Below are 69,253 nucleotides of genomic sequence, written 5' to 3'. Positions count from 1 at the left end.
AAAGAACACACATCATTTAATTACAATCAGTGGCATTAGATACATATGCCCATTTGCTGTTAGTCCACATTGTATATAAATACAATATATGAATACCTATTACTATACCTAACTATGACTTAGCATGCACTAGGGCCCATTATAATAGTGTGCACTGGGACCTGTCATAACGATCTGTCATCACTACTTTCAACCTAAGAGATTCAAAGAAATATGCATTCAGTATACATATCTTCCTAGCAGTGTGAGGAAGGCTTTGAAACAGTGTTCAGACCTTCTTATTGAGAAATTACATTTATAGAAAATAGTTATCAAACTCAATAAAGTATTAAAAGAAAAAAGTCTTCGAGACTTACGAGGGGATTAACGAGGGGACCTTGTGTCAGTGGGACTTGGACTTGTGTCTTTAGTATTTCTAACATAATAAAAGGCTAAGGATAATAAACTTAGAATTCACAATATGCATCTTGAAAATGAAAACCTGAAACGTTATACTCCCAGAAAATAATCTAAAAAAAAAGCCCCACAATTTTCAATACATCACACGGAATCATTAAAAAAAACTGAAAATGTGCGCCAAAAATGAAAACACTATCTCATATACTGAGGGAGATAAGAGATATTTGAAGAGGTCTTTGAGGTCAGTAATGAATAGCACAGAAAGGGAAGTCCTTGTTGTAAAATGACAGGGTTATTACTGTGATTTTTCATTTTAGGAAGTGAGTTAACGGCTGATAAACCATCTCCCTGAACAAAGGATCTCACTCTTGTGTATATCTCCAGCCATGGTCATTATCTAACTCTTCCTCTTGGTATCATGTCTTTATAGGTCACAGGTACAGTTTATGACTATGCCTCTGTCTGTGTTACTTGCTGGTAGTGTTGATATTAAAGCTGGGGCTGGTAAGTTATGCTAGCATTTTTATTTTTTCTTCTATAAAACAAGTGCTGCCTAGCTTGACAGTGGTGAGCACTAACAATAGCATTACATTACATTCATCATGATAGCCTTTGGGTTTCCTTTGTGTGACACAAGATAATGCTAGTCGGCTACAGATAATGATGACAACAATGAGCCTGAGCCTGTTGTTCGGCAGCTAGCTAAGCCAGTAGCACAATGCACACAACCCTTGAGCCAAAGAACGGAGATGCTGTAGCAGCAACAGACGTGTTCAACAGCTAACAGTAAGCGGCCAGGTAGTGTCCTAATGCCAAAATACGTTTTTGTGAGGGCTATTTTGCTTTTGTTTATATGATTGTGGCATTTACCCCTGTTTATTAATTTACGTGTGAAACTTAAAAAGGTATGGGATCCTGTTAAATTTACCAAAGGCAAACAAACAGCTCCCAGGTCGGTGAGCTACATGGGTGTTGTGTGCGATCATGTGTTTCAATGGCCCTGGAGGGCAGCCTGAGGGGAGGGGGAGGGATTGCTATTTTCTGCATTTAGATACTTTCAAAACTTAGTTTGCTATTAGTTTCGTATATCATACCAATGTCAGCTTTAAGCAAAAATGTCAAGGAACCAGGCAGTTTAATTCCATTCCCAATGAAATATAGTTTAATTATAGCAATCTTAACATGCATATTACAGTCACTACATCAAGCTGCTACACAGATAATACAGGTGGGACAAACCCTTTGTTGGTTAGGGTTAGGGGTTTGTTTTCATTTGGTTGACAATGAAAGAAATTACTTACATTACATTTTGGAATTCAAGCTACTTTAGCTCTTACATTCTGAGCGAGAGAAAAAAAACACACACACACACACACACACACACGGTTCACAGAGGACATGCAAATGTCAGCCAGTCTCTGATGTGCAGATGTTGTAGGACCATATGCTACAAAGAGAGTCCTGTCAGAGTTGTTTTCTGGAGGAATCCATATTTGATGAGCGCATATGAATGGATAAATTTCCTCAGCTCTTCAGCCTGCCAAAACAACAGTGTTCGGGACCTTTGTTGACGGTAAATTGTTCTACAAAGTTCAGGGAGGAAGTGAGACATCTCATTTCCAGAAAATGACAAATTAGAAATGTTCTACATTCATGCATCCGGCCCTGTATGCAAATGGGACCAATCTGCATTTTACTGTATGCTCCTCAATCAGTACTGTCATCACATAAGGTTATTCCCCATAATTCTTGAGTTTTGATTGAAAAACTGTATACAAAAGTTCCATGATCTTATGTATCTAACACATTTCTGAAGTTGTGCCATTACTCTGAAAGGTCCTTTAAAGGGTACTTAAGATTATATTACAATTTCGTTGGAATGCTGTACTGTGGCAGAGCTGCATTCCTACTTTGATGTGGTGGTGTGCATATGATCCGGTGTTCACGATGACCTTTAGAATGTACCCTTGTTAAACACATTTGCAGTGTTTGCAACAAGTGTTTCAAGAAGTGACTACTGCGACACAAGATGAGTAATAAGCAACTGAATACCAGTTAGCAGTTTGTCTGCTCTAAAGTATGTCTAAAAGTCACCACTTGAGAAACTTCACCTGTCTCCCTGTGACAATCTCTGTGAAATGTCCTTAAGTGCAATACAGGTCACGGCCCACATTACTTTTCAATTGCCCATTCTTGTTAAGTTGGATTTAAAGATGTGACAAGTAAGCCTTTGGCCACTTGTTGAATTCATACTTAAAACAAATGGGGGGCAGCATATCACCAGGGTAACTGCTAACTCCTGCCATCTGTTGCTACCATTAGCTAGTTAGCTCAGTTGTAGTTTGAGGACCGATAAAGTGTCTAGTGGTTCCACTTGAACAGAGTGGAATGTTTAGAAAAAAAATTTTTTCTCTAAACATTTATTTTAATGTTATTTTAAGAATGTACTCAGTAAGAATGTACTCCAGTATCTGATTGTTTCAGTCAGGAGTCAAAGCTTGTGACAGTGAGGAGTTTGAGAAATAAAAATTGAGCATTTAAGTAAAAGATTTGTTTCATACCTCAGTGTTATCATCACAAATATGGCCTGATAAACAGACAGTAATGTACTACAGCTTATTCAACCACCTGGACTGACTACCACGCACAAATGTGGTTCCTGAATTCCCTGTTCAATTCAGACGCTTCACTCGTTACGAGAATTTCACTGTTTTCTAGATGGTTTCAAAGGTTTTATTGTCATTTGCAGTGGTCGATGCGATGAGATGCTTAGTTCACTATATCTCCACTAGACCTAATCCCCTCAGTCAACCTGTTAAAAACATAGTAGAGACAAATAAAATAAAAAATACAAAATGTCCCATTTATATCCACTACCCACCACTTGTACATTCATACATACTGAGGCAGACGATTGCTAAAAACAGTATGAAAGTATGTGCAAAACGAGGTGGTGGGAATATTGTCCAGTTGTATGCATTCTAGAAAAACACCTATCAAGGGTTTAGAAGTCCTTGATCTCATCCCAACCCGATCACAAGCTGTTGAGCTTAGAGTCCGATGAAGCCAGAAGGCCAGCATCATCTGGAAACAATAGCGATGCTGTGCAGCTTTGTAGCAAGTTCCCACTGAAGGAATATTGCCACTCATTATTTCTTTCGTTTATTTAAACACCCAAATAACGCTACTTGATTTTTTTGCAAACATTTGAGCTACCTCTCCTCACAGACAGCCGTCTTAATGTCATGACTGTGATAACTGAGCCTGTGTTGATAAAAACAGAGACCGGGCCTCAGAGCGATTCACTTGTTTTTCTTTGAGTTGCATCATCCTCTTGCCGTTTTATATGAAACCATGCTTGCCTGCTCTAGTCTCAGTCGAGTCGGCCGCCTCTAAAAGCCTCCACACTGCCCTCTGCGCTTCTACTACATGCTGTACGGTAGCAGCGCTTCCTGCCATAGAGCTGGGGCTGACCTCCTAACAAAGAACAGGTTCAATCTGCCTCCCCTCCCCCAACCCGGGAAGCTGATGAGGGTCACATGACCTTTCTAGACAGCACTGAGGAGCAATGGTAATATGTATGGGTGGGGGAAGGGTGCCGCCGAGTCACACGACTCTTGTTGTGTCGTTATTAGACTGGGGAAGCGCGTGGAAAGCTCAGTCTGTAGCAGGGGGAATATCCAGTTGGGTATCTATTCCTCATTGTGCGCCGGTGTCCATTGACATATTGGATTTAGCTCTCTAAGCCCTGCTGCTTTATTTACACTGTAAAGAGAATAGGAGCATGGGAGCTGTCAGAACCAGTCTGGAGGAAAAGGCTTCACTATTTTGTGTGTGTGTGTGTGCACATTAGAGAGAAAAAGGAAGCCTTGTGTACTGTACAACACCTCCCCCACTATCTTCCTCCCCTCCCCCTCTCCAGCCAGCCACACTGGCTAGGGATGCAGAAGTCTTTCTGTGGTACACTGTTATGTCATAGCCTACAGACCTACTTCCCAGTTAGAGCAGACAAGAATCAAAGAGGAGGGGGGGGGACCTGTTTTCGGATGTAAACGCTTTGTTTCCACATCAGCAGAGAAAAGTAGACGATGCACCTGGAGTGGAAAGTGGAGCTCAGATGAACTATACAGTATGTGAGCTGCTACAAACATCCTGTTTGTGTCACACTTGATCAGAGTGTGAGTGCCGGTGCATTTTCTCGAGAGCATCTGAGTGTTTGGATTAAAAAAAACAAAAAAAGTCACACTTCAGGAAGCAACATTCCTCCCCCTGCCACGATCAAATTCCTTTGACAGAACAGGGGGAGGGAGAGAAGGCGGGAAAAGCAGACAGATGTCAGAGATTCAGGGGGGTCGAGGACAGAGGTCAAGGGTTGGTGACCTGGGCATCCAACAGACTCGCCTTCCCTTTCCTCCCCCACCAGCATAATGGCGGTCATTGAGTTTACGATGCTTTTTTCTTACAGTGACATTTAAATCTTTTCGTGGCAGAGCTTTGAAATTCCCCCTCAAGCTGCAGATTGGTCAGTTTAACACTGCTTACTTTCATTTTGAGTTATTAGATGATGTAAATCCAACTGCTTTGAATGAAAAGGCCCATGGACCAACATTTCCTTGGAAGAGTAAAAAAAAATAGTGTCACTGTATGTTTATTTTCAAGCCAATCACCAGAGTAAATGTTGGCAATGTATGTTTCTGCAAACCACAACTATGTTAAAAACGTTTTTGATCGATATGTTGAAATTTTATATTTCTTTGTGTTCAGTTTTATGGTGTGCCAATGCTGTGCTTATGCTTTTGATAGGATTGGGCATAATTCAGTTAAATTTAAGCTACAGATGAAAGACATCACAGCCGATAGATTAAATTACATTCAAAAGAACAATAAAAGATGGGGAAAAATGTTTAGGGTGACCTTTTTCTGTCCCCACAAACATGGCCAGAACATGTCCTGACTTCTTGCGTTATATGTCGTGTGTTGTAGGGATGCTGATGTGACATTTGCAAGTTTAGCATGTCTGTGATTTGAGGAAGTGTAAAAGGGCAATATGTTAGTCTGAAGAATGGGACGTTTATTTTAGGATATTTGCTTCCTTGCAGAGGGTCAGATGAGAAACATTGATACAACTCTCATATTTGCACAGGGTGTGGCTAGCTGGAACCAGTTACCTGTTAGCTTAGCATTAAGAGTGGAAACAAGGGGGAAAAGAATTACCAAAGCAAAGATTTTAAAAACATTTTTTATCACATTTGTTTAATTTGTACAAAACTCTGGTTGCCACCCCCTCCAAGCCAAGAAATATAGGCCTACTAATAGCTAGCTGATACTCATCAATGCAGTTAATACATATAAGTGTCATTTCGATCATTTGGACTAAATTGATAACTTCCTCAGCTGTATATCGTTTGCATCTTTTACATGGGACACATCCACACCGTGTGCTAAAAATGGTTGATGCTGATGTTGAAGCTGTTCACGGCACAAGAATGTTTCTGATGGGTTTCCATGGAGACGATAATACAGGATGTAATTAAGATTGCATTCTAAATTTTCCTGCTCGGTGTCACAATGTATTAATTCAGTAATTTAATTAGATGGCATGATGGTGGAGTTATGCTTCAGATCCCTTGTACACAAATATTTGCATCATCACATCTCCCTGTTTTACTGATAATGAAACCGTTCACTTTTGTCATGCGTCACACCGATGTGTCTTTGTATTCATGGTGAGGCCAAATGGACCATCTAAGCGTCAACACAAAGATGTCCACACCAACAAACCAGTGGACTTATTTCTGATTTGATCACCTAAATTCAAAATAAATCAATGGAAACTGAGCTGGTGAGCTTTGCTGAGAAATATAGGACTTATTTGAGTGTACAACTTTGAAAACAGTCCTACTGTATGGAGCCTCTCGCAGGAGCTGTGATCTCCCAGTGACATTGTATTGTTCGCTCAGAGGCTGGGGGATGGGCATGTCTGCCGTGCAGTGGATCACTGGTTTCAGCCTCCTGCTTTGTCATAGCAACATAATGCTGCGTAATGGGCCTCCGCTCAGCTAGACACCCAATACAACACTGTGGCATGTCACTCTACATAATCACTCTCCTGACCTCTAGGTTCAGGAGATGACATTTGAACAACACTGTCGTGGTTCTCCCTGTTCCCTCTGGAAATAAATGATGATGCCATGAAGCAGCGTGGAGGGATTTACATGTGGCTGAGAATCATGGGGTTGTATAACAGGCAGGAAAGAACAAACTGTGTTATCACACATCCTGATAAAAGTCATTCACATGGAGATGTCAGGCACCTCGTGATCTGATATGTAAAATGATTCAAAGAGCTTTACCACCGGCAAACATTTACCTACCAATTAAGGTTATAAAACATAGATAAATCTGGCCTCGCTCGGTAAGACTTGTGTGTGTGTATCTCTGTGTGTAAAAAAAACCCATCCGAATGTGTCAGTGTGTGTGCGTGCACATGTGCGTGACAGACGCAGAGAAAGAGAGATTACATTGAGTCTCAAAATGTGTTCTATTTTCCATCATATCTGATAATTGTTTGCCTCAGACGAGAGAACAAAATCCTCCCGATAAATTCCCCATTGTTGGGTATTAATGCTGGATCATCTCCTGGAAAATAATGTGAGAAAAAGGAAAGAGGGAGGAAGAGAAGGGGAGAGGTTTCAAAGCGCTTGGGCCTCGGCTGAAAATTTGCCTGTGGACACATTGCCATCTAGTGGTGCGATGTGGTACACGAGCACTGAGATCATCCTCATTTGGATAACATGTTTTTCCTGTCCTCAAAATGTGAAAAGATGCTGTTTCATAACCCCATCCTCCCCATCTCCTCTCAGGTCCATTATATCCAATCTGAAAATAAACACCAGCACGCTCTGTGAAAAGGTGCTGCTGACGACCGCCGAGGGACACTCAGCTGTCAGTCAACCATTACTGTCTAAACTGAAAATGTAACTCTGAGTGGGTGGCATATATATGTGAATAACAGCTTGTACTGGACTATTGCACAACGCCGCATTGTTTTTCGGGATGTGGTGAAAGAAGAGAAATATTTCATGCAGGACATCTATTTAGAAGTCCTCCACGCCGAGTAGGTTTTTTTTTTTCCCAACCCTCATATACAAGACAAATATTTTCAGAGGGAATGTTTTACATGAGGAGTGAATAGACTTTTTAAAATCCTGAATAGACAAAAGAGGGACTGTAGAGCTGAAGGGGTTTTATCAGTGAGACAGAAAAACATTTCCCGCATGCTGTTTTTTTTTTTTTTTTTTTTATTAGTTTGGGGACATAACCATTCACTCATGGGGTCATGTGAAAGGATGGCAGTGTGCAGGCTTCCCGGGGCATGAAGGCAAAGCTCAAAATAAAAGGGCAACATCGATGTGTAGATACTTGGTAGATACTTTAAAACTAACCTATCGGTGGCTCACACATCGACGCTCAGTGTTAAGAAAAAAATTCTAATGGAATGGAAAAATTAAATGGGCACTATGTAGTTTCAGATAAGAATTTTGAAGAAACAATATTAATGATATTTAAGACGAAAATAAGATCCCCAGAAGACTGTTTGAAGGTGGCGGGGTCCGCCACATATAAAGTAAAACAGTATGAAATGTCGTCGTCCTTTAAAATCAGTTTGTTCTTTCAAGTTTATTCAGCCACGAACACGAGGAGAGTTTGTTTATTGAATTTGTTTAAGCGTAAAAACTAACTCAATGAAGATTTTTTTCCTCCCCGAAGCTGCATACTGTGTCTTTCACATGCTTGCAATATAAATCAGCCTGCTCCACTTATCTCGGGTGAAATCGCAGCAATATGACAGAAGGCGGGGTGAACTTTTTTAATCTACTGCCTTCATTTGAAGGCCTGCAAGCAAGGCAGTGTCTTGCCATGACATGTTACTTGACTTGGTAAGAGGAACGAAAGAGGAAGAGGAATAGCGATTTCTCAATTTGGCGGGTGATGAAAGGTGTTCAATCAAACGCGGCCGCCGCAGTGAGGATTGAGGCAAGGCTTCAGTGTTCGCTGCCTCTACCTGGTGGATGACACTGTGGAGGATATCCGCTACAGTGATGTCACTCTTGTAACTTGGTCTCAGAGACAGACCTCGTGTTCTTTATACAGGCTGCCGGTTTGCCTGAAGCCATTTCGTTAGTATCAATCTGGAGAATTAATTCGTATGAGATCACAGCCTGGGCAGATGAAGCGGCGATAACGTCATGACTTTTGGGATAATAGACTCAGAGTTTTGGCTGCAGAACGAATGTGAAATCTTTGAACTCTCTGTCTCGTCTATTGGCAGGCATCAACCTGTTCTGCAGCAGGTGTTGAACCTCTGAAAACAATAAAATCTTACATAATGCAACACTGTTTGAAATATCTCTGTGCCCCCTTTGTTCTGTGAGCCCTTTCTTAACAGGATGTGTGTCCATGATCGCAAAGAAAAGGAGCAAGTTCAATTCAGAACCGATTCTGACGTGCATCTACATGATTATTGCGCCCTCTGTTCATCCTTCAGTGATCCATGCTGGAAAACACCGCCTCGGCCTGAGCTAATCTTCTCTTTTGTTTGCTATTTGTTCGCAACAAAAGCCGCTCTCCTCTGATTCGGGGCTGGGGCTGGGGGGGGGGGGGAGGTGGGGGGGTGGGGGGGCGCCTCGCATCAAAGTTGTGAACTCCGAGTCCACCTGCACCTTTAGAGATCAAAGATACTCAAAGTGTTTGATCGCCACACACCTTCTTTTCTCAGGAGCATGCAGGCTGAAAACCGATACTGGTGTGTATTGTCTTTTGAGATGCCTTTTGTCAGATAATATGAGAGGGACCAAGTTTTTCTCGGGGCTGCAGAGGGCCCCCTGTCACACCGCCGTAGGGCTGAGTGCTGTTGAACAACACTTCCTACACAGAAGTGATGATCAGTTCCTAGTTAGGATTGAATCTGGGGATGTTGGTTGGCTGTTTCGCACTGATGTTTACTAGTGGGTCTCAGGTGGGAACCTCTTAGATGCCCCTTTCATAGGTAAAACATGATAAATTGCATTCTCAGGTGCCCTTCCAGTGGACAAAACATGGTGAAGCACCCTCTCCTCACTATAAATACAACACAACTTTCTGTGCACTAGTGGCCTCCCGTATACATGCGGTGGTCCTCAAACATCCTGAGTCCGCCACCGCCGATGTTACTTTGTGATACGGGGCAAATTAATCTTGAAAACTGGGGTAAATGTGGAGCGATCACGCAGCCATAACGACTGGGTGCACTGATGCAGGAAAAAACAAGAACTGCATGTTTCTGTAGGTACATGTTTTATTGGATCGTGAGCTGGTTTATGCACACATAGGTTTATTTGCATCGGTTGTTAACGATGACTCATTGAAAACAAAGGTGTGAATAAAAGCAGGGACGTGAGCTCGAGATGAAATCCGGTCAGACAAGCACGTATGCCCTGTCTAGATATCTTAATAGCCGGAGTTCACGATTGGCAGAGGCTTTTCCCAGTCAATGAAAGCATGGCGTCGGAGGGATACGTGTCCCACAGGCTGCAGGAGACATCAGGACCGCACACAGACAGTGTGTTTCCTTCACTGCACACCATAAAACCCCCCTCCGCCACACATGGCTGTAATAAGCCAACAAATTAAGCCATTATGCCGTTTTTTTAAGGTACACAGACATCCGCGTTTAAATGTTTTAAGAGTGGCAAGGGATCTCTCACCCCGAGTTACATTGTACGTCTGAGACCACCAGGGAAACGATCGCACATCCATCTTATCATTAGAGAGCTGTGAGATGATTTGTACGATACGCACACTCAAACTGTAGCAGGCCGCTGCTCTCATTACAGCGCTCCGCTCACACTCATCGAACAGGATGCCAGGTATTCATGAATGACATGGGAATTAAAGAGTATGATTTCATGATCCCCGCCGTAAAGAGGCTGTATTTGGTTCCGGATGTGCTAATATGGGCATATTACCATTCCAGCAGAGGGGCATGGGTCGAACTATTTGGCACAATCTATAATTGGCCCCCGGCAAGATGGCGACTCAGGCCAAATCTAATGATGGTGTGTGTGAGTGTGCTTCCACTCCCACTCTGCACACAGTTTAAGAGCAACACCTATAAAAGTTCATTATGCTGCTGCTGTAATGGGGTTCAGGGAAGTACTCCATGAGCTGACAAAAGCACTGAGTGTCTTGTAAACGCCTCGAGGGAACTTTCGAATTAAATACTCACTCTTTAATGCCAATAAATAGCGAGGATTTCAAGCTTTTCCTACATGTCATATTTTCTCCACACCTGAGGCTATGAAATGATGCCAGAAGTTGGGAGTCCATCTTGAGGAATTTAGGCAGGATGGTTTTAATAGTTTTCCAAGTCGAATTGTTTTTCCAAGCTACTGTTAAACTGGGGAGGCGAGAGCTGAAGGCGAAAGGGCTTCCCTGGGATGCTGGCAAGCTTCACCAAGGCCATATGTGTGGGGTTTGATATGGAGGAGATGGCTTCTCCACATTTCTGATGAGTTGTGTCATCAGTAGATGGCAGTAGGTCTAACCCTCCTGCTCATACAGTAGACAGGTGTGTGCTCACTATAGGCCTACCTGATGTTTCGGTGTATTTTTGGAGAAATTAATGTAAGGATGTAAGCAAATGAAATACATGAATAAACCAGAAATGTAGTCAGTAGAGAGGATACATGTTCTATCTAATTAAACTCAGCCTAGTCCAATATGAAACTTGATAGCCCTGTATCACTTTAAACTTCTTCACCATAATCAATGCTTACTAGATCTAGGATCTGCATCAAATTGTACTCAGTCATAGATACCAGCCACTGAAACATGCCAAATTTTTTCATTAAGTTCGGTGCATAATTCCCTGAGCAATGAAACACAAAGATAAAGAAATAAAAGAAAAATTCCTGGATCTGTCCCTTTATCTGGATCTGCACCAAAAGTGAATAGGGTCTATTCTGGATGCAGACCCATCATTCGTCTAACTTTCATGGAAATCTGTTCAGTGGTTTTTATGTAATCCTGCTCACAAACCAACCAACCAACATTAAATAAGCACAAAAGTGCCATTTCCCATATTATAACAATAATGAAAAAAAAAGTATTGTATGTCTGTTATTTACAGTAAACTTAAACCTGTGAACATGTCATACATATTAAATTGGCACTTCGCCAATGTCACACATCAACTCACCCTGTGAAAACGCATGAGTTTTCCGTAGCTCTGGAAGGAGCTTTCTAAAATTTGAAAAAATAACCCAATTATGTCACCTGGGTTATCTCAGACCAGACTATAGACTCTAATTCATATCAGAATGCCTGCAACAGTTATGGAGTGGGCGCTTGTGGGTGATGGTTTGCTATGCATTATGGGGAATGCAGCTAGCACCACAGACTGGGAGCTTAGATCACCAGGGAAAGGGTTGGCACTTACACCGCTAGCACCGCAGCTGTGGACCAGGACAATACTAGTTAGGATGCCAATGATGACATTCTGTTGATGATTTTAGTGGTGTTTTAAATGTATTCAACCTAAACCTAAAACCTTACATGGTGCACCTTTAATGAGTTTGTTGTGAGTCCACCCAACTTTTGGTTATGTGTTTAGGTGACAGATAAATGGTCATTACCACAAAACAGCGCGCTCATTAATAAAACATTAATCTAACAGGGCAACTTGTGCACTCCATAGCCAGGTTCTGGATTTATCTGCTGTAGATTAATATGTAATTCAAACATAAGCGCTTATCTTATCCGTTTCTATTCATTCCTCAGCTCGTTCTGTTATAATTTACGATTATAGGACATGATTTGCATCATCACACCCACCCACATTTTCCTCCCTCCTGCTTTGTGGACAACCTGCCCCTTGCTGTCTGCGCGGTGTGCTCGGTGGGACTCTGCAGCAGCAGCAGCAGCAGCAGCAGCAGCAGCAGCAGCAGCGGTGTACCTGCTTTAACGCTCCTCGTGCGCGTCAGTCACCGCCGGCTCGACCAATGGCGGCGCCCGTGAGCCCGTGACTCCTCCCCAGTGTATAATTGAAGTTTCTTTAGTTTCTCCGGCGGAGCCCGCACGCAGTATTGTCCGATCCGTGGAGGGATTAAATACACATCGGCGGGGAGCATGTTTTCCAGGAGCCTGAGCGCGTCCGTGACCCTGTGCTTGTGGATTACGGCGTTAACGAGCCCGGGAAGTGTGTGCGCGAGGAAGCAGGACGACTCTTTCTTCACTGCCAGCATTTACCGAGCGAGATGCGCCTCGAGATGCCTCAGCCTGCACATCACCCGCATCTCCGCTTTCTTCAAGCACTCGCAGGTACGAGCATGCGGCCGCAGGACTCCCCAACTTCTGCCAAGGCGTTAAAAAAAAAACAAAAAAGAAAACAAAAACACAACAGAGGGGGTGAAAAAAAGGCGCTGTTGTGTGGGTTTTATTGATGAATGAGGCGCGTGTGAGCAGCCGAGCCAACCCCTCATGAGTCTAACCTGTTTCTCCTGGGCTCGTTGTGAGGAGACAGTATGGTGCTGAAATACTTTCTCAGCGTGTCTTCTGTCAGGAACGAGTGAGAATCTTTTCTCGTCTGAGTGTCACCAGAATTTTTTTTTTTTTTTTAAAAAGGCACCAGTTGCAAATATGAGCATTTATAATGAAGGGTTGAGTCCACTGCAAAGTTACCACATGCATTGCCTACATATCACAAGTGTGTAGAGTTGGTTAAAAAAAGATCTAATTCACACAGATCAGATTCAAATTAAAAGGTGCATTTCGGTGGTGCCAGTGTCCATTCGTTTTGCTTTTAAAAATGAGATTTCTGACACTGTGAATGTGATGGACTTAACCCTGGTGTTGTTTTTCCTGCTGCCCACTTACTTCCAAGCCATCTGTCTCTCGACTGCCTTACATATTCACAGGGAGAATTTTTTTTTTTCTACCAGGGTCCCCGCAGAGCCCGCTGCTGTGATGCAGACCCTGTTTTATAAATTAGCTGTATTCCTTTGCCTGATTTGGTGTGTGTGTGTGCTATCAGAAGTTGTTTTTCACCCTCCACCGGACACACTGTTCTCTCCCAGGACTCCAGAGAAAAGGACCCCCAGTCACTGATCCTTCTCCCCTCTGCTCCCCTTTTCACCAGCTATCTATCAGGTGCTGGCCTGCCTTTCATACCGGGGCTTCATTTGCATTTGCAAGCCTTGTCCTTTTTTCTCAAGGTGCATTAATGAATCCCTAATTGTCAGGAAACACTGCGACGCAAGGTAAATTTGTAATTGGCTGAGAGTTCAGTCTCTTATTTCTTTGTCACCAATTCAGTTGACTTTGAAAGCGCTTATTGATCCTGTATGGCGGGTCGTGATGCATGTGGACAGTGAGACTTTGCGGTTTTATTAACGGACATTATACACCTGGGGTGAGGGATGAATGTGCTTAGCTGGAATTAAAAAGGCAGCGCTGCGCTTCCAAAGAACACAGATTGAAAACAGTGTTCCTTAATTCACAACTTGGCAAAGTGCAGTTGGGGGATTTGCTTTGAGAAGACTCCAAGGGTATGCTGCTGCAGAGTTTGGGAATCGAATTAGTCACCAGCTGACCGAGAAGTCAAATAAGTGATGGAAGTCCCACCTCTAATGAGCGGCTAATAGTCTACATAATTGACTGCAGAGCCTCGGAGTCTGAGGGGAAAATGAGAGGGAGGTGTTTTGTGGAGCGTTTTTCCTGGTGAGTGATAAGCAAAGGTTGCCCGAGCAAGCCTGTGGGGTCTAAGAATAGAAAGGCAATTGTTGATAATCTGCAAGGACTGTCTTATGCACAGGCCTTTCATGTGAAAATGGGGGGTCTGGTCAGCTGCAAAAACATATGGACCCAACCTCCACCCCTCCTCCCCCCCTTCCACCCTGCCCTCTACCCCCTGGCCCCGCCAATAAACGCCAGCGTCACACCTCATAGGCATGCAGAGGATGCACGCCGGGCTGCCGACGCTGCTCCGTCGAGGTCACCTTCCTGCTAAACGCCGGCGCCCAATTTGCGCTAAATGTGATAAGCTCTCGTGTGCTGTTGCCACAACACTGGAGCATGCTCAGTCAGCACAACCTACAGGTGGATCTGCTTCCTCTGGGAGATCTTGTTACAGGCGGACAGGCAGCTCGGAGCTCCACTCCTATGATTGAGACGACAGACCTCCTAATTCAACTCGGACATCCTTCAGGGGTCATTCAATACTCGATAGGGAAACCAAGACATACAACACTTTCCATTTTCATGGAAATGAAATGTCTGGGCTGCGTGTCAAAGCGGTGACTTTCGCCTACTGTTTCTCAATATTTTACAGTGTCTACTCAATATCTAGTAATCTATACGGACTACTTATTTTGGTTACGGTACAAGAGACAATTTGTCCTCTTAACACGTTCTGCAGCTGGAATTTAAAACCTCTGGTTTTCATATCAGCTTTTTTTTTTTTTAATACGATCACTCTGTGAACACTGGAAAGATACTTGGAGAATTTAGCGCTTGCAGATGTTATGAACACCCACGCGGCTTTCCCTTTTCATGTGGCTGAATCCGAGGACAAATCAGAGGCTTTGTTTTAATTGTTGCAACTATGAATTAGTGGGAAATGGAAACAAGGGCAGAGCTGCAGGGCTGGGAAGCCCACGGGTCGTCCATAGGTTGTCAGATTTATTGCAACATTGGATTTATTGATGTAATAGTATTTCCAAATACAGATTTATTGACATTTTACTCCACTTTTGGGGAGCTTGTCACCCCGGCACAATAGACAGAGGGGAACACCCAACCATAAATATTAGCCTCGGACACTTTAAAATATTAAGAGCGAGCTGGGAGCCCTGTGCAATAATGTATTCTGAAAGCATCAGCCTTGTAGTGGATTATTTATGTGGGGACCCGTGAAGCCAAAAACAAGGTGTGTCCATGAGGTCTTGTTATTACATTCAAAGCAATAAAACGCCGACATTTTAAATTCAGTCATTCATTTCTAATGTGCCGCAGAGTAAAGTCTAAGCATCTAACTTGAGAGATTTGTGTTTCAAGCGAGGGGAAGGAAAACATTGGAAAGTAGTTTTTCCGTGTCCCCCTTGTTTTCGCCCTTTGATATTAAATAACGTGCGGTGGAATCAAGCCCCGGCCAGTGATCGTCTCATGTGTGGGGTTTTTCATTAGCGAAGACAGCGGATGAATAGGGGTCTATGTAGCTTGGCCTCACCTCTCAGTAAATGCTTTTAAACCATGACACTCCTGTCGGTAAATCTCTGCTACACCCCGAGCTACCTCACTTGACAAATAGGCTCCGTCCCTAAAGTGGAGACAACTTTACACCAGTGTTGTTTGAGATCCCTGAAACACCCTTCTATGTTAACATTGGATGTGCGCTAAGCAGCGCATTAGCTCACTTTCAGAGCGCCTGTCAAATAATTCATATAAAGTGAATAATTGATGAGCAGAATGACCACAGCCCTCACACCCACTCAAGCCCGAGCCTAAATCTTGAGGCTTCTTTATTTTAGTGCTGCATGTGTGCCCTGAAGGATCAGTTATTTTGGTGTAGCCTGAGGACCCCTAGGCTGACACAGAGACACCAGTCTGTCCTTTGAAGTCCTACGTCCTGTTAACCAGAAATGTAGCTACGGTATCTTTCAGTACTTTAAGGGTGCACTGTGTTGTTTTTGACTATTTACAATATTGATAATGTAATAACACAAACTCAGAAAAAATGTATGTATTCCATAACTGGATAAACAAGCTTTGCCCAGAAAGAAATAAGGTCACCAGAACACTGTTTGAAGCTAGAAAGGTTGCAGGGTCCGCCAAATATAAACAAAGTAACACAGTATGAAGCTGTGTTGTCCTTAAAATGAAGACACTTTGATATTCAAGATTAAACTCAATAAACGATCAATGGAGGTTTTTCATTTTCTTTCACATTTAAATTTCTTCCCAAAAACTACATAGTGCACCTTTTAATGATTTAATGCAACTGCTCCTTTGAAGGGGTGCTAACTGGTTTTGCAGAAGAAATTCAGACTCTGAAATTTTGAAATTTACAGCATTAATGAGGTAATAATACAAACTCAGAAAAATTAATTATATCCATAACTGAACAAACAAGCTGTTCTGAGAGAAATAAGGTCCCCAGAACGGTGTTTGATACTAGAAGTGTGGCAGGGTCCGCCAAATATAAATAAGGTAAAACTGTATGATATTGCAATGTCCTTTCAAGGTAAGTTTGTTTATTTAGTTTGTTTAGGCATAAAAAAGGAAGATCTTCCTCTTTTGATTACATTTTCTTCCCCCAATCCCACATAGTGCACCTTTTTGATGTTACAAAACATATAGGCGAGATCAGACACAATACAAAAGCAATTCTGCGGTGTAACCTGAGATCCGTTTAACCCAAATCAGAGCCTCGTAGGAAACAAAGGATTCCCATTTTCAAAAGGTGGAATGCTGTCCTTGGAGATAAAAGGGGTTTTGTCCATGTTTCCCTCAGTTGTCTAGACAATACAACACGCCCCTGGCCACCTGCTCCAACTTCTCAGCTGACAACCGCCATAATGCATCTCCGTGATAAATTCCCTGTTTACACGACTCCACCACAAAGCAGCGAGTTCAGGTTAGCGTCACATTCGTAGACCACCGTCTGCTCTGCTCTCCTTGACCCACCAGTAACTCAGGAAGATATCTTGAAAGCATTCATTTACTGGAGTCCTTGACTGTCCTCAGCACTGCATAATGTTCAGACTGCAGAGGAATGTCATGGTGAGTCAAAGGGATGAAGTCCTGACCTATAATTATTCCCCCGTTGGTCCCTGACATGGTGGGGTCAGGCCTGGACAGCTGGGGCAACATCCTGCTGAGCTTCTCTGCTACGGTGATGCTGTCACACAGCAAAATTAGCTCCTATGTGGATCTGGACCTGTCGCCATTGATGGATGGGCGAAGAAAGGTGTCAAAAACAGGATTGATGATTTAGGACATGGTCTAGAGTTGTGACAATCTGTATAAATTACCCCGGAGGCATTGGCTACCAGCGAAAATGTCAAGGTTTTTATTTACAGCGTGTTACCAACAGGGGGTTTGGCTTGGTCGCAGCAATCCCTTTTTTTTTTTTTGGTAAGTTAGCGATCTCCACAAGGATTTGAATCATTTGATAATTCACATTTTAATCAACTTTCAGCCAAGAAGAGTGAAGGTTCTCTATTGCACAGAAAACTTGCTGATGCACGCTGAACTCATCAGCCAAGCTCGCACTCATTTCCACCAACAAAATCAAACTATTCCAATTCTCCTTGGTGCTGCGGCTCATACATTTTTCTTCCTTATCTGTAGTTTTTTTTTTTGCGTGTTGAAGTTATTCTCCTAAGACACAACCATACAATCGTGGATTCCTTTGAAGCCATTTGACCATTATCCTTGACACTAAAAGCACAGCACTTACTGGTACTGGATGTCAAATTAAAACCCTTTAATGATAAGTTCTCTCCTAAGGTCTCATGGGAAATTTCTTCTGGATTACATTGTGGGAAAAGGCTTTGAACTTGACATTGAACTTAAGCAGACTTTTTTTGCCTTCAGAGCCTTAAAGTTTGGCTGGATCCTACTGCTTCATTGCTTTCATTAAGAAGTGCTGGGAAGTTCCAGTAGTGAAGCTCAGATCCAGGTCATCGACGGACGGAATCCATTAATGAAGCTCAAAGGCTCCGTTGAGAATATTTGCATTAGATTTGCTTTATAACGCATCCAGAATTAAAGCAGGAAAGTAAAGTGGCTAGAATCAATATTCTTATGATTAAAATGGACCATATGTCCGTTGTGGTGGTGAACCCTCAGCCCTGTGCAGCTTTTTGGAGTCATTTAGCTTATTGTTTTGTTTTTTACGGCCTGCATATAAACTGTTGTGGTTCACTCTCGCGGCTCTCAAAGTGTTGTTTTAGCCACAGCAACGGAACTGCAACTAACTTAGTTGAGTTTTTCTGCAATGTATTAATTATGCAATTAATATGATGCAAATAAACGTTGAAAAATGGTCTTCACTGTGCCCAAACTATTGCTGGGTTTGGTTAAAGGGATCTAAATACCAATGCTAATATGGATACTTTGACTTTGATAACTGCTTCTTAACACCAATTTTGTCCTAAATGAAAAAAAGAAAAGCATCATATTCTTGACATCATTGCTTGAAAAAGAACGTTTGTTCGATAACCAAAATATTTGGCCACACATTTTCTTTTGATCAGCTAATGAATTGTTGTAAGATAATCTGCCTTACAATCATGAAGTGGACAGACACTGAACTCTAAATTTGTTTTAATGTTTCCCCATGTCTACTAAATGTGTTCATAACCCCAATAGCACATATACATCTCCACGACGTCAGCGTGAGATGCGTTGGAAAGGCAAAGTCGTAGACGGAGCGCATGTGCGCCATATGGGAAGAAACTGTTTGACAGATTAACCTAAGCGTCCCTTTTTCTGTCGCTCATCACATTGAATCATTTCGCCTCTTTCATGTTGATCCCGTCGGTCATTTATTCTGAAGCACCAGCCTTGCACTTGCGCCATCCAAGCACAATTATGTTTGCAGAGGCTGACAGCGTAATTCTCCGTCCTAATGGAATTCAGGAAATGACCAGTTGCACGAGCCATTTACCCCCACCGGCCCTCCGCTCGACAACTCTCATATTTACACGTAGAGGGGTTTATAAATACGCAGCGCTATTAGGGCCAAATGTTTGCCTCGTCTGAGCGCAGAAGGTGGCACTTCCACAGCAATTAGAGGAAATTGGCAGTATCTGCAGTCTAGGCAGGAGTGCTGACATCAGTTCCCACCTCGGCGGCCTTGGGGACGTCTGTTGAGAGATCAAACAGGCCTGGAGGTCGCTGTGCTCTGCTGAAACTGACCAGAGGTCTGCCCTCGCTCTGGTGCCGTTGACCCCTCTTTCCTGCTTAGGTTACAGGCACTCAGGAAGCAAAAGCTGACTCTGGAGTCTGTTTTTGAGATTTGTCTGCCATTAGCACTATTGTAACTCAAAATAGGATGGGATGGGAGAGGAATCAAAACTGCGTGTTCATTCATTTGATGAATTGATTATTTTCAATGTCTCTGTTGATGTTTTTTTTTTCCTTCTCTTTCACAGAATAATGGATCCTTGGTGTGGTGCCAGAATCACAAGCAGTGCTCCAAGGTAATGCGGTTTCCCGTCTTTCATGAATGAGACGCATGCCACATACATGCCTCATTATCAGAGGATAATACAGCATAAAGTGCGCAAGTCACGACAGGACTAGTTTTGTCATGCCTGCAGGAAGAGAACCTTCGAGAGCTGTTGACATAGACTATCATGAAAGAAACTCTTTTCTCTTCAGTGATTCTTTTACTAGATGGCTTCTGCTTTCATAGATACCCATTTGCTCCTGTAAATGGGTTGCGATTTAAATAAGTTTTCGAAGAGGCTTATGAAAGCAAAGCGCAATTGTTTTTCCCCCCCCTTGCCATTTGGAATTTCGGTCCCGACGCGCTACGCTGCGCCTCCCGCAGGGCTTGTTTGTGTTTCGTGCCCTGTCCCAAAGAGGGTTGATACAAAGCTGGCGTTGACAGGCTCCTCTGAAAAAGACGGCGCTGACACACTCTATCAGACTCTCCCGGAGCTGTTGACAAGGCCCGCGTAGATGTGCTGTATAGACTGTAGACGGGGAACACTATGGAGCTGAAATAAGAAGGATGATACGCTAGCAGAGGTCCAAGCAGAAATCTAAACAATGCTCTCTGTGGCTGTCCAAGGCTCTCATCTCCTCACACACAGACCGTGAAAGCAGGATTTAATGCTGTTAGCCCATGAGGACTCAAAATAGGATAGAGACGGTGTGTGTTGTCTAAATAAAAGACAGAAGTATGTAGGAAGTATGTTATTGCCCAGGTGATGACACATTACATGTAGTCCTGTAGTCTGTATTTATTGTTTTTTCCACAGACCTCAGACTTTGTTGTGCCTATGGAGGAATGCATGCCGAGTATCTGGGCCAATCACAGCACTGCAGTGATGGTGATTAATAGGAAAATGCATTTTTTTTTTCTTCTCATGCTTACTTAACGCGGCCTTACATTCGCTGTACATATTAATCACAATCAGTGTCGAGTATCGGCGTCCTCACAGAATGACCCCTTGTGCCTGATTTCTGAATTCCCCTTTTTTGAATTTCAAATTGTTTCCTTGACGATTTGCATTCGCCTGGACCACAGCTGAGCTATTGTGCTTTGTGCTTTCTGCTACATCTGCAAATGTATAGGTGCCCCCCTCTCCCCTCGCCAAATAAGCAAATGTTAACAACATGTTGTTCTGTCACACCACTAAATGTTTCCTCAACTGTACGCAAATCGTGAGCTCTTGTTATGTTGTGTTACTTCTAATTGTAAAGCTCTATTGTTGAACTCCAGGTGGTGACTGAAGCTGCTCAAAGCAAAGCACAATCAGCTTAAGCTTGTCTTTTACATCATTTTAAACCGTCTGTGGTGTGTTTAGAGGTAAACGGCATATCTTTCCTCTTGCCTGTAGTGCCATTTATCCATCTAGATTGTTTTGGTGTGAGGCAGCGCAGGCAGTAGGGACGTCCTGAATTGTTTTGTCTTGTCTCGAAGGTAATGGAACTAGATGGAACTCGACTTATGGGACTCAAAGCGCCAAAAAAAGTGTCATTGGGAAAAACTCAACTGCAGTGTCTCTTTTACATAAAATCATGGTCCAGTTTTCGAGATTATCTTCTGACGTTGTTCTGGTGGGTGTCATGTAGGAACTATGTTCTTTCTAGTGCGTCACTACACAGAAGGAAGTGTGACCACAACAAGGTCTTTAGATCATCTTATGTTACCTGGTTACTATTTGTGGAAAGAGACATTGTTGGTGAGTTTCTTTTGATGTGTGTGTTTTGGCGTTTTGAGCACCACAAGCCGAGTGCCATCTAGTTCCATTATATTGTAGAAGGCAGATATGTGCAGCTGATAGAGACGGTTATTCAACTGCAGTTCTTTCATGGCACTGACCGAACGGATCCGATACTATGGAGTTTGGAAAAATGTCTTCTCATTCGATTCCAAATTTCAGTACCTTAAGGAGTTCATCCCAGCCAGTCAGCATGTGGCATGCTTGTTGTGGCAGATGATAAGCACTACAGGTAAGAGTAGAAATTGGGATTTTTATTTTTTTCATTTTTGTGCGAATTATCCCTTTAAAGCCCATGTTTTATTCACTTAAGAAGGCAGGTCTCCGTTGTTTTCACCATAATGCTGTGAAACTTGTTTCTCTCCTTTCCACTGTGATGGCCAACATCGGCTCTTGGCACCGGTCGCTCCCCAGTCACTCGGCAGAGTTTCACGTTTGAAAAAAAAAAAAAAGGCTTCTGCTGGCTGTGAGTCCCGGCACAGCAGACTGTTTTCATAATCAACCAGCTAACATTGCTGAAAGTCTGAAAATGCCCCAAAAACTTTTTAATGGACTTCTTGTTCTCCGTGCTGTAACAAGCGTGTCAGTTAGCACTTCTTGATCCTACTTGTAGGCTGTAAATAAATGAGGCTGGATTTGATGTAAGCCCTCTAAAAATAATGATGTGCTTGTGTTACTGCTGTGTTACCGGGTTTGCTCTGCCACTCTGCTGCTCCGAGTAGTTTCAAGGGGCTCCCTGAATTTAATTAATTTAATTGTAACCTCGTTTTTTTTGTTCAGCCATTCAGGACGGCGGCCAGGGCACGGCGCTGAGGTTTAATTTGCGGCCAGAAGTCAATATTTTGGTAGCAAACATTACCACACTTCACAGCCACGTCAATGACTCGAGTGCACACTCAGGGCCTGTGTGCAGCCTGTCAAAACATGGAGCTATTGTGGCCGCTCTAACAATCGTACCAAATGGGCCCATGCTGTACAGTGGTTCCCTGTGAATAGCTCTACAGCCGCTGATTAGCCTCTCCACTTCATGAACAGCACACACTCAAACAGAGAGACAAAGGCAGTGGCTCCCGGGGAGTGCGTTAGGGCAGAAGGCTTGTCCACCCAGAGCTCTGTTAAAGAGCAACAGAGGGCTCCCCGCCTGTGAAGAAAATGCGAGGAAGGGCCGCCTAATAATCAGACAAAGATGCGCTGACCCCGTCCATCTGTCCGCGTTTTAGGAAATCAAAGCCTCCCGTTTGATGAGAAAGTCATCCCGGTCATCTCGTATGCGGTGTCCGGAGTTAGCCCCCCCCCTCCCGCTCCCAGCGTCCCCATTGTCATGGTAATTAACCTGCTTGCCCCCTCTCTTCAGTGCACAGCGAGGTGGCATTTGGAGAGCCGGGGAGTCATTATCATGCCATAACGCTGGACCAGCAGACAAACTCCATTCAGCATGGGGGAGACGCCAGGAGAACAGACACAGGCAGCAGCAGCGGCGGCATTTTCTATGAGGCCATTGTCATTTTGTCTCCCTACTGTTCGAGCTCCCCTGACTTGAGAAGTTTGGACGTGTTCCCTGAAAGTTGGAAAAAACTCCAGGGTGTTTCTTTTTTTTTTCTCTCTCTCTCTCTCTGCCGGTGCAAAGAAAATAGATTTTGTGCGTGCGCTGAGGCGGCCAAGAAGCTTTTCCTCATTCAGAGCACGGCTGATATTAGCAAGGATTGCTTTCCCCCATGGGTGTGATCCAGGCTCCAAAATCAAATGCTAGGATTGACTTAAGGCGGCTAAATGCCGCTGTGCAACAAAGCAGTGCGCTTCATTAATCAAACTCCTCTCAGGGAAGGGAAGAGAGGAAAGGACATGTGCATTATGCCTGGATAAGTTTGCCCTGTGGTGAGTCATTGGAACGTGTCCATCACTTACAGCTCCTGAGGAAGAAAGTGTAACATTTGTCTTGTAAACACGCTGAACATCCTGAACTTCCATTGGAACTCTCAGCGAGTTGGACTGGTGGTTGGTGAGAGCAGTCTTTAAACTAGTTTTGAAGAAGAAATTTAAACTTTAAACTGAATTTGAATATTTACAATATGAATGAGGTGATGATACAAACTCAGAAATATTAATTTGATTAATTCCATAACTGAACAGACTGTTCTTAGAGAAAGAATAAGGTCCCCAGAACACTGTTTGAAGCTAGAACGGTGACAGGGTCCGCCACATATGAATTAAAGTAAAACAGAATGTAACTTTGTTGTCCTTTTGAGGTCAGTTTGTTTATGAAGCTCTTTCACTCCTGATCAAAAATTCCTCCCCCAAAACTACACACTGCACTTTTTAATCTAACATCCTTCAGTAGGGCTGTCTCTGCCTTTCATTTCTCTACACCAGCCGCATCCCTGCCCTTTATTTATTTCCACAGGGAACGCCTTTAGAAAGCAACCTTGTCTGGTCACCATTTGACGGCAGTGAGTCGTGCACGTCTTCTTTCACGGACGTCTCGCGCGTCCCTGATGGCTCTTTCGGAGCGCTCTCTCTCCTCTCCAATCACACCCCGAGCCGCACATACCAGCGCAAGAATAAGAAGTGTTTGCTCTTTAGGATTACATGCGCCCTCGTCTTCACATGTTTAAAGCTTTGGAGCCGTTTGCCTGAATAACAATCACAGGAATGCTACTATGTGTCATTCAAAAGCCCCACTGTCAACCCCCCCCTTCGCTCTCCTACCAACCCCCACGTTTTCTCACGGCGAAATAAAAACGGTCGAACTTCCCATTAGTTGATTTTTAAGGGTCAGCTGAAGCTGTAAAGTAGAATCAGAAGCGCGGCGGGCAAATCTCACTTTAGCTTGAAGCTTCGAGGCGGGTGTGTCATTGCAGTTTACAAGTCTTTTTGTGTGGCCGTCTCTTCTTTGGCGGGAGGTAGTATATTCCGAGGCGCTCTGAAAAGATGTGATGGAGTGGGTGCTGCTTGCGGAGGGTTTACGGCCGGGCATGGCCGGGATTGTTAGGCGCTTAGACAGACATCAAAGCACCTTTTGGTCATGTTGAGGCCAGACGCTGCTCTCACCTCCTTGTGTTGGACACATTACCAGCCCCAACACCTTCAAAGCGAGCTAGAAATCAATCTGTCAAGCAGGGCAAGCTCCTCTGGATTGCCTGCCAGTGTGGCTGCTAAACAGGGTGTAAAATTTGAAAAAAACAAGAAAAAAACCCAAAAACTAAAAACGGTCCTTGCTGGTTTAAGTGATTCTCTAATTTCACATATACGCGTAAGACTTATGAGATCATCTGTGCGCTTTCTATGAAGCCTTTTCCTCTTGTGCTCTTCTATCTAGTTGGAGGCAGCGTGAGTGTTAGCGTGTGGGTGGCGGAGGAGTGTGAAGTGGGGCTGGTCAGTCCCAGCAGGAAGGACCTGATCTGGACATGGTTGTTAAGTTTCATTGGCTAAAGGGGGGGTCGCTTCATTGGCTGCTATCTGTGGAGCTCATTATTCACATGGTGGGTGGCAGAGAATGAAAAGCCCCCACAGCAAAGAAAGAAAAAAAAAAAAAAGAAAAAGAAAACCCAAAGACATGGCCACAGGAGACGAGGCCGTGGAACTGCAGCTCAGACTTCTTCAGCAGTCTGAAGCTGCTGTCTGTTCAATATGCGAGTGATGAACACTCCAGGAAACCCTCCAGGAAGAGGTACACTCACCCTCTCATACCAACCTGTGTTTTTATTGATCCCGCAGAGCACGGCGGCCCTTTAAAGGGGAGCCATTTATATTTCTGGGATAATCAAGTGTTCACAGATTTCACATGTTCTCCCCGTCAGAAGGGATTTGATTCTCATGAAGGATTAATGTAATCAAAGCTGCTGTGAAATCCTCTTTTAGCAATAATGACCAGTCACACTGAGACAATCTGCTGTCGTCCAAGTGTTTGTGCTCCTTCTGAGGACGGACTGGCTGAATATCATCGATGGGAGCGCACCTTTTCACGTCGACTGAGCTGTCCGTTTCCCCCCTCCCGAGCTCACATGTTGAGAGGTGCCGAGGCAAGAAAAGATTCCGTGGCTTTGTCCGTGGCCTGCGTTCATGTGGCATCGCCAGAGTAATCGTGCAGACAGTCACATAGACGAAAGGGAAGATTAGAATGTAAGAATCTTAAAGCTGATGTACTTAGCAGATGTGGGCTTATCAATTTATCCTCAAAGCCACTGCATCCTGCCGATAAATCCCGAAGATTGTGTGTGACAGTTTCAGGACGGCGGAGATTCAAGAATGTGTGTCAAAGACTCGGTGATCGACAGCTCTCTTCACCTTTTGACTTGAAGATGACAACTCCAGTGGAGCAATTTATACTTGAGATTTCAGGAGCAGGTATCATGAGATGAAGAAAAAAACGCCTCCTTTGGACGTTTTGTTTGTCTCCTACATCGACAGAAATCCAAAATTCCCTCCTTGGCTCGCCAAGATCTGCCTGCTTTTTGTAAAGCCCTTATTCTCAGCCTCAGAAAAACATGAAAGAGAATTCAATCATCACTTCAAGCAATTAGAATGTGTAATGCCACTTTTATTGGGCTGCTTGTCTCAGTTAGGGCTGCAAGTAGGGATGCGAATGTTAAGGAATTTCTTTAATAGGTAGTCGGCTGCCTTAACAATCAATGATCAGTAGGTTAGTGGCGAGGGAGTTACAGTATCTACTGGCGTGATCTATGTCTTATGCAAAATCTGAGTCGGCTACATTTGGAGTTAAAAGAACAGATAAAGTAAGCATCAAGTTATTTTAACAGTAAGCTCACAAAATAACAGCTTAGCTACAGCAGCATAGCTCCAGTCGGTCGCTGTTCAGCATCTGGTCCAACCAAATCCATCCCATATTGATATTAGTACTAAATTAATTGCCAAATCAGTTTGGATAGAATGTATTTTTTGTATTTTTTAAAGTACATATGACTTCTAATGCCAGTATTCTTTTTCTTTTCACATGTTAAACTGGTGAACATTTGTAATTTGTAAGAAGTAGTTTTTTGACATCTGTTTATTGGTATTTCAGCCTTCAAATAGGACAGGCTAAGTGTAAATGATGTGAAATATCACAAAAGTTGTGTGGAGATTACAACACAATGCAAACAACACAGGAACAGGAACAATATAAAGTTTAATTGTACAAGGTACCGGGCTGCTTTGCCTGGTAATTACTGACATCTCATTTGACGTAGTTGAATGAACAGTAGAGTAGTCGAGTAGAGTTGGCAGGATGTTTACTGCTGAGCCTCTATATAACATTGTTTATCAATAAAGTGTAGGCTGGAGCTTGTGCCTGTTTCCAATTCAGAATATTAATCTATTTGACAGAGGGTTGTGAACCTAGCCACAGTTGTAAGGAGTTCTTTAAGGCGACTGTCATTACAAGATACTGGCTGGCTGTCAGTTAATAGGTTTTTAACTGGTTAAACTCTTAGTAGCAATTATTCAATGAATGATTAATCGTTCTACTTCGTAGCTGCAATTGATGATTATTTTCATTGTCGATAAAATATCCTATGCAGAACCAGCTACTGCAACATGTTTTGAAAAGGGCATTCTCTTTGAAAAGTACACATGGCAGGTGATTGGACAAACCATCTGTCTATTATGATCTACAGGCTAATTTGAGCCAGTAAGATCCACTGTAGGAGAGTGAAACCACCAGCGGAGCCAGATGGTTTTACCAAAGCCAGCCGGGAGAAGATCAAAACATGTTTTTTTAGCATTGATGCTTAACCTCTTGAAGAACAGCCATTGTTGTTTTCAGATGACCAGTCGCTTCTTTCGCTGATGGTCACATCCAAACCACGTCTGTAGCTGCCTGTAGTTCCTCAGAGGGTGCTGATTGACACATAGCTTGAAACCTGGCAGGGTGGGTTTGGAAGATCACCCAATTGAGCAAATTCAGCGGCTGCACAAGGTATGTTATTGTTATTCTCTTAGAGGAGTAAAGAAACCAGGAAACACTCACTTTTTAAAAGCTGGAATCAGAGACTTTTTTTCTTAGAAGATTACTCAAACCAGACCAGATACAGCGACAAATCAAAACAGTTGTCTCTTTTAGTAGTCGACAGTAAACTGAATGATCAGTTTTTGCAGCTCCAGTCTCGATGTGTATGTGCTACAATTCAGAGATACTGGAAAGAACAACTGGTGTTAGGAAACGTTGGTGCAGGCTGGAGAGGGCAAGTAGGATTAGTGAATTTCAAGTGTTTCTGAGGCTCAAATAAACAAGTGAAGATAGTGCTGGAATGTGACTGCAGCATGGGATTAGGACGGCTTTACTCCCCTCAACGGCGTGGCGTGTTTTACATGTTGTTGGCCTACATTGACACAGAATCTCCAGGTCTCGTTTCATTCGGCCCGAGGAGGGATTGAGACGGCTTGAGTGGTCGCCGCCGGGACGTCCTTATATCTCGTTTACCATCTCCTCAATCTGCGGTGACCGACGTCGCCGTGACAGAAATGCACTTTTTCATCTCCTGCGAGCGGATAGCGCGAGTTCATTACCGCCGCTGTAAATCAACCTAACAGACGGGTCGAATGAGTGGAAGTGCTTTATCAGGCGATCACGCTTTCAACCCCGCTCCGCCGTCACATTATTCAGCGCGATGGTGTGGGAGTAAATACAGTAAATCATGTGCGGGGGCATTCGTTTTCCGAGAGGGGTTTTGGCTTTCCCATGCCACGTCACAGCCGGCCTCCTTATCACCAATCTGACCCCACATGATGGATACATCCTGTTGAGTCTAATTGTCATGAAATGTAAACCGAGCCCAGAGGTAGGTGATAACTGAGGCTCTGGTTACAGCCACTGTATTTCCTGACTCCTGCAGAACATAACAACGTGAGATGGCAGAGGACCTGTAAGAGAAGGAGGCCTCGCTCTGTGTGTGTGTGTGTGTATGTGTGTGTGTGTGGAGTCTGGGTGAAACTTCAGAGTCATTAAGTATTAAGTGCACTGCTATTGCATTCCACAGCAGACAAAGCACAAATTCTGGCTTAAGCTGTGCGGGCTTTATGCTCATAAATAAGGCAGGCACCTCTGATTGGGGGCTAAATGTATAATTCATGCACTGCCCCTCCTGCTCCTCCTCTTTTTTTCTTCTCACTTTCTGCCAAGCTATTCCTTTTCAGCTCTTTGTTGTCTGGGCCCTCAACTGCATTTTAATCAATAATTAAACTGATGCTCAAAGAATGTCTGTGTGACACCACCTGCTAGGTTACTCACCGTCTCCAAGAAACAAGACAGAAAGTCTCGAACCGTATACATTTCAGTTCACCCCACCGGAGCTGGAATAGTACAGTGTTTTAGTTGGTTGTAAATGTGAAGGAGTTATGAGACTGGCAACAGCCGCGGCATACGTCTTTCTCGGGGCCGTAAAACACTTGGAGATTTTGGAAAATGTGTCGTTAGTCGTGTAGGAGTAATTTGAAGAAGACTGTGTGTCGGTCTGAATTCATTAGCCTAGTTATCACAACAAGGCTCCAGACTGTGACCATTTAGTGGCGTTTTGGAACCATTTTTTGGAGAAAGTGCAACAAAATGTTATAATTAGGAGCAATGGTGCAACTTGTCCCTCATCATTTTTTTTTTTCCATCTCATCATCATCCTCCATTGGTAACGTCTGCCTTGGCTGCCACAGCAGTAAAAAAAAAAAAAGAAGTATCAAAGCAGAAGCATTTCTCGATCAGTCATCTGATGCACAATACCGTGAGAGCCGAGGACAATGATTTTGAATCATGCCGCAAGCCTCCACTTGAGCACCGCCCTTGAATGTGTTGTGCTGCATCAGTGTTACATATAGTACCCAAAAGTTAGAATTGAATAAAAGTAAAGACATCTTGTTAAGATTTTCCTTTGGTAATAATGAAAGTCACCCATATGAATAGTACTTTAGTAAAAGTCTATGATATGATATGTCCTAAAGTATTAAATACATGTATTCAATACATATTGAATACATTTATTCAAGTATCAAAGGTACGAGCCAATTAAATATATGTTACATGTATGTACAAACTGTATACCTGTGGGCATTGTGGGCAGTGGTATTAGCATTGGTGTTATGGGCACTGGCCTGTCAGCAGAGTAACTAGTAACTAAAGTTATCGAAGTAGTAGTGGAGTGGAAGTATAAAGTAGCAGAAAATTGAAATGCTCAAGAAAGTAAAACTACCTCTGAGTTGTACTGAAGTACAGTGTTTAGGTAAATGTACGTAGGAAACACCAGTGCTACCAGTGGAAAGTGTTGTACTGAAGCCCTGCATAGTTGTATGAGATGATGATGATGATGAGTTGTCTTGATATTACCAGTAGTACAAGCCTGTGGCAGCTCTGTATGTCATTCCATTTTTAGACGATAATTTCTAAAAAATCCACGTTGGCACTTCTTAGTATTTCTCGGGTGCTGCAGGGCATCGCCACAGACAGCTTGTCCTTCCGCAGAGCGGCTGTGACAGAAGTGATAAACAGATGCAGGGACGATAGGCCTGACTGCACCTAATTTTCATAAAGTTTGGGGAGACAAGAGGAGAGCAGACAGTCACCAATTTGCTCCGCAGACACACCATACATTGTACCTGATTCGTGTACACCTAAGCACATGGGCGCCTTCGAGCTGTAATTGTTGTCTTTCCTTGCTCTGAATCCTCATCTGACACTGCGAGCCGTGCATGTTTCCTGTTAGTTTGCAGAGGCTTACGTAACTGCAGAACAGAAAACCCCACAGCAATCACTGCGGTATAATTTTATCTGTGCATCCCCCTGAAATATGTAAATATAAAACCCAAACTTTGTATGAATATTTAACACGCACTTCCATTGACTCACGCAGTCTCAGTACTGTAAGTTCAAGTTGCAAATATATCGTCGACGCGACTGGGGACAATTCCAACAGCTCTAATACAATTCCTTAATAAAAATTTCAGCTGGTTTTCCCTTCCAGATAAGTGTTGCTGGAACGCCTCATCTCATATTTATGAGCGCCCATGTGAGCTCGCTGCGTATAGAGTTGCAGACTCGCATCTCAAGCCGGCACGCCGTTAATCTTTTTTCATCTACCTGATCCACGCCACTGTCTGCTCAACACACACCTGTGCTGATTTACTGCAGCACAGAAATTAAATACACAGTATCTCATGGACCTTAATGCTCTATAAGGTCACATAAGGTTGAGGAAATGGTGTGTCTAGACTATATAGCAGCTCAGGACGAGGATATCTTCTTCCTGATTTATTTGCTGGATTTTTTACAGACCTTTGAAACTTAATGGCACGTCAGAGACGTACTGGAAAGCCTTGCTAGCATATGATTTTACACTCATTGAGATCACGGCTCATGCACTTGATGAAATATGTTTCAGCCTGGCTAATCTGTAATCATAGCCTCTGTGGGCATCATCTGGAAGGAAAGGACAAGGATTTTAAGGCACTGCTACTCAATTATTGTGTCCAAAAATAGACTTTGAATATAAATAAAGCCGAGTTTGAGTGAGAATGGGGGAGAGAAAAGAGAAATCATCAACAGTAATTGTCCTCACTGTGGTATTCCACTGTGTCCCTGGTAAATCTGAGAGTGTTGTCTGCATGTCTCAAGTTTTTCATCCATCTGTGGATTTTCTAAATCCATTCACGCTGAAATGCCAAAAATAATTGGAAAAACAGGAAAAACTCCTATTTTTCCTCCTCCATTTTTTCCTCCTCTTTTATGTTTGTGGTTTTGGTGCAGCATTTCATTGTTTGAAAACCGCCATTAATTCGGAAAAGAAGCGGGATCAAATCTAAGCTGTTGTGACACACACGGCCGACATCTGTAAGAAAAGAGAGGCGAGGTCCTGTCCCCTCTGCTGTGACCCACGGGACCGGAGTCCTGAAAATAATTGTACGTTACTCAATGCAAGAGACAAATAGAATCTTGATCCCGTTTGAATTGTGCCATTAAACATATGCTATTTGTCGGTTCAAAAGATATGCGTCCCAAGAGTTTTGCAGCTTGTTGTAAAGATAGTAAATACCATCTAGTTTTGTGTGAAACCACTCAGTGAACCACACCGTCTCGCTCACCATACATCAGCAGCACCAACATGGCTGTCATCTCGGTATTGAAGACGGTGACAATCACCATAAATCTAGCCATATTAACAACTTGTGTTGTGAAAGGAGAGTTTATCACTTCTGTGAGCTGCTAATGTGCAGGACCAGCTCTAAAAGGTTTTGGTTATGGCTTTTGGTGAACACTAAACAGGGTCCCATGGTGGTCCACCAGATGGGGTGTGACTAATAGTTGAGACAGTTGAGATTTAAGACAGTGTCAATTGATTTGCTGTGGCTAAAAACAGACTTCTAATAAGCCTGGAAGAGGAGGATACCATGTTAAGGCACGGGATTACCAAGACGTGAAGTTATTCAAATATCGGATATTTAAGTTGGTGCCCTGAAACCCTGACAAATAAGTGTTTTAAATCTTATTTTGGGGCAAAGTCATTAAACTTCACAAGTTATTTGTATCAGACTTGACTGGTGATACTGTACATACAGTTTTTTTTTATGTCCTGGTTACCATCAAAAATTAAGTTATGGCTGTCTCCCCATTCATTAAGATAGGGGCCTTACATTGTTTGCCAGAAATAACTGCCCAGTGTTGGGTTACGGTTTGGTGATGGTTTCCTTGGGCTGATTAATGATTAATGAATGATGATACCAAGAGTTGTTTAGTCTCTCAGAGTGGCCACTGACATATTTTTGTGATGTGTTTGCATAAATTAATGCGTAAGTGCAATATTGGTCTTATATCCTTAAAAAGCTGTGCTCGTTTTGGGCAATGTGGTGTTTTCTGCACAGACAGTGTTGGAAAGCTGGCTTGTTCAAGTGCTTCAAAAGGGTATGAAGCTCCCCCGGCCGTCGTTGGCACAAAAGATTATCGCCTGCATCAAAAAGAAGTCGAAAAAGTTCTTTGATGAAATGTCAAAGGTATGTGTGGGGTGTGACCGCCTGCTCGCAGTCAGCCGTGGTTGTGCTGTGGCTTCCATGTCCCAGCACCTCAGCTCAACCCATCCTCCACTTCAACCAGTGTGAATCTCTGGATCCTTCAGCTGCCAAGATTGCAACAGTAAACTCCAGACTGCGAAATGTCTCTCACATCTTACGTGTCCCCCGAGAACCTGTTCGACAGTCTGTGATTGGCGTATTTCATTAAACGACTTCTCTTCTTGTGCAATTGTCTCACAGCAGACACAAAACATGTGTTGGTGACATCACCTGTACTGTGTGGTTATGAGCTGGGAAAACGCACACAAAAAGATCACAAAGAGAAGTTGGAGGCTACAGAAACACGGCCTTGTATCGTTGCTGGCAAGTGAAAGTGCATTGGCCGTGTTTGGGAAAGATATATCACATGATAAAAAGCTCGTTCTTGAGCCTGGTGCTCTCAGATCTATCCGACTTTTGGAAAACATCCATTTTCAGTATGAACGCGCTGGCTTAGGGCAGATGGAAGGCCGAAACAGAGAGAGGAGATGAGTTTCAAAATTTATCTGGATTAGAGCGGGCATGGTTTGAGAGTGGAGGAGAACGAAAGGCAGATAAGAGCTGAGGCGAAACTGGGCAAGCCGAGCGGAGGCGACAGCCAAATAAAAGTGAAATAGAGTGAGAAGTGAGTGAGTACGTGGAGTAAGTGCCTGTTTCAATAGAGGAGGGAGCAGAGGCCCCGCCGATCTGCTCCTGGATGGGTCGATAGATATGAGCGGGGGGCTGAGAGCTGCTGGAATAATTGAGTCTGGTCATGGGGAGTGTGAAAAGCGCGAGGGCAGCAGAAAATGGCCATAACTCAATGAGATTGGGGGCTGAGATTTACGACGTGTATGATCAACAACAGAGATTCCTCCATATCGGAGTCTCCCAGGAAGGCGGAGAGCTGCTGCTCCGTCCCGAGGGACGGCAAAGGCACCTTGTAAATATCTGTTGGCACCACTCAGGCTTTCCACTGACCGCTGGGATCGATGCTCCCCGACAGCATGCCAGAGCTTTCGAGTGACAACACACAGGAGTGGGAGCTGTGTAGGTGTGTGTCTGCTGAATGTAATTGACAAAATATCGAGATCAGTCAGAGCTGTCTCGCTCATCACCCCCGCGCCCGCACAAATATGCTGTGGCAAAATGTCAGCTGCGTGATTATGAATTATAGCCCGTCTTTTATTTTGTATGTTATGTATACAGCGTGTATTGTTAAGCCCCGGGCGGTCTCGACTGGTAGCAGCTCATGCTTCATTAACTAAAACAAAACCCTTCTGTGACATTTTATGCACGCACTCTTTTGCTTATGTTATTTCAGCCGTTCACTCGCTTAGGCCATTTTTTTAATGATGTGTGGAGATGCTCCCATGATGGAGAAAGGCCGTTCAGTGCACGGCAACCACAACCCCCCCATTGCTCCCCCCACCCCCCGTCTTCCCCCCTCCCCGTCGTCCCCCCCGCCTCGTCCCAGCCATGACAAAGTGAAGATGGGCTGTGGCGTTGGCTGCCATTCAGCCTGACTCTCTCATCGGCCCCACAGAATGCCTTTCAGGGTCCCCCAGAGTAACAACCGCTGCGTTTTATTACAGCGTGAAATTGGGAGTGAAAGAGCGCCATGGATGTTCCTACTTAGCCATGCAGAATGTGTCACTGTTGGGTACGTAGATAAGAGGACAAAGGGGAAATCAGCCGCTCAAACGCTTTTGTTGGGACTAACAGCTCAAGTCCATAGAAACAACCCAGCGCTCTTGTTTACCTCTCAGAGTAAAACCATTGGTGTCTTTCTAGGTGAAATTTGTCCAGGAATATGTTAACATCTCATAGGATAATGACATGCGTCCCCATTCAAACAGATGGTGGCTGCGTTGCCAGCTGGAGAGATTTGCTCGAGGGAGACCCAGACGTTGGCACCCAAACTCGGCAGATACACTTTGTCCAGCTCAATTATGTTCTCCACTCCAGCGCCATGGTTTGTTTTCCCAGATTAGATCTTGGAAAAGTCAAACACTAGCATTGCTATTGATGGTGCAAATGTTTGAGGGCTTTCAAGCCTCGAAGGGACCCGGAAACACTAACTGTGAGACCGTGGATATCTCCTGATGCGATCGCAGGAATCAGTTAGGGCATTAGTTAGAGCTGCAGCAGTTAACAGTTATTTTCATGATCGATTAATCCGTTGATTATACTAGTTGATTAATCACATTCTCCCAGAGCCAAAAGTGACATCTTCATATTCCTTCTTTATGACAACCAACACATAATGACAGAAAAATTACACGATCTGATTAAGTCAATATTAAGCGGCTTGGAGGACAAAACAAAACAGCATCACACGCGGCAGGTACAAGACATGTGTCCAGTGGAAACTAACGGTCACCATTGCAGGTTATGAGCCGCTCATAGATTCTTGGTTTGTTGTAATCATCAAATCAGTGGTAAAGCGCTTACTTTCAGAATTGATCTGCAGTGATTGGTCAATTAATCATTAAGTTGGTTGAAAGAAATTCAGTGTGTATGATAAGCAATCATTTCAGTCACTTTTCAAGCAAAAATATCAAACATTTGCTGGTTCCAGCTTCTTCAATAACATTATGCTCCTTTTCTTTGTCATTTCTGATATTAAATCAAAAGCTGAGATTCAGACTGTTGGTTGGACCCAAGAAGCGATTTGAAGACATCACTTTGTGCTCATTTTGATGAGCATTTTTCACATTTTTTCATTTCTTTTTTACGGACTAAATGGTTAATGACAATAATCAAATGCAGCCCTACTTGTAACAACCAATGCAATATATCTTTTTCGATTTCGAAAGCACATGTTTCAGGAGGAGGAGGGTGTGTATCTGTGTGTATCCCCCCCCAACAACAACAAAAGTTGCACAACAGCTTACAGAAGATATGTGATTCTCCCAAGCATGCTTTTGGCGGCGTTGGTGCCATGGTTTAGATTGAGCACCAAACTGTGTAAATAAGAATCAGGCACTTGATTGATGAGAGCACCTTTTGTAATTATACACAGCCATCCTATTTGCTTTGGCAAGACATCTGTCGCCGGTCCTCCTCTTCCCTGCTTAAATGTCAGGTTGTGGGTGTGGCCGCCGAGAGTCGCTGACAGATTGTCAGTTTTCAGCACACCTGCAGAGAGCTCTCGCTGCCTCCACACAAATGCTTATCTTTGTGAAGAGTTTACAAGATACCCGCTTATTCAGCAGAAATCAAAGAATTATTTAAAAAAAAACAAAAAACAACTTCCTTTGAAGAATTCAGCAGTTTTTTTCTTAGTTGGGAACTTTTGCCCTGAGGAGGGAAAAAAACAGAAAAACTGGGACTGGTGGAGGGTGAGACAACACGAAACACACAGCCAAGCATTCTGATGTGTGTTGCAATATCCTCGGTACGCAGTGTGCTGTGTTAATTCATGCTGCTTGGCACACAAGCCCGAGCATCTTGAGGTAACGACGATTCTATTTTCACTCGCATAGTTGTGATCGCGTCGAACCAGACGGGGATTCGTCCTCAAGAAAGGCCCGTGGAATGCATTCATCTGGTGCACACAAGATCTTTTCAATGAGTAAAATGAGCTTGATCCCCCCGGCTTATGTGTGTATGTTCAGTGATTTGTAGAAGGGATTTGGGGGGCTTTAACATGTGCGTCTACTGGCTGCGTGTCCTTTAGACACTGGTGTAGGCGCACTCAGCCATCGCCTCAACACCTCATTGTTCCAGCGCCTGGCTTGTGCGAGGATGCTGAGGTTGCTCGCTACTGCCCGTCTCCGCCGCGGGGCTGCGCTCTCAGAGGACACTATCAAGAACAGCATAGATGACTTAAGGTCAGCGTATTATTAATAGCAGATGATGATAAAACTGCACAGACTGTCTGGACGATGCAATTGAGCTCGTATGTCATCTTAAGTCTCTGAGGTGTTGCGGCGGTTTCACCTGATCGGCCGTGTAGAAACCACATTACTTTCTTTTTGCAGCTCTCAGCTGTCATAACTGCACGCTCTCCTTCCGAAGTCTCCGATTTCCCCCTTTGGCGCGTTATGTTTCATTTCATCACCGCAGAGACATCCATATTGCTATGAAGTAATTAAGAAAATACCCTCGCTCTTCCCGCCCTCCGGAGCCAGCTATTCAACACTCGACACGCCGTCCACACGGGGCTTCTCGGTTTGCCCGAGATGAGGCTGGGCACAGCAGCGAGCCGGGGCCCAGTTGTAATCGAGCGCTGGCAGGCGTGTGCACGGCCCTGATTGCGGCGCGTTCCTCCAGAAGCAAGGTTTATGTTTCATCATGCGCCCGTCCACCGCACTCCATAAAAAGCAAATAAACTTTTCACTGGCTATGGCATAATAATGACAGAGCCGGCTAATGAGTGAATTAAAGTCGTAAATACAACCCCGGCCCCCTGACTCAGATGTGAAATTTCTTACATCAACTTCGTGTTGAACACACTCTCTACTGTAGGCGCCCTCATTTAACCACTCCACCTTACGTAACACTGCACATTGCGCTGATGATCTTTTTTTTTTTTTCAGGAGCCTCTTATCTGGGCTAAAAGTGGACCTTCGCTGTTGGCAGATCTCCATATCTGTTCCATCATATCTCCCTCTCCCACTCACTGAACATATTGGACTGTCCCAGTTGAAGAATGTGTTGAAAATGTGCCGCTGTGCCTCATCCCAGACAGAGCTGTAGCCGGTGCAGGAGTCTAAATTAAATGGAGTTGAATGAGTGACTTTGGCAGGTCTCTGGTTGGTGTGGTTTGGGCTGCTCCCCAGTGCAGCACAGAAGCAGCCTGGCAGCCGTTCGACTGTTTGACTGAGCTTACTCTTTCTCTTTCACACCAGTGCTCGGCGGCCAGCACTGGGAGCATATAAGACCTGAGCTTCTCTCGGCCCCCCATCTGAGCGCCTTTCCCGCGGCAGCATCTGCTCTGATTCCGTTGGACACGCATGAGCCTTTCGTGTTACATTCCGTTTGCTTACATTCAATTAGATTCACTCGGGGTATAGCGTTTTTAAAAAGCAGGAGGAGTGGTAAGCTCTCATTTAAAAAATTTTGATCGTCCCGTTATGTTTGGCAAAACGACTTGCCGATGCCCATGCCAAGCATTCACTAAATTCGTTCCACGTGTATTTTTTTATTTTTTTTTTTTAAATAGGGAATCCCAAGAACATTAAATCAAGTGTATCATTTATTAAGTGCTCTCTGTTCAGACGATGGGGAAGTTTGGTGCCAGAATCCCATCAGGCCCAGACACGACCTGGAGAAGCGACAGTATAAGAATGAGGCGTAGACAACATGGTGTTCAGGCATGATGAAGGAATCCGCCAGGTCGCTTCCAAGCATTGGTAGATTTCTAGACACAGCACACAGGGTGTGTCGGTCTGCTCATTACGGACAACCCCTCTGCCCCGTGTTTGCTTTTGTAGTAGACTGTTTATATTCTTTGAAGGTATGCCGGGCTTCTGTCACAAAAAGGGGTGTGACGGGGTGCCGTGAACGGGCGCGGGGATGTGGCTGAGTGAGGTGCCTGTCAGGCAGCCAGCACCATCTCCACAGCGGTGGCTCTTTGATGTGGCTTGCTCTTTGAAGAACTGACACCCTTCTCCTTTTCACAGTGCCTGGAGCCCTGCAAGGAATCCTGGGACCTGAAGGAAAACCAGTGCCAGGATTTATGCGAGGTATGTCACCGCCGCAAATACCGTGGTCGCCTCAGACATGAGTGCTTGAGCTTTTAAATAAAAAAAAAAAAAATTCTTCATGCTTAGTGGGAAAATTCAGTAAGAGGAAAGTCTGAGAGGAGTGTGAAGTAACTCTTTCTGCTCTCTCTGTGCGGCTGAATCAAAAGCTGTTTAATGTAGTCGGTTGAGTCATAGGCAGAAATGTAAACAGGACAATCCCTGTTAGCTCACAGAGCTGCCAGTTCGCAGCCCAGGCAGGTTAGTCTTAAAAAGTGATCGGACATATATTTTTCCCTTTCCTCCCCCTCCTCCTCCTCCTCCTCCTCCTCCTCCTACCCCTCAGCCCCTCTTTCCCAAGAAGCATTATGAGTGTCTGACGAGCTGCGAGTTCCTGAAGTCGGTAGAGGGAGTGAAGCAAGGCGACTGTCCTGCTCCGGAGAAGGCCAGTGGCTTTGCAGCGGCCTGTGTGGAGAGCTGTGAGGAGGATGGAGAGTGTTCATCCGTGAAGAAGTGCTGCTCCAACGGCTGTGGCCACACCTGTCAGCTGCCCAAGAACCTCTACAAAGGTAACGCTGAAGGACTAACTCGCAACATTTTTGCGTTAGTATGGATTATACTGGAGTACAAATGGCTTTTTGAGTTAAGATTTCATCATTGTAGTTCCCCATAGAGCTGCGGGGCATTGCAGAAGGAGTTGGTTACCTCACTGAGTTTGAGGTTTGCAGCCCATCGCCTGCAGCTTCTTCATCCAAGAGCTCAGTTTGGCAGCTCCTCTGTGTATCATTACTCCCTGCAACAGTTGAAATTGATCTGCCATCAACAGAAGCAAAACAAAATGTCCATCACTGTCCGTTTCCTGGGACTGCCTCACAATAGAGGCCTCCCCTGTTTTGCCAGTAGAATGCTTTTAATGTGAAGGTGCACCAGTAGGAGAGGAAACGGTAAATAGAGAGGTGGTTATCAGTGATGGATTTCATAGATGCATCGTTTTAATGTGAATCCTACGAGAAGGCAGTTTGAGTCGAATGTGGGAATGAGGCAGTGAATACTACTAACTACTATATAGAGAGGTCATTTCAGAATATAAACTCATTGGCTGCCTTTTCCTTTAAAAGATGCTCACCATAAATAGTATCAAAAACAGGGTATGGTTGCTTGTAAATCTTGAGGGTTACAACTTCCAGTGTGGAAACGCAGACTCCGCCACAAACAATGAGAACTGCCACATGGAGAAGTAATTTCAGAGTGTAAACCCACTGATGCTTGTTACTGTATTGCAAGTAAAAAGTCTAAATATATATGCAGTATTGTTCATCTCATAAACTTAATGGTTGCATTGTCTTTATACATCTTCATCAGTGTATGACTTTAGGGAAATCCTTCTTATGGGAAAATCCGAATTAAGAGAGACATAAAGCTGCAGAGTCAGTAACCCCTTAATGATTGTGTGTAATGTAGGCGGCAGGTTTTGAAAAGTAAGGAAGAACACATGTAATAAGAAAAGTGATCTGATCGGGCTTGTTGTTGCTGTTCCTCACACATTATAATTAGTGTGACACCAGGAGCACCATCTCACTGTACAAGAAAGAGACTAACTCTTTGAATAGGCCGAGTACATGACTCTCAACCCAAGAGACCCGGGTTTATATTCTGATTGGAGTGTATTATCAAATAGTGCAGGAAGCTCACTTATTATTGTCCGTTTCCTTTTTGTTTTTCTGTCAGTTTTAGTTTTCTGCCAGCTTTTACATACCACTATGTCACGATATGGCAAAGATGCTATTTTTTCTTTGTTATAAAGGCTGCACGACAGTAAAGTGATGTGATATTCAGACTTGCCTTTACCCACTCAGTCATTATATCCATATTACTGATGATACAGAGCAAAAAATCTCTTTGTGTTGATATTTTGTACCAGTAGCCATCCTTGCAATATTTTCACAATATTAATATAAAAGTTTTTCTTTATCAAAATGTTGTGATTTGACATTTAATCCTAGCATTTCTGAAGTGCCTTTGAGGACAATCGTGACATGTATTGTTTATCCGGATACTGCCTAAAAACACCTTGGTATTATTTAAAGGCCATACCGCCCAGCCCTAGTTACAAAGGGTAACTTCATCCACTGAACTGCTTTCAAAACTTGGAGCCCACATTACCCACAATCCAATTTATCAGATGCAGCTTCCTCTGCAGCCACAAGAGGCTTTATACTCCTTCCCGCCCCCCACACACATATGAAGTTGTCACTCCGCAACACCTGTAAACACACGTCAATGTGTAAAATTAGTGAAGTTACCCTTTACAAGATGATATGTTAATGCTGTGCCCTCAACTTGTCCGCTGCCCCCAAGTGGGAACACAAAAACAAACAGTCTCTGCAGGTTTGAATTAAAACGTGTTGACAGATTGTGATGCGAAGCCGCAACTTCTTAATTGAAGGGAGAAGGGATGCACTTAGCATCTAAACGCTGGACTGTGTGCTCTGATAAAGATGTTTAATTGTGCGTTTGCTCACCGTCTCATCTCGTTATTTAATTATTGCTCCGAGATTGACCAAATTAGCACGGTTCGTCGCTCCCTCCCTCCCTGTTTATCCTATTCACTGAATGGCGTTTCATCAGGCTGGTAATGCTCCAGTGCAAACATCTTGTCCTTAATGTGATTAAACTGTCACAGTTTTGCATAATTTTCACAAATAGTGTCGAACCAATTAATCCCTCTCTGTCAAACACCAATTGTAAATTGCAATGACGCAAATTGCAGATTATCTCGGGCCACTTTTTAAACTCGCTTAAGAACCGTGAATCCTCATTCTCGTCTCCGCGTATTGTACCGCGCCCCCACACATCCCTGACGCCGTCTCTTTTGCAGATTGGAACAAATCTTTGGTCTCGAATTTGCTGGATAAGCTTGAGGGTTTTGCAGACACAGATGTACCCAAGAATCTTTGCTCCAGTAAAATGGTTTAATAGCGCTGCCCGAGGCGGCCTTGGTGCTGAGTCGTTTTGTGAGACAACCAAGAGCCTCTGAACTCGGGAGATGGGAGCTGGAACTACATTATATACACTATCAGCACACAATTGCCGGCAGCCAGAGGCCATAACATTGGGGAGATGCTGAAGTGAGACCGGCGGCGGATGAGTCTAAATCGAGCTTTGAACTGCGGCAGTGATGGGCTGTAGCTGCTTTGAATCACGCCGCAGCGAGTGTGTTTTATTGTGTTGAGCTGAAAGAAGCAGCAGCGTGTGATTCAGAGTTAGAGCTCCCGCGCACACAAGACCTCGCTAGTATTTACGTATGATTTGGGAGAAAATCCCCCGGGACTTCATGGTGGATGTCAGTCTTGAAAGGTGAACGGCACGTTAATCGGAGGAGAGATGAAAGCAGGCGTAACCTTGAATATTTCAGCGCAGCCGTCCTGTCAGTGAAAGGCGTTCAGCGCGCTGCGAGACCTTCAATTCAAGCAGCCCCGCCCGCTGATTCCGTCAGAACACCGTCTGCGCTGTGTTTACTCTGAATCACACCGAGCGGGTTGGTAAAAAAAAAAAAGTCGGGATGGAATTTCTCGTCCTGGTCCTCCTCTGTGTTAAAGGTCTAATGAGGCGCTCATGGGTTGAAGAGCGTAATTGTTTCTATGTGTGCACGAGTGTGTGTGTGTGTGTGTGTGTGTGTGTGTGTGTGTGTGTGTGTGTAGTCTTTGCCGTGATGAGCTATGATGCTGGAAGCCATTAGCAAACACAAGCGGGGAGAAATGGAGCGTTTCCCCTCAGTGAGATCATTCTCAGATGTGTGTGTTCAGGTTAGGGTCCCCAGTCCATGTGTTTGTCCCTGAGTGGGAAGAACTGAGGAGACACTAGACCCCCACCGGGCTTTTGACCTGGAACAAGACTTCTTCTTCTTATTCTTTTATTCTTCTTATTCTTATTCTTCATCCACTGTGTTTTGGTGGGGGTGTGCATCAGATAAAAATGCTTAATTTGTTCCAGAATTGAATAAACAAGCTGTTCTCACAGGATAATAAGGTCCTCAGAACACTGTTTGAAGCTGAAAAGGTGGCAGGGTCCGCCACATATAAACAAAGCAAAACGCAAAGCAAAGTATGAAACTGTGTTGTCCTTTCAGTTCAGTTCGTTTATTTGGTTTGTTAGGCATACAAACAAACAGTCAATGAACATCTTTTTCTTCTGATAATAATGTCTACTCCAAAACTGCAATTTTCACTTTTATGTCTTTTTTTCTATTCACTATTCACAAGAAATGGAACAAATCCGACGTGTTATGTGTTTTTTTTCTGATCGAATGCAGCACACAGTTCAACACCCTGCTGTGAGAGCGCCAGGAAAATGAGTTGTTGGGTGGTTAAATCAAACAACATGTGAAAAATGTAGATGTCAGATTGACAGTGAATTAAATGAGAGCCATCCTCCGATTTTTTGGTAAGCCCTTGTGCTACAGGCAGCATTGGCAATGTTTTCCTCCCCCCAAGCCCCCTCATAATTACAGCATCCATTATGACAGTGTGCGTGCGTATTGACAATTATATTCCTGCGAGTGTAATCGTTGGCGTGATCAACACATGAATGGACGCCGTGCTCTTGGTCGTGCCTCCGCTGCAGCAGTTACGTCATGCTTTTGGAGTAAGCGTGCGGCCATTGAAAAATGAAACGCCGTATGATTCTTGGACCGAGCCTGACCCCGAAAGTTATCTTTGGAACGAGCCGAGCCGAGGGAAAGTGCATTCGCCGCCCTCCTACATATTGCGGAAGAGAGGGGTTGTGTGCATGTGTGTGGTTTGCTTGTGCTCTGCAGGAGTGCCTCGTGCGACTTTGTGGGAAGATGAGCTAAGACGGAGAGGAGCGGAGGAATGCTGCGGTTACCTTGGTGTTTGTTATTGCGCAGGAAATGTGACGCGCCCGCGCACACAGGCGCGCACGAGCCTCGACTGTGGAGCTGTGAAACCGCAGCACAATGACCCCCAGCTGTTAGTGTGCAGAGAGCTGTTATCAGCGGCACCAAACAAAGTACCAGCCCCGTATGCATGGGACTCGAGGACCCTCCTCCATCTTCCGGGGTTTTTTTATATGCATCAATCAATCACTTTTACATACCCTGGATGAGGACTGAATGGAGATATAAGTAGATCAGGCGCTCTGCATGCAAAACACCATCTTGATTATGTTGTTTACCGACACGCAGCGCTGTAGCCTTGAGCGTGCGTTGATGCTGTTGATAAATGCGGCGCAGCGTCGGGGCCGCACCCCAGCGGCAGAGGTCCGAAATGATGGTCTGGAGTGCTGTGTGATTTATTGAGAACTGCGGGATGTATTCAGCCTTCTCCTGTACTTCCAAACTTGCTTTTCCAATCTCCATCTCATTATCACTATGCCCGACGCTCAATCAACAACTCACTACGTCTCCACTGCAATAAATCCACTTGAGAGAGTCTGCCTGACTTGGCTGAGCGTTTGGCCCGGTCCTGCACTTAATAAATCTCTAATTTATTGCACATGGCCGCGTCGACTTTGTCTGAAAGGGCTGAATGTGAAGCGCATCGATGCGGATGAGATTTAAATGTATGTGTGTATGTTTGCACTGAGGGAGTGAGGGATGTTCCGCGCGCCACCTCGCATACCTCGATGTAAACGGCGCGTATCATCGCTAAGAAGCGCAGCAACTCAAACACAACACCCCGGCCAGGAAATATCACAATCTGTCACAGGAGAAAGATGATGCTGTTGACCCGCAGCATGTATTAAATCTATTGCAGTGAGGTCATGTCTCGCTTTTAAATCTGTATCTGTCCAACTCTGATGGTGTCATTTCACTTTCCACCCCAGAAATCTAAAAAAAAAACAAAAAAAACCCCAACACATTTCGTGTTGGAAGTTCACCTACAGTGATGATATTAACTCCTGTCACGCTATCCTCTTGTAGGAGTCCCACTGAAGCCGAGGAAAGAGCTGGTGTTTTTGGAGCAGCCGTCGGGTCAGCTGGAGATCCGCTGGTCGTCCAAGTTCAACATTTCCGTGGAGCCCGTCCTCTATGTGGTGCAGCGCCGCTGGAATTATGGCATCCACCCCAGCGAGGATGATGCCACGGAGTGGCAGACTGTGGCACAGGTAGGAATCCTGTAAAAACACACTCAATGAAAGTTCTGTCTTTAGATCTCATCAAATGTTGGTATTCTTTTGATCAGACGTGTGGGATTTGTGTCACAGCTCCACATGTCCCAGCGTGCCACATGCTGCAGCTGTGAAAGTGCTGCACCGCGCTGACAGACTGTTGCACGCGGTTGCACATTCCTCACAGTCGCAGTGTCTTTGAAAGTTTGGCAAAGAGAAACACACAGATGACTGATGTGGCAGCAAACTCACACGGGGCTCTGACCCCGCTCGAACTCTGACCCCTGCGGTGTGCCCCCCCCCCATCTGTCCCTCAGACTGCAGAGGAGCGCGTCCAACTGGCCGACATCAGAGCCAGCAGATGGTACCAGTTCAGAGTGGCTGCAGTCAACGTGCACGGGACCCGAGGCTTCACCGCGCCCAGCAAACACTTCCGCTCCTCCAGAGGTCAGTGTGTGTGTGTGTGTGTGTGTGTGTCTGCGTGTATGCACTTATGCACGTGTGTGTGGCCTTGCTTTGTGACTGAGTTCCTGTTTGACACCCACTGCCCTCCATTTGTTACGGTTAAGACCTTGGAACAGGTGGACTTTTCAAACCTGATTAGACTTGTTATCTGTTATTTGGAATCCAAGGGCATGTGGTGCCAAGCCTTTTTTTTATCACTGAGTCAAAGAACATGTGTATTTTATTTAAAAAAAAAAAAAAAAGTAAAAAGAGTTTTAATTACCTGCCTTTTGCAGCATTCATCTCTTTAGAGGATTATTCACAGATGCTGAACTCCAAGGCTCCATACAGCAGCAGCAAACGGATTATGACTGAAAGATGATTCCACCTTTTTGATGTGTTTATTAAAAAAAAGGGTTATTTTCAGGTATGAAAGGAGTATTATGTAATTTTGGGGTAGAGACTTTGATCAGAATATAAAGATCACGATAGACTGTCTTAGTTCTGATGGCTGAATAAACCAAATAAACAAACTGACCTTAAAGAACAACACGCTTCACTTTGTTTATACGTGGCGGACCCTGCCACCTTTCAAACAGTGCTCTGGGGACCTTATTTTCCTCTCAGAACAGTGTGTTTATTCAGTTATGGAAAACATAAACTTTTCTGAGTTTTTATTATTACCTCATTAATATTGTAAATATTAATATTCAGAGTTTGAATTTCTTGTCCAAAACCACACAGTGCCCCTTTACAACCTTTGACATGTTTATTTAATCAGTTATTAGACCTTTGAATTTTTCTGTTCACCTGAATTGTCAGTTTTTCCCACACATTTACCCAGTACCCAGTGAGCTAAGTGGAAAGAGTAATTCACGCCGGTGCCAAGCAAAATACGAGTAATGAGGAGCGACTGGGTGTGCAGAACATTTGCAACCAGATCTTCATTTATGCCTTCAAAGCAGGGGTTTCCCCCTCTTTACAGTCATATAAAATGTAATATGTCTGAATTAGTCAGGATATTGCAGGTTTCAAATGAATGCAAGTGTTGTCTTGCTTCCCGAGGGAGGCTGACGTAACCGAGGAGTGCTTCAGATCTTTGCCACAGATTAGCGAACGAGCTCTGATGGCATCCCGCGCTGCTCTCTCTCCACGTTCAATGTTGAATGACACACAATTGCAGCGTTGTGCTGCAGATGGCATTTGTTAAAGCGACGGCCAATTGTTGGGCGGCTCCCAGGGATTACAGGTTTGTAAATATAATGTTGTGTCTGGATTGGATCTGATGTGGATTCAGATTCAATCTAGACAGTGTGTTTGTTTGACGTGTAGAGGCAGAGCCATGTGGCCACATTCTGTCGGCCTTATGCCGCCCCAGGATATTGTCAGGAGAGTAACGGGACTCATGGAAGGGGATTACAAACGAGGATACAAAAAGAGGATACTTTATTCCAGTGAAGTTACATTAAAAAAAAGTTAATTAATTAATTAGATTTCAGGTATAAAAGTCTGTAAGCATGCACATGCACATTCTTACAGAATACATACCATTCTTCATCAAGATTAAATAATCAATCATTTTAATAATGTTTCTCTTCCCTAGTCTTTATTCCATATGTTTGCTATTTTGGGAATCAAGTGACATAATTTTAAAGGTGCATTATGTATTTTTTTCTTTATTGATTACATTTCTTTTTATGTCTAAACAAACGTAATCAAACTTTGTTTTCATGACTGAATAAACTGAATAAACAAACTGACCTTAAAGGAAAATGCAGTTTCTTACTGTTTACTTTGTTTATATGTGGCGGACCCTGCCACCTTTCTAGCTTCAAACACTGTTCTGGGGACCTTATTTTCCTCTGAGAACAGCTTGTTTATTCAGTAAAAATAAATAATCCTGAGTTTGTATTATTACCTCATTATTATTGTAAATAAATAAATTGTGAGTTTGAATTTCTTCTATAAAACTAGATAGTGCCCCTTTAATATTGTACTAATATAATTCTTGGATTACGTTACTGATTCAATTTTTAATACAATTTTGAAGTGAACCTGTGTAGGCCCGAGTTCAGGGTCATATGATAACATGCAGATTAGTGTCCGTATTGTGTGGACCACTTTCCAACTTTTTATCTGTCATCGATCATCTTCTGATGCACAAGCCTCAGAAAAACTTATTATTTATTCATTAATAAGACGCTGTTTAGTAGTGGAACTCTGGCAGATGTTGCAAACGGATTACATGTTCTGCCAAACACTAAAAACCGGTGCCAAATCCAAAAAGTATCAGCGTAAGTGTGCATGTGTGTGTGTGCGTGGTTTTGTGTGTGTGTGTGTGTGTGTGTGTGTGTGTGTGTTGACCCGTCCTGTCAGGCCTCCGTCATACATCCACTCCCCTGAGCGTTCTGGACGGCTGTCAGGCAGCGCCAGACACCAGGTGGGAAAAAGTATTCTGCTTTGGGGATGGAAACAGATCTCCAATCAGGCCAATCAGTGCCAGAACGTTGATAGATTGATGGGAGCTGTCACGGATTTGATGAGCTCCTGGCCGCTCTGTCATGCCATTGTTATTTACATAGCGCGGCCGTATCATCTGATTGCAATTTCGCACTACTACTACTTTGTTGGGGCAATTTGTAAGGACTGACTGCTTATTTATGTTGAGCAGCCAACATCAGCTGGTATTGAGAGCCGATGGAGTCAGCTTGTATTTTCGGGCCGGATTAAATGTGTTTCAGGTGGAGACGAGGCTGAGGCGTGAATCATTTTCTCATTAAAGGGCTATTCCCTCTGGTGTGGTGTCTGGCGTGTGGCCCTGCTTCTTCTCCTGACATCAGCAGGGCCGGGTCACAGCACATACGGTTACTTTCAGAACCAGCTTCTTACACTGGACACACACACACACACACACACACACACACACACACACACACACACACACACACAATACAGGAATGTTGAGTGTGGAGCCAAAGTGAGCAGCATGTGTTTGTTAACCTCTGACCTGTGCTCTAGGACTCGTCATGGACGTGACATGACATCTGTCATAACATCTCATGCCAGATTGTCAGTGCAGGACTAATTACTTTACACAGTGTCACACTGGCCCCCCTCGTCAACTGCCATGCTTACCCTCAAGTGGTGAAAGGTGCCTCGGCCTGTAAAACATTCAGCCTGAAATTATACTGCCTTGGTTCAAGATTTGTCACATACATGAACCAGAGGCCCTCTTTGTCTTCCTCTAAATGTCTGCAGATGTACTGAGTGTTGTTTCATGTTGCTGCTGTGTTTTCAGATCCTTCCGCCCCTCCCAGCCCGACAAGCCTGCGCGTCGCCAACGTGACCGTGGGCGAGGAAGGCCTCGTGACGGCCCGTCTCAACTGGACCCTGCCAGAGGAGCCCGACATCCCCATACATCACTACAAAGTGTTCTGGAGCTGGACCGTGCCCACCAAGTCCATGGTGCCATCCAAGAAGAAAAGGAGAAAGACCACCAACGGGGTAATCTTCTCCTCGGCCTGTCTCAGTGACGACTTCTTTCTCCTTCTCCTCTTTTTCCCCTCTCTAAGTCCTGTCCAGGATTATCTCAGCATCTCCCCCTGTGGCTTCGACACGTCACTGTAAATATCCATGTGGTGGAAAAAAAGGATAAACATGGAATAGAAGTTGCATTTATTTATATACACTTGCAAGGCTATCAATCACACACAGATTGGTACAATGTGTTCTTCACTGTTATAATTCCTGATACTGATGAAAGAACCCTTAAACGCACCGTTAACCTTTGAAAGAAAACACATTAAGCGTGATAAATAGCCCGTCTTGTTTCTTAAATATCTCAATTTGTATTGCTCACATTTTTCTGGGTATTTTGGAGGTTTCCTTTTTTCTCTCCTGCTCAGCTTTTGATTGTCTGCTTCAGACACGTCTGAAGTGGTACATTTATTTGTCTTATTTTTAACATAGATCACGGTCGCCTCAAAGTCGAGTGGTTATATAACGACACTCACACAGTTCCTTTCTGCAGAACAGGGCAAGAGTTTGAATTTCATTCTCCAACACTACGTAGTGCAGTTTGTTGTATGAATGTGTGCTATATGTATGAATTTGCCACCTGTTGAATTCATACTCCAAAGATAACTGCTAACTGCTGCTGACTGTTGCTGCCGTTAGCTAGTAAGCTCAGTTAACTGTGCAGCCAGCAGTCGTATTAGCTGACTCAGCAGGGTCTGGGATGGGACATGTGATGGTACGTGTCTCGGCCAACATTGTGCATCGATGTCCTTGACAAAACTTCAACACTGTCCTTTCTTCATTATTCTGTCGATGAATTGGGTTTTTGAACATTTTAAACAAAAATTCTTACGACGTCCAAGAAACGCTCTCCAGTAACGACACAAATATCATGTTTAAAGAAAAATACGAGTGATTCCGACTGTTAATTCCTTGGAAGAGTTTACTCTGCATGCTGGAATTATCTCAACTATGTGGCCCAACCAGACCGAGAAGTTTTTATGGCCTTTTGTCTGGGATGTCACACAGACAAAGAACCCACTCGCGATCACAAAGAAAGATAAATATAATTTGGTTATGAAAGCTTAAAAAAACAGGCAAGCTGCGAGCTAACAAAGTTAGACTTCTTGGCTTGGGCAGCTCAGAAAGCCACAGACTAATATTTTGACTGTATTACAAATATGTTTTCACTTAGAAAATTACACAATTATGCATGCAAGCATTGACTGGTCTGTCACAGAGTGAAGCGATGAGGCCATAGGCACATTGAAATTGAACTGACCTTAGAGCAGGATCATTGACTGTCCTGAAATCACATACTCCTGACATGAATAACTGAATACATTTTGCATTGAACAGTTTCGTGAGCTATTTTCAAAATATCTCCATGTGACCGGACATAGCTGTGGTTCAGTCAGCGAAGAGCTTTTTAATTAGAGACCCCAGCACAAAGACAGATAGTCTAGACGGTCCACACACACCTCTATAGAGTCTTCTCCTGAATTAGTTGATGAAATGAATAGCAGATGTAGCACACAGGAGATAGAGGTGGGAGACACCAGACACCTATTGACACATGTACTACTGGTTTCCACTTTGGCACCTCGGGGCTTTGAAAGCAGCCTGCTGGTAGAGGAATGTCAAAACACGCACAGTCAATAACAAGAACTCATCAAGCTCACGCTGCTGGTGGAATGTTGCAAGTCAAACACAGCGAGGAAGCCCTGGGAGGCTCTGATAACACGGCTCCCTCACGAGGCCCTGAAGGCTATCTCCTCGCCACGATACCTTCCTCAGCTCCACATGTGTTCTCAATAAGCAGGGCTTTCCCACAGGCCCCTGTTGGCCCGGACCGAGCCGAGCTGGAGCTACGGCTGGGACAATGACGGGGCTTTGAAAGGGGGCCTCCAGTGACTGTGTGGTAACATAGAAATGCCAACAAGTGTTTCTTGTCGTCGCAGGCGCAGAGCTGGGTGGATCTGGAGGGGCTTCAGCAGAACAGCAGCTACACTGTGGAGCTGCAGGCTGTCACGTACTGGGGACAGGTGCGACTGAAGAGCGCCAAGGCCTCCCTCCACTTCAGCACCAGCCGGCATAACGAGTCAGGTAAAAACCGGCGCCGATTTTCTGTTGGTCGTTCAGCTGTCGTCCCGTTGTGTTTTGTAGCCACCAGGCAACAGTCGGTCAGTCCAGTATTTGGTCCTAGACAGAAAACCTTTGTGGGTGATTGTCATGGTTGGCATTTCATTGAGCACCACCAACATCAAGTGAAATATCTCAACATTTATCTGACGCATTGGCACGAAATTTGACACAGGCATTCGTTGTTCCCAGACAACGCATCCATCCGACTTTGGTGATCCTTTGACTTTTCTTCTAGCGCCACTGTGAGGTTGACACACACGGCTTTTGAGGGAAGTGCCTCGACTGCAATTTTGATGAAACATAAACGTGTGTTTGTAATTGTTACCATGATGACGCAAGTCACCTGACTACGACAACAAAGGTAACCTGACTACCTTTCCTGCATGGCCCAAAGTACAGATATTAAGGGCACAAAACTCCAAGGGAGAATGTGTATTTTCGGATCGCAGGGCCTTTAAAGCACTGGGCATTTGCTTTCGGAATAATGGGCTGTCGGACAAATGGCTTTAGGTCCAGTGACACACTTTCCGAGCTGCCATTGAGGCAACTGGCAGTCTTTTTTTTCAGACTCCAAGTCTGTGAGAAAAGAAAAGGCCTCACAGAGCTGCTGGCATGGCCGCAGACTCTTATTCGACTATATAAATGCCATTTGCTGAATAATTGTCACTTAAGTATCTTGGCATTGGTCAAGTGCCTACTCAGAAACTGATGCAGCATGTGTGGCATCTAAATAGGCATGGTTAAGGCAATAAAGAGGCACTTTAATTGCAGTGTCATGCAGTACCTGAAATCAAACACAAACCTGGATGCATCTTCAGCTTTGTGATTGCAGAACCATGTGGGATTGGCTGCACTAGCCTCGCAGAATCCAATGTTCCCTTTGTTTGTTTGTATTCCTTGATAGTTAAATTTTCCTAAATTACTGAGAGTCCTCGGGCAAACAATCACCATGAGAACTGCAAAAGAGCAGAAATGGCCAAGGTATGCTGACAGCACATCTGCATTCATTTGGAGCTCCTGTGTGTTCAGGAAACACAGACAGAGGCCTCAGTGCTGCAGAGTGTGTACATTCTAAGCATGTGTGGCCCTACAGGGAACTGAACCTCTAACCTTGGCAGCGATGGTGCCGTGTGTGTGTGTGTTTGTGTGTGTGTAGCCATCAGGTTATGCATAAAGAACATGTTGTAGCGGCTGTGATCTTACAAAGACATAATTGTGTGTTTCTGTTACCAAGCCGGAGCGTTTGCCACAAAACAGTCAGTGTCGTGTCTTAGCTACAGCGGCAAATATTTCTCCTTTCTCTTCCCAGTGAAATCAGCGCTCAAGCCGAAGAAGGAGGAGATATCCCCTGTCGGTTCGACCATGGCCAAACGCCCGTCTGGCCCTCTCGAGGTGGGGACGCCCTTCTACCAGGATGGCCAGCTGCAGGTCCGCATCTACTGGAAGAACCGGGGAGGTGCGCTCTCTACTGTTTTGATTTATAGCTTTGTTAGAATCCAATTAGCACCTCGTTAGGCCTATCAATCACCATGACTCATGTGCACCACAATAAAGTGATTCTGAGTCACTCAAACAATGGAAGATTCCCTTTTGTAAACGCAGCATCGGACGGCATAAACGAAATGAATAAAACAGCGTGCGTTTGCGCTCGCCAAATTGGTGTAAACCTGCGCACACGGGCCGGTAGAGCGGAGCCACTGTTGAGCAAAAGACAATAAACACAGAGCTTAGCCGTGCGATGGGATTTATTGACAGCTGTATTTAATAGATCCTCGCCCGCGCATTAAGAGTCGAAGCGGCCCATTTTGTTTTACAAGACCTGATGTCATAGGTAACAGGAGCGGTCACGGGTTGAAGCACCGCAAGGGGTTAAAGCCTATAGGAATGCCTCTCCCAGCGGCGTCCATTCCCCCAACCCTTCTGTTAATACCAGAGTGGAAATATGGAAACCTTGAAAGCCGTGCTCTCAGGGTAACCTGTCAAGTCCCATTCACTGGTCTATGTTATGTTACTAATATATGTCATCGCCTCAGCCAAACTCCACATCTTAGAGTCAAGAATGCAAACCCTGGCTGAAGGAGAGGCCTGGTGAGACACCAACTGCTGAATCAGAGTGAGAGAGATGGGGGAAGATGGAGTTGGCCCAGAGCTGTTAGCGAGGTTGGCCTGGACTCCGAGAGCTGAGTGATGCTGACGGGGATCAAGCACGGCTGGGGAATCGCAGAGTTAATCCTGGTCCAGCTTGTTTTTTTGTTTTTTTTCTTCTCCTCTTTCTCTTGTTTGCAGCATGTATGTGTGTATGTGTGTGTGTGCGTGCGTGCGTGCGTGTGTGTCACTGCCACTCATTAGTCTGAGCCGTGACCCCCGGCTTTGACTCCCCACAACCTGCGTTCCACTACTGTAAACATACAGACGTGCAGATGTCCCGGAGAGTTGAGAGTCTCTGGACATCTGGTTTGTGTGACGGACGAAAGGGACAGGTTAACTGAACCGTGATTAAACTCTCACTCATTGTCTCTGTGATCCAGAGCAGCCCGGACCTCTGGGTTGTCTCCAGAGAGCCTCACTGTACTGCCAGCTCAGATAATATATCGTTGTCTGCCCAGCGTCCAGACAATAGCCAGCGGTCCGGACGGCGGTGGCTGCACTTCTGAGGCTCGCTCCCAGCCATGATTTATAGAACACCGCCGAGGTTGTGTTCTCTACCTGATTTCCATGTCCCATTTCTTGTTTTACATACCACTTCCCCTCTCCGTCAGACCCCGCTCAGCATATCTTGTTTATTTTTTCCCGATTTCCCGCTTCCCTGTAATTCCTCTCTTCTGCTTCCAAGGACCTAAGGGGGCTCCTAGTGCCAGATCTGTGTCTAAGCCTTCAAAGGACCCCTTTTATCTCCCCCACTACAACCCAGGCCCGCGCCGAGGGGCGAACATAGCATAACTCAATTATTAATCGGAGAAGTATCTCACATATGCAAGCAACACAGTTGAATGAATAATAAATCTAGTAACATAACACGAGGTTGATGAGCGGATAAACACAGCTGATGAGCTCAGGAGTCGCTACTGTACCGTAATGAAGCGATCGGCGCCGCGGCGGAGAGAGCCGGTACGTCCCAGCATGACCAGCACTGCCAAACAAAGAATGAGAATTCAAAATCTTTGGGGAATTTAGCCTTCAGCAAACAAAAAAACTAAGGCAACAAAGAAGGAAGTGGTTTCAAGTTCCTCTTTATTGAGAGTTATCGTGATCATCGGCAGTGGAAGTGTTGATATCAGGGCTCAGATAGGGAGTGTTGCAAATGTCGTGAGATAGACATCAGATGATCATTTCAGTCTGTCAGATTGTCTTTCACATCTGATCATTGTTCCGCGTAACGTAACATTTACTCAAGCACCGTCCGAAGGTACAACAATGATTTCAGTGATCAGAAACACGCTCGATATCAGATCTAATAATCTGTCAACCCCTGCTATGTAGTATATGCAAAGTGCCTGCATGTTAACGTACATGCAACTTACTCAGTGTTAATTGTACTTTTGATTCTTTGATATATTTATTGCCAGAATGACTGAAGGACAGTTGATATCAGACACCTTTACTTCAGGTACCATGCATAAGAGTGATTCACTTTTACCAAAGTAACATTTTAGCACTCAAGTATGACTTTTAGCCTCTTTTTACCACACCGTTGTTTAATCTGTAAAAAGTAAGAAAATGCTGAAGCCAGAATTGCCTTGTTTTGTCAGTGAACAGTCCAAAGCATGATTTTTTGCCAACATCAAGAGAAAAGCAGCAAATCATCGAATCTGACAACCTGGAACTTTTTAAAGAATGAATCAGATATAAAAGTTGTTGTCACAAGTCGCATAATGTAACACTGACAGGAGATAGTCTGGTGCTTAATAGTATAATATGCAACATGTTTTTTGTTAAATTATCTGAAAACAACTGGACCTTTTTTAGGTATTTTGTTGAGTTGTGTACTGACATTCTCTCAAAAAGTTTCCAACAATGTTCAAACCCCAGAGAAATCCATGATTGTGTTCTAGGTAATGTTTTTTTTTTGTTTTGTTTGTTGTTTTTTGGCTGCCTATCAATGCTGTCACATCCACTTTATCCACTCTAGTTTAAACACCAGATGCAAGTTCATACAGTGAGGAAGGAAGTCGACAAACTAGCTTGCACTGTATAATTTGATATAGTTTCTGTCGCGCAGTCGCGATGTTGCATTTATTGTCATTGGCAATGTTGTTTGACGATGAAAACAACAACTCCCATGAGCCCATAATGCTACTTTGCATTAATAATAAAACTCTTTATTGTGTTATTGTTTTGATTGAAAGATCCCTGGTGTCAGAAATGACTTGCTTTGCAACACTTAAGAACATTTTGCCCTTAATACTACCAGATTTTGATTTAAGCAAAAATTTTGATTGCAGGACTTAAAAATGTAGAATCGTTTGCTGATCTGAATGCTGAGTCGGGTCTTTGTTGTCTCACATCCTCTCCCCTCATCCTCTTTGTGTCAGACCCCACTGTGAGTCGCTACCATGTCCAGTGGATGCCGGAGTACTGCAGCCACAACGAGACCCGAGGCCCAGAGAAATCCGTCACCCAGGTTAGTCTCCAGCCACCGTTTCACACGACACCTAATCAGTGCAGTGCAGTGAGTGCAGTGCCCAGGGCGTGCGAGGCCTGTTCAGCAGCTCCGTGCCGTAGGCAAAGCACGTGCCTAACCTTTTGTCTGACGTTCAGAAAAAAAGACAGCTCCGCTAAAGAAAACAACTCCAGCGACTGAGCCGGAGCCCCGTTGCGTTGGATTTGCACCGGGCAAATTACTGGCTGTTGTTTTGAATATTATGAGTCAGTCGTGTGGTCAGGCATGCGGTGTGTTGGCCAATAAAATGCATTTGCTTAAACAACGTTTCCCGGAATGGAGGGATCACTCACCTCCAACAGCCCCCGGATATGCTCCTGCTCGGGGCTTTCTTTTAGGGTGCAGAGGGGTCTGTGCAAGCGTTGGAGGAGTCTTGGGGTGGGGGGGGTTAACTGTTGGGGCTCACGCTGATACAAGATGGCAGAGGCCTGGCAGACAACACATTCTTCAGGGGCTGGCGTGCTGGTTGCTAGGAAATATACATCCACGTTTTCTATAGATCACTGGGAAGGCTTCCAGGATCGTGCTTTCATGTGAGCAGAGCGCCTCATTCACTTTTAATCAAAGCTGTTCCATATCACAGAGAATATACACACACACATTTCTCAAGGGACTGCCTATTAATGTAGAACCTCCTTATTACAAAAGCAAGATCTAAATCCTCTAGTCAGCACAATTTTTTTTTTGTTTTTCTCGATAATGGATGAAGAAGGCATTTTTTTGTTTTTTTTTTAGTTGAGATCAATCAAAGATTAAAGTTTGAAATGAGTGTAAAGTCGAAGACTGATGCACGGAATTCATTAACATGGATTTACAGGCCATTCTCCTTTCAGATTACACATGAATTCACTTTGCTCGCTGCTTCTTAATTAAGTTCTTCTCATGTTTTACCACATGTGGAAGCGATAAAAAAACCATTCTTATTGTAAGCCGAATAGAAAGAATAGTGGTCTAACCCCGACCATGTGACTGTTCAAAGTGGTCCTGTAATGTGGGGCATGTTCCTGCAGCCTTAGTGGGAATGCGATCTGCCCTGGCGCTGTGTATTTAATTATCTCTGAAGCTCCATGGGACCTGACCTGGGTGACATGTCAAAGTCATCATGGCTGAATAATGTGTTTCTTGGCTCAGGAGAACTACATCAACCTCCCGGGCCTGCTGTTCTCCTGCAAGTACAAAGTCACCGTTCACATGCTGAAGTCCAAGAGACGCTCCAAGGACGAGAGCACCACCTTCCTCACCCCATCCTGCGCCACCATCCGGAGCAAGACTCACAAACATATCCCCTGCCCGGGGGAAGGAGGTGAGTCTTCAGCTGATTGATGCATGAAGGGCGTTTTTTTTTTTTTAAGATCGATCCTTGCTCGTGTAGACACTGTAGCTCATTATAATCATGATGACCAGGATGAGTTTGATGTTTCAGTAAATACATTTATTCACTTTCTTGTCAAGGCTCAAATTACAAAATAGACACCTCTCTCAAGTCTTTTATGAAGTTTTCAGCCAGTAGCCGGTTAGCTTAGCTTAGCACAAAGACTGAAAACAGGTGGAAACAGATAGCCTGGCTTTGTCCGGAGGTAACAATTCACAAACTATAAAGCTCAACCATGTGACATGTTACTCCTCTTTTATAATCTTGTCGTCACTGTGGGGTTTTCTGGCAACTATGGGCAGTTTACCGTTTTCGAAGTATACCTTGATGTGAAAATAGATGGTTATCATACCTTTTAAATTTGTTGGGCTATTCTGGGGTGAGATCCATCCTTCGTCCAAGTTTTGTTGAAACCCGTTCTTTCATTTTTTTTGTTATCCAACTGACAAACCAGCCAACCAATTTATGCTATGCTAACTAGCTAGTAGCTACATAATAAGCAGACATACATGAGAGAGGTATCAAGCTTCACGTCGAACTCTCAGCAATAAATAAATGTGCCTATTTCCCAAAATGTTGAACCACTCCTTTAATATCAACACCCTAACTGAGATCACCGTTCTCCCAACAGCTCCAGGACTTCCAAAGGTTTTGGCCAAGCCAGAGAACCTGACGGCCTCTTTCTCCATCAATGAGGGAAACATCACCGGCAACTTCCTGTGGCGTGTGTCCAGGATGGCTCCCAATCAGCGTATCACAGGCTTCCAGGTCACCTGGGCTGAGATCACTACAGAAAGTCGGCAAAACAGCCTGCCCAACAGCATCATCTCCCAGTCGCAGATTCTGCCTCCAGTTAGTATATTTTCTTTAAAACTGGATTGATGTTTTTTCTGTTATCGTCATACAGTAAGGGCTTTTTTTCAAATCCTGCGGATTGAATATGATTTCATGTAACACTGGGAGCCTGCTCTGTCATATATAGTCAGTAGGAAAGTATGTTCTATCTCCAGCGCTTCATATCTTTACATCTGTCAGAGGTGAGGGTGATATAAGGATAACACTGTTGTGGCCTCTTTGCATTAATCTGGCGATAAGCGGCGTTGTGTAGACAGACAGAGGGGTAGATCTGAGGAAGCGTTGTGTCCGGCTGGAAGTTTTCCTCCTCTACCTTTTCATCTGCCTTTGCGTCTTCTACTTCTTTCATCCTCTGTTGTGAGTTCAGAAAAAGCCGCTCTTTGACATAATCTGCTCCATCAACAACACGTTCCGCCTATCTGCACCTCCCAGCCTCTGGAGCTCGTCTATAAATAAAACCACCCACCGCACACTTTATCAAGCTGGCGGCAAAAAAGAGAGACAGCAGGCCTTATGAAAACAAAGTCTTTGTTTTCGTCTGTGTCTTGTGCAAAGACAGCTCCGTGGCTGATAGTCCCAGGTCCTGTCAAATTTAGAGGCACGTTCTGTTGTATTTCAACTGATTGCATGTCTTCTGCTGCTCCCGCCCGCCCCCGCCCTTCACTTGGCAGGATCATAACTTGCTTGTCGTGTCCAACCTGCGGCCGTCCACCTACTACAGGCTGGAGGTGCAGGTCATAACGACTGGAGGAGAAGGTCCTGCCACTGTCAAGACCTTCCAGACCCCCAACATATTACCAGTTATTCAACACCGTAAGTACCAAGTCTCTGTCAGCTGTTGCAAAGTCAAATAACTCAAGGAATCTGCCTTAATTAGCTCAGGATTTTATAAAAATCTTGGTAGCTGTGGTGCTTCGCTTCTCTTTTGTTGCGTTCTGATGTCACGTTCAGGGCAGGAAGCTCAAGTGTTGTTATCAAAGGTTCCAAGTCATATGTAGGGAATCAGACACAACTTTATCGTCAGCAATTGAAAAGACAATGGATAATGAAAATCAGCTAAATAGTTAACCTTAGCATTCAGCCACTTCCTAGCTAACATTAGCATTTTATAGTCTTAGCCAGTACGGAAGGGAAAGGACCAAATTAATTTTGAAATATTAAAGCACTAGTTGGACACATTCATTTAAACCTGGACCAAAAACACAGTGGTTGCATCGAGGTTGCAGTCTAACTTTAGCTAACTGTCTTGCTAACATTGTTATTTATCTGCCTAGCTCATGTGTCCAAGATGAGTGTTGATATTTCAGAATAAATTTAGGCTATCCCTTGCGTGTAACACTATCAAAAGGCCATTTTAGCCAGGAAGTGGCTGTATGCTAATGTCAGCTGTTGTCTAGCATTAGCTAATGCATTACCAAATATGTTGTTTTACCTTGAATACGGGCCTGATTTGCCTCCGGATTTTAGCTTTCCATTGTTTTTCAGTTGCAGATCAGTCAAGGCGCAGTGAAATGGTAACAATTTGTAAGATAAGTTTTGCAACCTGGAACACAGCAATGCAACATTGTCCTTCTAATAACAACATTTCAGCTTCCCATCCTGAGTGTGGCGTCAGAGGAAAATGGCCACTGTCTGATTATGTGCTACTGTTCATTTGGTGGCCATTCCTGCTCAGTGCTAAATTCATACTGTAGATCCTCCATCATCCTCGTCATCCTCAAAGCATCAGTGTCACATTTTAGTTACTGTGATTGCTTTCTGCCGAGAGATAGAAGATGAATATTACTCTCGTGTCCGTGCAATAAGTAGAAGCCAGCAGCCAGTTTAGCACAAAGACTGCCAACAAGTGAAAAAAGGCTAGTCTAGTAACAAAATCCACCCACACACACCTCTGAAGCTAACGCATTAACACTTGGCAACTTCTCAGAGCCAAGTAATAATTCAGCACATAACCCTTCTGCCAAACAGTGGAGTTTTACACTTATTGTAAGTTTCAAACCAACAAGATATCACATGTTGATAAGCGTGCTGATAAGTTTAGTTCCTGAAATTCTCCAAACTATTCCTTTTGATATGATCAATGTATATATTTCACCATAAAGAATCAAATGCCTGCTTGTATCATATGTAGAGAATTAAAGGACTTTCCCTCTGCTTCCACAGAGGGCATTTGCCATCTTTCAGCTCGCTGTTTTGGTCTTCTGGCTCAAGCCGCAAAAGCCGGCGTTCTTCTGGCAGAAAATCTCCAGACACACAGCGTGAACGAGTAGATGGTGATAATAGCGAGGTTGTCAAAAGTATTGATACTAAAATACTTTTCTCAATACCACAAAACCATTCAATATCTGCGTTAGATTGTATCCGACACCCTGATGCTATAACAAAAACTGATCTGCAATCCGGTTTTCAACTCAAGGCTGCACAGATATTAAAATTATACAAATGTGTTGTTTTTTTTCAGTCACCTTTTCAGTACCAGCACTATGTGCAGGCTGTAAATCACTAAAAAATGAAGAAAAAAAAAAGATTATCCTCTTGTGTGTGTGTGTGTGTGTGTGTGTGTGAGTGGATTTTTTCCTTCTTTTGTTTTTCCCTTTTATACTAGAATTGTATTAAAATTCTGTCTGCGACAACCTTTGAACAGGGTCAGATATTTCCCTCAGGAGTTTGTGAAGCGCATAACAAAGCTAAAAGAAGAGAAGTTATTGATCTGTCATTCATCAGGTAAAAAAAAAAAAACAAAAAAAAAAAACACGACTTTGAATACATGCTGATGTTGCTCTGTGTCTGCCGGATGTGTAAATTTGGATGTGCTTGTTAACAAGTCCACCATATCGGCTTTGTAAGTGGATAATACGTCACTGCTGTTTACAGCTTGTTTCCACTGCCTTTAAATTGGCAAATAATCAGCAAGAAAAGATGCTTTGCCTCCGCCACGTCTACTCGGTGTCAGGCAGCCTATTTTCCAGGAAAAGACACAATTAACTGTGGGTGTTTAGCTCAGCAAAAAGGGAGGATGTAAAAAGTATTTATGACCTAGATAACAGGTGAAGCACTGCTTTGTATCAGCAGCAAGAAGCAAAACAAGCACATTTATACTGCATGAAAAACAGTTAATTATTACTAAGATCTGACAGATCTCTTATTATTTCAGGACCCAGACTCCGGCAGCACCACTCTCACCACCAGAAGCCCTCAGTAGAGAGACACTGAGCTGCAAACAGAGGTATTAAAAAAAAGAAAAAAAAACCCAACAGGGAGAATCACCAGTGGCTCTCTGCTCCAGTCTGTCAGGGAAGGAACGTGTGGAACCAAACAGAAACACAGCGCACCAGACCATGAACTGACCCCCCTCTGCTTGTGAAACATGGGTCCATCCTCTCCAGGCTCCACAACACATCAGCTATTCCTTCTTTAAAAAAAAAAAACCCTCTGTCTTGACTGATACGCGTCACTGGACGGGTTGGTCTGTACAGTGAAATTTATACCCGAAGGTCTCATATTCAGTGTTGGGCAGCACACAGCTCCCCAACACGTCCCCAACTCACCAGGAAGTTATGACATGTTAAAAAAAAAAAAAAAAAAAAAAAAGTAAGGAACCTTTAAAGGGGGCACTGTGTAGTTCTGGAAAAGAAAATAGAACTGGTGTGATACTAATGAAAACTCAGAAATATTCATGTTTTCCGTAACTGAATAAACAAGCTGTCGTCAGAGGAAAATGCGGTGCTCAGAACACTGTTCGAAGCTCGAAAGGTGGCAGGGTCCGCCAGAACAAAGTCAAACGGTATGAAATTGTGTTGTCTTTTTAATATTCACTTTGTTTATTCAGTTTATTCAGTCATGGAAACAAAGAGAGTTTGTTTAATCAGTGTCAAAATCAGTCAGTCCCCAAAGCTACATAGTGCTTTAAGATGCTCGCAATCCAGATGTCGTTGTCGTGGCAACGCGATGTAACAAATTTGATTGGATGATTGATGACAAGCGATTTACGGTTTAGGGGGAAAAAAACTTTGGTGACCTGATTGAAGACGGTCGGACCCGGACGGCAGGAAATGCCAGAACTGTAAAACAACTGTTTATCGAAAGAAACGTAGAAATTCATCTATTTATTTTGTGTTACCCGTTAAAGAGGCGCTTAGGCACACAGTCAATACTGATGGATAATGTAACTAAAGTCATTGTTGTCTAACCCAGAATATTCCACATAGTAATGTTGCATGTAGTACATTCAATTTTTAAACCTGTAAATGAATTACTTGCTTCAAATTGAAAGCCTGTGATGGTTTTTGCATGACAACCGTTCGCATTCTGTTGGCATGAGATGATGTCTGTGTTACCTCTTTTTTCAGTATGTTAGCAATATTTCATTAACAGATTAACAAAGAATTATATTGGGAGTAATATGTTATGTTTATTAATGAAATTATAACTTGTGTGGAAATGATGAATTGTACATGTTCTTGGCTGTAGAAATATTTGTCGTGGAGCAGTCAGTGAATGTCTATATTTATTTATGTGTGTATTACAAAGTTTGGTTTGGATGTGTGTGGATGTGTCTGTTCTCGTGTGTTCTAGTCTCAAGTTTTTGAACCTGGTAAAAAAATCTTGTAAAGACATTTTGTAAAAATGGAATTGTAAATACAGTCTTATGTTACATGTTATTTTTCCATGGTAGAAACTGTACAAAATGCTAAGTAATAAAATAACCCTTAACCAGTTCCCTTTTTTTCACTGTTTGTTTTTAATTGAGGCTGCCGTGAGCAGTAAACAGACATGCTTCTCCTCCCCGAGCTCCACTATTTGGCAGTTGCCGTTGCTTATTTTGGCTGTAAAACCCGTCATGGCAGACTGTGTACAGCATATTCACTGATCGGCCCAGGAGCCCGAGACATGCGCTCTGCAAGTCCAAATAAACAGGTCATCCCGCTCAGCGGGCCAGAGTGAATTTACCATCGCGGAGGTCGGGCACCCCTCGACAGAGTGCTCTGCTTCTCAGAACGCTTCTGTGTTTAAAAAGCATTAAATCCCTCCTCCGCTCGGCAGCCTTTCACCCTCGTAAAATGAAAAGTGGATATGTTTACAAGAAAATAAAGCGGAGAGTGACACTGTGAGAGCCGAGCCTGTTTGTGCGGAGCGTGTGAGATTTTTTTTTTGTGTGTGTTTTGTTGCATGCAAACCTCTTTCACACACATAATAATCCTGAAAGGAGCGGACGGAGGAGAGTGTATACTGGTTTACATCTTTTGCATTCTGTCATGAGGATCAAGGCTACAGTGAGATATCTGAACCAGAGTAAGACTGTGTGAACCATGTTTGTTGTCACTGCATTTAGGTTTTCTTTTGTTTGTTTGTTAGTTGCTTTTATTTTCTACAAGAGAATATCACATGTTCACATATAGCACATCACAAAACACATAAAACACACACACACACAAAAACCACAAGGAAAGAGAAGGACGTCTGTTTACATATAGCATAAATTCATATCAGCACAGAAGACACCCTCTTCATTTGTACTTTTTGCACACACTCTTCCTATTGCACATATACCCATAAAACATCATTAATTCTATTGCACTTCCCTATACCATCATTTTTGTTGCACATTCCCTTTATGAATCTCTCTCTCTCACACTCACACTCACACACACACACACACACACACACACACACACACACACACACACTATCTTGCATTGTTTAATAATTTAATGGAGGTAGGTATGAAGGACGGTTTATTTCTATTTAACATGCAGTTTGGTACCTTATACCTTTTTCCTGAAGGCAACAACTCATATTCGCTGAAAAGAACATGATTTGGATCACCAGCGATTTTGCGGCCTTGCCTCCTCACCGTCTCCTCAAAGTTTTCCTGTAGAGAGGATGGGGGTGGCATACCGATTATTTTTCCCGCCTGTCCAGTCAGATTCTGCAGTTGTGCTTTTTGTTTTACAGGCAGGTTAACAAACCAAGTTGTAATTGCATGTCTTATAAGTGATTCAATCGATGCCCTATAGAACAACATGATTTACACCATGTAGCCTGAGTCTACATAAAAAGTGCAGCCGCTGACTTATTTTTGAGCATCCATGCTCCAGCTGATCTGTCCATCTGAGCTGAGAATCAAAGTGCAGTTCTAAGTATTTGAATGTGCATACTTCTAAAAATACTTCAGATCAGAGATGAATTCTTTTGTCTTCTTGACATTTAATAATAGGTTGTGTTCCTCACACCTCTTAAAACAGCTGGTTCTGATCTGTAGATTGCTGCGTCTGAATCCCGGGTCGGTAAACTTAACAAGGCTGCAGCATCAGAATATTTTATGATGTAGTTGCATGAATGCTGGCTTCAACAGTTATTTGTATATAGTGGAAATAAAAAAAGCTGAGCTTACTAGTCCTTGTGGGGCCTGTGTACTTATCTCCAGTGTATCAGAGAGGGTTGAATTGACCCTCACCCTTTGCTGTCTCTTGGTGAGCAATGCATAGTGCCATCTGATCGAGTAAGTATTTACATTACATTCTTAACATGATGTGCAGGGATCCAATAGATCCTGCACCTCATCCCTTATTTTCCTGACCATTATACTTTCAAATGATTTCATGACTGCAGAAGTAAGTACTACCGATCTAAAGTTGCCATTTTCCTGTGGGCAGGGTTCGCAGATACTTTTGTACCGAATGACTTGCAAGAAGTGTTTTTATCTTCCACATGCACGAGAGATGCAGAATCACACTGCATTGGTGCACATCAGTGTCTTCATCAGTTAATGGTTCACTCATTGAACCGTTCATCAGCATATTCAAGCCGCGCATCTGCCTTGTTTGTGCTTGACATTTAAATCTGGGGGTTCAATTATAGAAAAAAAAAAAATCACATATTTATACTTGTAATTATGATAATTTCAGATGGTGTGCTTACGTTCATTTCATTGAAAGATGCTGAGCTTAAGCAGGCTCTAAGAATCTTAGCTTTAACCACGCACCTGTGATATATACATTCCAATTCAACATAAATTGACGGCACCTGCCTCGCCATTCTCCCTTCTTAAATGCCAGCACAAATTAAGGTCTAGTCAAGAGTAGCCACAGACCGAAAGAGAAAAACAACCTTTTTAGAAGACAGGATCATGGGCAACACATAGGAAAATCACTTTTAAGTTTAGGCTTATAGATAAGATAATTTCCATGTCAAAGTGAGGTTTTATAAAAAAGCTACTTATATGTGATTTTCTGCTTAAGGCATACTGGCGATAAAGATTGATTTTGAATCTGTTTTCTAAATGAGGCCCGGGGCATTTTGGACACACAAATACACCGACTTTAAAGTTTTTGTTCCAACGACAACATGCCGGGAATGTTGAGAGACTGGATTTCAAAAATAAAAACAAGACGCGTTTTGCATTCTGTCCGACAACGTTGGAGCCCAGAGAAATCCGCATTTTACCCAAGGTAGCGGTGTGTTTTTAATCTGGTCGCCTCTCGCCTTGGCTTCCTGGGAAACATGGGATGATTGATCAGAGAGGGAGGAAGGAAGTCGGCAAACGTGAGCAAACATAACGCGAGTTTTAAAACGCAACCTTGTCTGTGAACGGCTGTGCCTTGGCTTGCATCAGCAATGGCGGCTGCTTGCGATGACGATGTTGCAAATATGTTGGTGCTGAATAAGAAGTCATAAACCACGCACTGTGTTATTTGGGTCTGTGGGAAATGGGCCCAGTGTTTGTGCATTTCCCATGTGTCCTGTGACGTGTGTGAGGAGCAAAGCCGTCCAGATGTTTACATCTGAAGTCCGCTCTTGTCACCGTTTATGCGCGGCCAGCGACAAATACATTCGAAGCCCCTTGTTTTTCACCCGCTCAGCCTCCTCAGTCAGTCAATGCTTCGCCGCTCACTTCTCAGGGATGTTGTTTATGTACAGTTCTATTATGTCACTGGAGATTAGTTCCTCTCGGTCTGTGCACGCTAATCCCTCTCTCTTTGCTAGGAGCCGGGCCAGTGTTTAGCCAAGGCTCCTTTTTTGTGTGAGCCAGCCCAGCCCCTCTCCCTTTCAGGCTGTCACAGTCCCTCTCTGCACAACACACACACACACACACACACACCAAATACCATGACCCTCAAGTGTGAAACCTCCAAAACAAAAGGGCCTCTAGCCTCTTTTGAGTCATGTTGCAAGACGTCCAAGTCTCCGAGGACATAAAAGAAATGGGAAAAAAATGCAACAACTAAATAATAGGCCAGTCGTCGTTCAAAAAAAGCTTTGTCTGTGATGGTACAAGGCCAGTGAGGGCTTATTCACTTTGCAATGCATTACATCCCCGTTGTGAAAGTCAGGGAAGGGGTATCGCTTTCAAATTTAAACACATTTTTCCGAAAACAGCATTATTCATTTGGCTCTTTGAATAATCCGAGTCAGTTAAATATTTACCCGTCTTCTGGTCGACATTAGCCCTCTTTTTTTTAATTTTTTTTTTTAACCAGAATTGAGAATAACACAGCGAGTCCATCGAGGGGGAGTGCAACAAAGATAGGCTGTCTTCTCCCACACATTTCCTCTGACCCCTTTCACTCCCGTTCTGCAGATTAACATTGCAATGAGCCGTGCATCGCTATTTATCAAATCTAATCCACTTTTGTGGGTCATCCTACGATGGCTGACGGAGCGACTGCGACGTCGGGATGGGCGGAACCGAACTTTTGATGATAGGTGAAATCCCAGCGTGACTTTGAAAGTAAAATGGATGGACTTCACGTTCCCGTCTCAGATGATCGAAACCTGAGCGATTTGAAATCTTAGCCTGATGTGAGCTTCAGGTCATGTGAGATCATCCAAATTACTACCACATGAACTACATCCATTTCCCTCAGTGTGATGAGATGGAATATATTGTCTGTGAGACTGATGAAAAATAACCAGTGTTTCCCCTTTTTTCCTCTCCATTAGGAGAGGCAGTGTTGCTTTAATGCCGCGGCATGGTGAGAAATCTGACCTTGCCCTGGGCAGTGGCATGTTTCTGCTTAGGCTCTGGTGAGTGGGACCAGGCAGGGGACACATGAAAGGATCCCTCTGTCAGGCCGCAAAGATGTTCAGTCTAAGTCTAATGAAGACCAGAACACATGAGCAGACCTGAGAACATGCATGCCACACATTGTACGAACACCAGCGCTACAACACTGTTGACAAGCTCAGCATTCGTCTGCTGTTCTTAGACAAAGTGAAACGCTCGATAAGCGAATGTGTGTGCTGTGCTTTAAAAGCAGCTACCGGGTCATTCAGAGTGAAAACATCCAAAGACAGACAAATTCTGTGTGTGTTTTTTTTTCTCTCTCCGCCTTCTATTTTAGCAATAATTTCCTTTGCCTCTGCGGCTCCACAGGGGAACTTGATTTCCTAGTCTCTGAGCCTAGAAGCCTGTTCATGTATATTTTGGATTAAATGTAAGGTTGTACCACCCGTAGGTGTACAGATCAGGAGCTGAGCTGCTATAATTACACCACAACAAAGTTATTTCATATAGAATGTTTAAAGTTGGTGCGTGCCGTCACAGTGTCAGTCAGAAATGGAACCAAATGCAAGTGCAAATGCAAATGTGTGTTCATATCCTTAGTGTGCAGCTCACACTCTCATATAAACAAAGTTACCTGTGCAATCAAATGCAGTCCGATACAATAACTCTCCATAACTCAAACTGAATTATGTTCATTCGCGCTGTCAGAAAGCTGTTGATTCAGCTCTATTGTCACTTTGTGGCAGTTGTTCTAGATATATATTGGATTGTTACAAAGAAATGTGTTGTGGGAGGCAAAATATAATCAAATTTAATCATTCATATACATATATAATATTCAATTACCTCTCAGTAAAATTAAAGATGGAAAATTTACCTTTTACAGTAAAAGTATCAAAATCAAAAATGCTCACAAGGAAAAGCAAACTGTTACTTAGGTAACGGTGTTGGAATTACCCGTCTCTTTTATTCAGTATGCACTGTCATCATTAAGGAGTCATTTCTGAGTAACTGGGATTTGATGACTATATGTAGATCATGATGAGTTACTACAGAGCAGATTGGGCAAATACTATATTAATGAATCATACGATAACGATTAGCTCATTCGTATTTGTGAATTGACTTACTGACCACTTTCTTGATTAGTTTTGTCAGATTAACTATCAACCAGCCAGTGGCACAAACTAGTGACGACTCATTAAATACTGATTACTTAATCATCAGTTACTATTTTTGTTTACCTTTAAGTGATACTAATACTTAATAATTCCTAACTAGACATTACTGTATCACACTGAAACTGAAACACATGAATATTCAGGAGAAGAGCGAGTACCTAAACTGTGCTTGAACCTACAACAAATAACTTCTAACTGGCGAGCAAGCAAGAAGATTTGTTGTTTCTCTGTTTAGTTATAATATCTTTTCTTAAGGCCTGTAACCAGGCTGGATTCAGACTTATCCAGGTTGGCTCATGAAAGTCCCGAAATTGAAACTATTTTTCATTTCGGAGCGCTGAGGATGAACTGAGGAGTCTCAGAACCTGAGGACTGAAGTGGCTCTGGACAGGGTTCCTTTCCGCCATCGAGTATACTGCAGTATGTCTTCATCGATCAATCTGAAAACATTTCAGCAGAACTTTTATATTGGATTGTACAGATCTGACCATTAGACTGGTCACTCGGTGCAAAACGTGTGACCGTTATTCCCACAGGCCCTCTGCTGAGCCCCGCAATCAGTTGACCTGCAGTATGAAACAATCCACACGCACTCTCTCCTCTCACACACACACTCTGTTTAAAGGACTTGCCGTTCTTTGGACTTTGGGTCAAAGGTAAGCGAGAGGTCCAGTGTGTTAGTGTTTACAAAGAAAACGTCACCAGAGGAATCGTTATCCAGCCCCCTCTTTCCAAACCAAACATCCTTCAACCTCCAAAGTGAAGAGATCAGGCAGAGAAGGACCATCCAGCTGAGTAGTAGATGCTCATAATCCCCTCTGATTAGTGTTAATCCCTCTAATGCTCCTTCCTGAGAATAAACACATGTTGACCCAAGCGACCCCTCGCTTAATTAATGAAGTTAGGATGTCTGCTATCATCTGTTCGCCGTGGTCAGTCCAGAGTTACACGAAGCAAAATGTGCACTTGATGGTACAGATTTTGGGTAGTGATGCTTTTAAATATTGACGGGTGTCAGCTTTTCTTCAAAACAATACAGCCCCGGGCGTGACTAGCGATGAGGGGCAACTTTCCGTCTTGTGTTTCTTTTCTCCTGTGAAGTCGGTGCACGGGGTCGGTAGCCGGGGCCTCGGAGGCGAGGCAGAGTTCACAGGTCAGCGTGTACCCAGGAGGATGGACGGCAGCGCGAGGGCAGGACCCGGGCTCGGGGACAAGGGGAAGGGGTCAGGGGTTGAGTTCAGATGGAATCCACACGGAGGATGTTGAAACAGATATTGTCAGGGGGAGAATTCAGAGCTTCCTCCACTTTTCCTGCTGCGGGGCGGAGGACTTCACAAGGCGGGCGAATGGAATCAGAGACTGTAAACACACCTCATCTAATTCGGAGGTGTTAATAAGACAATGCAATTTGCCGTCCAAAGTGGCAGGTACGTACAAGCGGCAGTTATGACAGGAATCATTTGGTGTGTCAACACCACGCCCCAGCGCCTGTGCTTCCTCCTTACGTCCAAATAAACATGCGTGACAGGGAAAAGAGAAGAGAAAACGTGTTCCGGGAGATGTTAAGAGGTTAGAATCCATGTACTCCATTGTGCTCTTTCGTAAAAATAAACATCGCATTTTATTTTGGAAATCCCTCTGACGGGATTCTGCTCTGTCTCCGTCTTAATTGGCTCAGACAGTCGGTCCACACGTTCCGCCCACAATGATAAATGTACCTGCTTGTTTACGCGTTGAAAGGGTGCATCAGAGGTAATCACTGCCTCACAATGAGGGAGCTGGGATGTCTTTCAGAATTTCTGTTAAATCCGCCTGTTGTCCTGGGAAAAATCGAAAATGAGGGATGTGCTGAAAAGGG

General features: G+C 43.8%; 1 protein-coding gene across 2 annotated transcripts; it reads left to right on the top strand.

Moving 5' to 3' along the window:
- The first annotated feature begins 12,406 nt into the window (after positions 1 to 12,406).
- LOC119026466 (anosmin-1) lies at positions 12,407 to 61,926 on the top strand. Of its 2 annotated transcripts, none has more exons than XM_037110895.1 (14): positions 12,407 to 12,759; positions 19,596 to 19,643; positions 38,027 to 38,089; positions 38,433 to 38,655; positions 44,028 to 44,212; positions 44,533 to 44,662; positions 47,958 to 48,163; positions 50,137 to 50,281; positions 51,630 to 51,776; positions 54,853 to 54,941; positions 56,112 to 56,283; positions 56,984 to 57,204; positions 57,879 to 58,020; positions 59,371 to 59,679. In XM_037110895.1, exons 1-14 carry the CDS (start codon positions 12,568 to 12,570, stop codon positions 59,475 to 59,477), a joined length of 2,070 nt encoding a protein of 689 aa, XP_036966790.1. In that variant the 5' UTR covers positions 12,407 to 12,567; the 3' UTR covers positions 59,478 to 59,679. The 2 variants fall into 2 exon arrangements, with proteins under 2 accessions (XP_036966790.1, XP_036966791.1); XM_037110896.1 differs by lacking the exon at positions 59,371 to 59,679 and adding an exon at positions 60,362 to 61,926 and having other exon boundaries at positions 12,411 to 12,759.
- The last annotated feature ends 7,327 nt before the right edge of the window (positions 61,927 to 69,253 follow it).

The sequence above is a fragment of the Acanthopagrus latus genome, chromosome 9, assembly GCF_904848185.1.
Source record: "Acanthopagrus latus isolate v.2019 chromosome 9, fAcaLat1.1, whole genome shotgun sequence".
In the NCBI taxonomy this organism is placed as follows: domain Eukaryota; kingdom Metazoa; phylum Chordata; class Actinopteri; order Spariformes; family Sparidae; genus Acanthopagrus; species Acanthopagrus latus.
Note: the sequence above shows the minus strand (reverse complement) of the source record. Positions and strands in the feature narration are given on the sequence as shown.

Excerpts from the sequence above, each read along its gene's own strand:
- LOC119026466 (XM_037110895.1), top strand. The coding sequence starts at position 12,568 with ATGTTTTCCAGGAGCCTGAGCGCGTCCGTGACCCTGTGCTTGTGGATT. Across the intron at positions 19,644-38,026 it reads ATCACAAGCAGTGCTCCAAG|TGCCTGGAGCCCTGCAAGGA; the intron begins GTAATGCGGTTT and ends TCCTTTTCACAG. Across the intron at positions 50,282-51,629 it reads CAGCCGGCATAACGAGTCAG|TGAAATCAGCGCTCAAGCCG; the intron begins GTAAAAACCGGC and ends TTCTCTTCCCAG.